Below are 72,089 nucleotides of genomic sequence, written 5' to 3' on the forward strand. Positions count from 1 at the left end.
AGAACGCAGAAACATCAGATGGTCGGAGTACTCCGACACCAAATGATCTAGTCTTGAGATTGGAACAAAAAATATTGGAACTACAGGGAGAACTTGAGCATGTCCGCAACTTGGCAAACTTGTCGCTCACCCTGAATGTCCCCGATATCAACCAAAAAACAAAAAGAACCCAACACCTCCCCAAAACACACCAAACCAACATCCACAAAACCCTCATACACCGCATCAATACGCAACCCCACCCCAAAATCTCAATCCCCTACCAATACCAACTCCGCCACAACACCACCATCAACAAATTCAGTACCTACCAACTGTCACTTATCACACTCCTCAGAATACACCACAACCCATTCCTGACCCTCAATACTCTACCAATGACCACTACTACACCCATGCAACGGGTACTCACCAAAACAATCCCATATACGTGGAAACCGTGTCTCACTCTATCCAACCAATCTCCTACAACCTAGAATCCTATAAGAAGGACCTTCTCATTAAAAACATGGCTGAAGAACTCAAGAAGTTGATGAGTCGAGTTCAGGGTGTCGAAGGCAGCAAAGGAATAGAAGGTTTGAACTATGAAGACCAATGCATACAACCAGATATAGAACTACCAGAGGGATACAAACCTCCCAAGTTTGAGATATTTGACGGTACAGGTGATACCAGGGTTCATCTGAGGACCTATTGTGACAAGCTTGTCGGGGTCGGGAAAGACGAAAAGATCCGGATGAAACTCTTTATGAGAAGTTTTACTGGAGATGCTTTGTCCTAGTACATCAGCGAAGATCCCAAGAAATGGTCCAATTGGTGAGTATGGCGTCGGATTTCATGGACCGGTTCAGGTTCAATACAGAGAATGCACTAGATGTTTTCTACATCAAGAATCTTAAGAAAAAACCCACCGAAACCTTCCACGAGTATGCTACTCGTTGGAGGCCGAAAGCGGCCAAGGGCAGGCCATCTTTGGACGAGGAATAGATGAACAAGTTCTTCGTCAGAGAACAGGATCTGTAGTATTATGAAAGATTGATGGTTATTGAAAACCATAAGTTCTCTGATATCATCAAGCTTGGGGAAAGAATTGAGGAAGGTATCAAAAGCGGGATGGTAATGAATTTTGAGGCATTACAGGCCAAAAATAAAGCATTGCAATCAGGAGGCATATCAAAGAAAAGAGACGTTGGGGCAGTGATGGTAGCTCGAGGCCCAAATCTCCACTTACATATCAAACACCTCCACCCACATATCAAACACCTCCACCCACATACCAAGAACCACCACCCATATATCAACCCTCATAATCCCAGATATTCCCTACCAGCCACTACCTATCATACTTATAATTCCCAACCATCCCATTTCCATTCACCTCCAACTTGCCAAAATTATCCAACACCACGACCAAACTTTGACCGTAAGCCACCCAGACAGTACACTGCTATTGCTGAACGCATCGACCAGCTGTATGAAAGGTTGAAAGCCACTGGTTATGTCACCCCCATTCCTGCTGTGGCATTAGAGAATCCGTCTCAATGGGTCAACCCAAACAAAACCTGTGCATGCCATTCTGGTATGAAACGCCACACCATTGATGAGTGTTGAATGTTGAAAGATAAGATCCAGATGCTGATTGACAACAAGGTCATACAGGTGAAGGAATCCACGCCCAATGTCCGTAACAACCCTCTCCCTGATCATAGAGGTAGTGGGGTACATGTGATAGAGACGAACAAAGAGTGGGATCCTAAGGGGTCATTCGAGCTTATTCGAGAGGGATATGACTTTAAACTTGCAATCACACTCACTCCCATTGTAGTACAGACTTAGTCACCAATCGAAGTTGAGATAACTGTATCAGTGCTATTTGAAGTAGAGGTAGCTTCGCCTGCGGCCACCCCTGTTCCTTTTGAAGTGGAAGTGGCCACACCTTTCACGGTGATAGTATCAACCACACCTCTTTTTTACTCAAAAGAAATACCCTAGGATTATGTTGCCGAGGCTAGGTGAAAAGGGAAGGCAGAGATGTAAGAATCCGATGCTGCAAAAGGAATGACCAGGACCGGGAGAATCTATACACCTGAACACTTGGGAGGACCAAGTAAGGATGCTACCGCCAAGCAGCCTGTCACTAAAACAGGACCAGATGACCTTTGGAGGAAAGTGAAAGCAAGGGAATATTCCATCATTGATCATTTGAACGAAACCCCAGCTTAGATATCCATACTGTCATTGTTGCAAAATTCAGAGGCACATAAGAATGATTTGATGAAGGTGTTGAGTGAAGCCTACATGCCCAACAATATCACCTGTGGAGAGATGGACAATATGGTAGGGCAGGTGCTGGAAAGTCAGAAGATAATCTTCCACAAGACAACAGGGCATTTCATATCACAGTGCAATTTAAAGACAAGTTCATTGCTAGGGTCTTGGTTGATGGAGGTTCAAGCCTTAATATTTATCCGTTGGATACTCTGAAAAGACTAGGCAAAGGTTTCCATGATATAAGGGTAGGGAGCATGAATGTGAAAGCTTTCGATGGGTCACAAAGGGCTACGACTGGGGAAATTAATCGTTGTCTACAAATGGGGCCAACTTGGTTTGACGTTGAATTTCAGGTGCTTGACATATCAGTCTTATACAATCTTCTGTTGGGCCGACCATGGATACATGCCGCCGGGGCTATGGTTTCCATACTACATCAAGACGTGAAATTCAAATGGAACCATCAGGAGGTGATCATTCACGGAGATATGAGTAACCCTATTTACACCAGTCAAACCATCCCGGTTATTAGAAACAGGAGAAGGTTAGGAGGGGAAACCTATCATCACATCGAGCATGTCAATGCCATTGATAAAGACAAATGGTGGAGTATCAAAATAGAAAGCATACTGGCATGGTCTGGGTATGAACCCGGTAAAGGGCTTGGGAAGAATCTCCAGGGTATTACTAAGCCGATACAGTTGAAGCATCACGGTAATACCTTCGGGCTCGGATATCAGTATACATGGTAGGAGTATGATGATTGGTTGCCTCTATGGTACAGACCTTATTACCCTCTCAAGCAACCAGTGCCGCATCTGGATCAGACTTTTCACCAAGCTGACACAATATGGGGAACTACAGAAGAAGAAATATTAGCGAGGCTGAGCAATCTATTCTTGGAGGATGAAGACATAGACTGGAGTGAAATAATTGGGGAGGAGGAGGAAGAAGGTCTCACTATTCAGACCGTGGAGACGGGAGTTATTCTCAGGAATTGGACCGCCATACCATCCCGGGCCCGCTGAGTCCCTGTTTAGCTTGGCAGATTTTATTCCTATAGCCATTCTAGGCATTTAAGATTTTTAGTAATTCGTTTTTAAGATTCACTTGTTTCAAAATAAATGCTCGATTCATCGAGCCGTACTCGTTTGGATGTTTTATGTATTAATCAAATGCATTGCTCTTTATTGTTTATTATTATCTTTCATATTTTTCTTTCTATAACGTTATTGTTCCTTTTCCTGATGAACCGGTGACTGTGACATGTAATGAGGCAATGCAACATGAGGTTAGTGATTCGGATGAAGAAGATGAGATACCTGAGGAAGTTGTCAGGGAGGTTGAAAACTTTGAGAATAAGCCTATGTCCAACCTGGAAGAAACCGAAACAGTAAATTTGGGGGACGCCGAGACCGTCAAGGAGACTCGCATCAGCATTCACTTATCACCAACAAAGAAGAAAGAGTACATCCGTTTCTTAAAGGGGTTTGAGGACATTTTCGCATGGTCATATGATGACATGACCGGTCTAAGCACATCCATAGTGGCTCACAAGTTGCTTACTAATCCCATGTGTCCACCAGTGAAGCAGAAACTCAGAAAGTTCAAACCAGATATGAGCTTGAAAATCAAGGTGGAAGTTACCAAGAAGATCAAAGCCAAAGTTCTCAGGGTTGTTGAGTACCCAACCTGGTTAGCTAACATTGTGCCAGTACCGAAGAAAGATGGGAAAGTCAGGGTATGTGTTGACTATCGGGATTTAAACAGAGCAAGTCCCAAAGATGACTTTCCACTGCCAAATTTACATAACCTAATCGACAACTACACCAAGCATAAACTCTAATCTTTTATAGATTGCTTCATGGGTTATCACCAGATCTGGATGGATGAAGAAGACGTAGAGAAAACAGCCATAATTACACTATGGAAGGTATACTGCTATAAGATTATGCCATTTGGTCTAAAGAACGCTGGGGATACTTACATGAGAGACATAACAACTATCTTCCATGATATGATACACAAGGAAATTGAGGTGTATGTGGACGACATCATTATCAAGTCCAAGAGGGTCGTGGATTACATAGCAGACTTGAGAAAATTCTTTGACAGGTTAAGGAGGTATAATTTGAAGTTGAACCCTGCAAAGTGTGCATTCGGGGTTCCCGCAGGAAAGTTACTGGGATTAATCGTCAGTCGTCGAGGGATCGAGCTAGATCCGTCTAAAGTCAAGGATATTTAGGAATTACCGCCTCCTAGGAGCAAAAGGGACGTGATGAGCTTCCTAGGACGTCTCAACTATATCAGTCGCTTCATAGCATAGTCCACAGCCATATGTGAACCCATCTTCAAGATGCTGAGGAAAGACGCCGAAACAAGCTGGACTGAGGATTGTCAGAAAGCTTTCGACAAAATCAAGGAGTACCTGTCCACACCACCAGTTTTGGTCCCGCCAGAACCGGGATGGCCTTTGCTACTCTATCTATTTGTATTATATGGAGCCTTCGGATGCATTCTGGGACAACATGACGAGACAGGGAGAAAAGAGCAAGCCATATACTACCTAAGTAAGAAATTCACACCTTACGAAGCACGATACTCTCTGCTAGAGTGCACTTACTATGCTTTGACCTGGACGGCCCAGAAGTTGAGGCATTACTTCTGTGCCTATACTATATACCTCATATCCAGTATGGACCCTTTGAAGTATATATTTCAGAAACTCATGCCGACTGGAAAGTTAGCCAAATGGCAGATAATGTTGAGTGAGTTTGATATCGTCTACGTAACTCAAAAGGTGGTCAAAGGACAAACATTGGTAGATTATCTTGCTGAAAACCCGGTGGGAGGAGAATACGAACCCTTGAAAATGTATTTTCCTGATGAAGAGGTGTCATTCATAGGAGAGGACATTACCGAAGCATACGACGGTTGGAGGATGTTCTTTGACGGAGCTGCAAATTTCAAAGGAGTAGGCATTAGAGTAGTTTTGGTATCAGAAATAGGTCAACATTATTTGGTATCTGCTAAACTCAAATTTCCCTGCTCCAACAACATGACGGAATATGAAGCCTACATACTAGGACTCAACATGGCAATCGACATGAATGTTTAAGAGCTGCTGGTAATCGGTGATTCAGATTTGCTCGTGCACCAGGTACAAAGAGAATGGGCCACCAAAAATTCCAAGATATTGCCATATCTACACCATGTGCAGGAATTAAGAAAGAGGTTCACGAAGATAGAGCTTTGACATATGCCCAGAATTCAGAATGAGTTCGCCGATACGTTGGCTACTTTATCATCCATGATACAGCATCTAGATAAGACTTATATTGTTCCTATTCCGGTGAAAATTCATAATCAGCCAGCATATTGTGCCCATGTTGAAGAAGAAACAAATGAAAAACCTTGGTTTCATGACATCAAGAAGTATTTGGCGAAAGGAGAATATCCGGAACATGCAAACCACACTCAGAAACGTACACTCCAGATATTATCCAATCACTTCTTCCATAGCGGAGGAAATTTGTACAGGAGAACTCCTGATTTGGGACTGCTAAGATGTGTCAACACAAAAGAGGCTTCTAAACTACTTGAGGATATACATGCTGGGACCTGCGGCCCGCACATGAATGGTTTTGTCTTGGCCAAAAAGATACTTAGGGCCAGTTACTTTTGGATGACCATGGAGATAGATTGCGCCCAGTATGTCCGCAAATGCTATCAGTGTCAAGTGTATGCCGACATGATAAAAGTACCGCCAAATGAGATCAATGCAACAAGCTCGCCTTGACCGTTCGCCGCCTGGGGAATGGATGTCATCGGTCCGATTGAGCCTACTGCTTCAAACAGACATAGGTTTATTCTAGTAGCCATTGATTACTTCACAAAATAGGTAGAGGCTGCATCTTAAAAAGATGTAACCAAGAAGTTCATCGCAGACTTTGTCAAAGATTGTATCGTTTGCTGATTCAGAGTTCCCGAGTCCATTGTTACTGATAACGCTGCCAATCTCAATAGTGATCTGATGAAAGCCATGTGTGAAACTTTCAAAATCAAACACAAGAATTCCACAGCCTATAGACCTCAGATGAATGGAGCCATAGAAGCTGCCAACAAAAACATCAAGAAAATACGAAGGAAGATGGTAGAAAACCACAAATAATGGCACGAGAAGCTACCTTTTGCTCTGTTGGGATACCTCACTACAGTTCGCACATCAACCGGGGCAACTCCCTATATGCTGGTTTACGGTACCGAGACTGTCATCCCAGCTGAGGTAGAAATTCCTTCTTTAAGAATCATGCAGGAAGCTGAAATCAGCGATGCAGGATGGATAAAGAGTCGCTATTAACAATTGGCCCTCATAGATGGAAAAAGGATGAACGCGGTATGTCACGGTCAGCTTTACCAGAACAAGATGTCTAGAGCTTTCAACAAAAGGGTCAAACCAAGGCAATTTGCACCAGGATAGTTAGTACTGAAGAAGATCTTCCCACATCAAGATAAAGCCAAAGGGAAATTCTCTCCCAACTGGCAAGGTCCATACATGGTTCACAGGGTGCTGACAGGAGGAGCACTCATACTTGAAAAAATGGACGGAGAAATTTGGCCAAAACCAATCAATTGAGATGCAATCAAGAGATACTATGCTTAGACTATTTACATTTCCTCATATGATGTAATTGAACTACAGTTGACCTGATTCCCGTTTAAGAGGGGATACGTAGGCATCCTTATGGGTTTGGTCATATCATAATAAAATTTCCATTTCTCCCAGAATCAGAAACTAGGGCAGAATTTTGAGGAGGACCCTCAAAATTTTGGAGCAAGTCCAACCAATGCCAACATATGTCAGACGGTCAGAAATCGATTAAGAAACTAGGGCCAAATTTTGAGAAGGATTCTCAAAATTCCGAAGAAGGTTCAACACGGCTCATTACCCGCAAACAGTCGAAATATCATCTACCAAACTAGGGTAGAATTTTGAACTGGACCCTCAAAATTCTAACACGAGAAAGCTGCAATGTATCTGAAATGTGTTACACTCACTAGTTCATCTAAAAATCACTTAATATATCAATATGTTTCTAAAATGACTCTATATCAATAATTGCATATTTTTGAAAACTCTATTTCCATAATAGTCAAGCGTTACCCAGGGAAACTCAAAGAGGCCTCCAGAACGGAGCAAAGTAAGGCCAGCGGACAGAAGAACCAACCAACCTCCCCTCACAAAACTTACAATTTTTCTTTGAACGTAGGCACATTTGACGTAGCGATAACATTCACAAACATGTATACACAAAGAAAATTCACTATCAATCCAGCCCTCAGACACTGAATATATCTCTAGCTAAGAAATATACTACTCTTATTTGCTGCTCGCTCTTCGCATGGGACTAAGCCTTGTCCCGCATATTTGCATGAGGCTAATCCATGCCTTCATATTTGCATGAGGCTAATCCCTGCCTCCATATTTGCATGAGGCTAATCCTTGCCTCCATATTTGCATGAGGCTAATCCTTGTCTCCATACCTACATGAGGCTAATCCCTTCCTCCATATCTACATGAGGCTAATCCTTGCCTCCATATTTGCATGAGGTTAATCCTTGCATCCTTATTTGCATGAGGCTAATCCTTGACTCCATACTTGCATGAGGCTAATCCCTGCCTCCATATCTGCATGAGGCTAATCCTTGCCTCTATATTTGCATAAGGCTAATCCCTACCTTCTTATTTGCATGAGGCTAATCCTTGCCTCCATATTTGCATGAGGCTAATCCTTGCATCCATACTTGCATGAGGCTAATCCTTACCTCCATACTTATATGAGGCTAATCCCTACCTCCATATCTGCATGAGCTAATCCTTGGCTCCCTGTTGGCATAAGCCTAATCCTTTCCTCCATACCTGTATAAGATTAATTCCTGCCTCCTTATTTGCATGAGGCTAATCCATGCCTCCATATTTGCATGAGGCTAATCCTTGCCTCCATACCTGCATGAGTCTAATCCCTGCCTACATACCTACATAAGGCTAATCCCTGCCTCCATACCTGCATAAGGTTAATCCATACCTCCATATCTGCATGAGGATAATCACTGCCTCCATATCTGCATGAGGCTAATCATTGCTTCCCTATTTGCATAAGGCTAATCCTTGCCTCCATATTTGCATGAGGCTAATCCTTGCTTCCATATTTGCATGAGGCTAGTCCCTGCCTCCATACCTGTATGAGGCTAATCCGTGCCTCCACACTTGCACAGTGCTAATCCCTGCCTCCACATTTGCATGAGGCTAATCCTTGTCTCCACATTTGTACGGGACTAAGCACTGTCCCTCCTTACATAAATATTGCTCTATTCTGGTACTATCTGTTTGTTTTTCGATCGGGCTAAGCCCTGCCCTGCATTTCACAAGACTAAGCCTTGTCTTGGTAGCATCATATTATTGCATCTCATGGGCTGAAATATCGCCAATCTATCCAAAGGCGTCATAGTCTAAAGGAAATCATCCTCATAGCCGGAAGACACCATGCCATGGCCTGAGGATCCCTCAAATTTGCATATTATTATTCAAAGGCGTCATGATTCAGAGGCACTATCTTCAAGGCCCGAGAACATCATTTTATGGCCTGCGAATCCCTCACTAAATAATTCATGGCCCAGGACATCATGGTCTGAGGACGTCATCCTTAACCGTCCGAAGGCAACCTTCATGGTCCAAGGGGAATCTTCATCATGTTTAAAATTTTGCACAAATATGTGTCCGTAACATCTCTTTATCTACAAGTAACCAGCAAGCAACCACTATCCTAGCAGGAGCGACCTCACTCCAATTCCTTCAAACTATCTCAAACTTAACCGTTCACCATAACCACTCTTGCATCCATTCCAAAATCTCGTGTCCGTTCTTGTAATGACTTCATCGGTATATTCTACCAATGAATCCAAAACTACACGTGGCCAGATTCCTGTAAAACCAAGGATATGTAGGTAACTCAAAGACCAAAGTCCGGCCTCTGTCTTTCAAAACATTCCATTCGGTCAAAATTAGCCATCATTTCTTTACCCGAAAACTCTTTCATCCTTCCCGGGTAAAGAGGGGCAGCTGTTGATACCCAATTATTCCCTTACATATTTTTTAATATGTATATATACTTTCAAAATAGTACATATGCAGTTATAAGCATGCATAAACATTGTTTTATAATTTTTCTATGATTTTAAAGGCTATAAATCAATTTATTTCTCCTTTTTTATTATATAAATATCCAATAATTATCCTTCATACTAATTTTGTGATGATTTAGTCACCTAAATTTATTATTTATGCCAGCAAGTGTTTAAATATTTTTAGTACATTTTTTATAATTATATTTACATTTTTAAGCTAAATTGCACATTTTTGCAAAAATAGCCCGTACTAATGTATAATTACATTATTTATGCATAAAATGATCATTTATATTTTTAAAATGTTAAAGAACTATTTTAAATCATTTTAGTGTACAAAGACATTTTGGTACTCATTTATTATTCATTATATAAATTATTTAGTTGTTAAAGTTGGCTATTTAAAATCTGGCCCCTTTTCTATTCAATTCTAATTCTAAATTGGACCCAATACTCAGCCCAATTTTAACCCAAAACATACCCAGCCCAACCTAATACTCGATCTGGCCCCAAACCCTTTTAATCTCGGCCGTTGATCATAGAGATCAATGACCACAATTAACCACTTCCCTTTTTAGCCCCAAACGACCCCAAAACCTAGCCATTTTCTCACCAACAGCCGCCTTTGGATCCCCTTCTCTCTAGTTCTCTCTGAAATCAACCCCTAACTCTAATCGTCGTCACCCATAATTGGCCTTAATCCTTTGAATCCCTGTCCGATCTATGGCATCCTATGGTTGTACGAAGCCTCTACTTGTCTCATATCCCCTTGGTTGTTCAATTATGTGATCTTTGTGGAAGAACTTTGAAGAGATCTAGTCCAGATCTCGTTCAAAGCTCTTCAAGGGTTTGTCCATGGTTTGCGAGCAATTTCTATTGAAGTTCCATAGTTCAAATCTCTGGTCCAAAACCAGGTTCTCTTTACCCCTCCCCTTTCTCTTCAAAACCCTAATCTTTGGACATAAATTCGTCCCGATCTTCGTAGATCTGGAAGGATTCTGAGTTTGTCAATGAATTTCCTTTAAAGACCTTTTGTTTCTTTACTGTCAGCCGATTTTAGCACTATATTTGGGTTCTTTGTTATCTATCATTTGGATCTCTACATATTTAAAGTGTTTTCAAAGTTTCTGTGATTTTTCTTTAAGTTTCTCTTAATACTCTACTATTGACCGATTTTAAACACTATAATACTTCAAGTTCTTGACTTCTACGACTAGGGTTTCTCGAAATTTTCTTTCCCCAAAATGTTAATTTTGAGTGTTTAATCTTCTGTTTCTTATGTGTTCTAACCAATTTTATGAGGTTTGCTTTAACCCTAACTCGTTTATGCTAAAATCCCTAATTTTTCGACATTATTGTTTGGATTCTGAGTTTCTCTAGGTTACTTGTGTACTGACTTTGACCTATGCTTTGGTTTTTGCGATTCTTCCTCCTAATGTGCCTCTATTGATGTTCTTGGTTCGACTTTTCTACTGATTCTATATGTCTATGTTCATTTTTTGCCTATTCATGGTAAACCTATACTTTTCTCCTTAAATCAGTGATTGATTTGGATTCTTGATTTATCAGTTTATTTTGTTAAGACCTTTGTCCTAATTCCTGACTATTCCCTTTTTTAATAATCTTGATTAGCTTTCTTACCTTATTCAATTAACCGTGATATTCACTGATTCTTTACTGATCATTTCCTTAATTAAACTTCTGTTTATTTACCCCTAATTGCTCGTTTGATTTTCTTTCCTTAAGTATGTTCTGCCTTTACCGTTGGTTAATTTCCCTTAATTAAGGGAAAATTATACTAATTAGTGTATAATTTATTCTATGGCTTCCTTAATTGTAGAAGGGTTGATCCCTTTACCTTATTTTCCTTTCTCTTAACTGCTATATATACTCTCATTTACTCCTCACTTTTGAACACGAACATTAGTTCATCTACACTCTCACACTCTCAAAAGCTCTCTATTCCCATTTGTTACATGTAATTCTCACTAATCCAGCCGGTTGTAAGCCAAAGCTGGCTACTTGCACCATCCTTACTCTATACTCTGTATTCTCTCCTTAACTGGTATGTCCTGATTCAATTCCCATTCAAAAACTATGTGTTTTCTTTGTTGCTGCAGTTCATTAGTTGTAATTTCCAGTTCTATTTGCTATTCTATTCAATGAGCAATCAACATGCCTAGATTATTGTGTCACTCAGCATATTTAAGTTTATTCTGTTAAAATCTATAGCTAGTATATTGTTTAGCATGCCAATCCTGCTTTAGATAATTTGTCCACTAGTATGTCCAAGCTAAATTGTGTGTTTACTGTCTCACCCAGCATGTCTAAATTCTGCTTGTTTTGTATATGATTAGTATTTCTAAAACCTTGAATGCTTCATGAAGTGTTTGTCTAGTTTGTTCATCTAAGTCTAACTTGCTCTACTTCACTAATGAGATCCTATTTGTGCCTAAGACCTGTGTGTTCTCAACATATCTTTGTAACTAACTTGTCAATTCCATAACTTCTTGAGGAATCTGTGTATTTGTTTGGCCATCACTAATGTGAATTCTAGGTGTCCCCCATCCCTTTATCCTTGTGTGAAGTCTGCTATGAAACTGTGTGTTCTGTGACTTGCTCTCTGATCCCAAAAAACAAATGTTCCTCATGTTTTCTCAAACTGATTTCCACCCTAGCTATGTGTTGGTTTCAAAAAATCCTTTTCACTCCTAAGGCCCTCTTGCTACTGCTTACCAAACTCTTTCAAATCATTATACATTACTCTTAGATTACTAAGTCATGCCCCTCTTATATGTGTACTGCTTTGAGACCCTTGAGATCTCTCTGAACTCTGGCATATCAGGGCTGGCACTTCCACACTGCACATAATCAGTCTTTGTTTGAGGAAAGTCTGGGTGTGAGCACTGCCCATGATCCTTGAGGTCCTTAGGGAACTCTGACACACCTAGACATGAATTGGGCTATGGAACTTTGGGCATTTTAGACCAGTAAGGGCTTGGTACACCATGACTATTTTGGGCCTGCATCAGGCTCACTATAGCTTAGATTCTAGTTTATTTATGTAATTTATATTTAGTTCTTGGTCTGTAATAATTATTGTAAACAAACATTAGGGTGATTAGTGAAAAAGGGTGGGTAGCTGCATATTGTGGGTAAAATCGGGTAGATAACATGCCTATAGGGTCTATTTCAATTCAAATGTGTTTGTTAGATAATATGCCTATAGGATCTGCTTTGGTTTAAATAAATTCTGCATGCTTTACTTTCACATAATTAGAAGCCATGCATATAGGATCTAAATCAGATTTATAATTAGATATCATGCCTGTAGGATGTAAAGTAATTGAAGTTTAGTTTCCATTACAACATATATTCAAATTTGTCTCCTTAGAAATCATGCCTATAGGATTAAAATCAGTTTTAATAGAAATCATGCCTATAGGATTAAAATCAGTTTTTATAGAAATCATGCCTATAGGGATTTCTCTTTGATCAATAAATCCTGCTTGCTTCACCTTATGTTCAAATAGAAATCATGCCTATTGGATCTAAAACCAGTTTAGTTAGACCTAAAATCAGTTTAACTCTAAGTTTATACTGGTAAGTTCTGAATCAGTTTAGCTAAATAACCTACTATTTTCATGTTAATCAATATCACTAGAAAGCATGCCTATAGGATCCAAATTACCCGTTTAAAATTGTTTACTGATTTACTGCCTTCCTAATTAATAATAGATACCATGCTCATAGGACATCACTATTATATGTCTAGGCAAGCCTATAGAGCGCTTAAGAATTCTGCAACTGTAAAACTATGTTCTGTTATCTGTGACTGCTCATATTCAAACAGGTCTAAAATCAGTAGGCAAGCTGAATAGGTCTTTGACACTTTGGTCCTAATTCAATACTATATAATCTCTACTCACCTAGGTATCATGTTCTAAGTTTTTCTCTTAAATACTTGAAACTGTTGTTTGAGACGTGCACTTACTTGTTATATTTGTGGAGGTAAATGTGAGCCTTTAATTGTTCTCTTTAATGCAGTTCTAACTGTTTTGATTGACGCCTAGATTTTTCTCCTTTAAGTACTTTAGGATGGTCTAGAACTACCTAAATTAGAGGTCCTAAGTACCTCCAGGGCCACAAGAAAGGGACGAGTAGTGCACGCATATGACATTTTTCAAGGTTGATAGAACGCTTTGGGCTATGACCAAGGGGGAGAGAATTGGGTAGTAAGGATATGATGACTACACGCTAATATCATGTGTAGCCCCTCATTGAGGAGTGATTACCTGGCATTGTGTGGATATGATCCTATAGGCTAACCAACCTAGGACCCCTCTTCCCAACTCCCGGTTGTTTAAACGAATTTACTTTTCATTACATATGTGCAAATTGTTCAAACCTCTTCCCTTGCTTTCATTACTTAAATCATACATGTACGTAAAGTGTCGAAACATGTCTTTATTTGTAAGTATGTGTTAAAATTGTTTATTTGTAAAAGGACTAATTCACATAGTTTAAGTTCGATCGAGACCCACCGTGACCGCGAGGGGTGTCTAACACCTTCCCCTCAAGGTTATTTCGAGCCCTTACCCTAATCTCTGGTAATGCAAACTAGTTACATGAGTTAATTACTCTAGGTGCCATAACGCACCATAATCCATTAGGTGGCGACTCTTGAAATACCCAATTCCCAAAAGGAAACGAGTTATTTTCCCCATGAATGTCGAAACCCGGACTTCCCCGTCAAAAAGGGAAAAAAGGGGGCGCGGCAATAATCATCTATTGAGAGAAGTATTTTTCCTTTTCGATATCTTATGCCTTTAGAAAAATTCCCTATTTTATATGCTTGATATATTGTGTAAATAGGCTTAAGGGCCGACCATGATGGAAGTTTGAACAACTAACCCTACACTTGAGGAATGCCGTCCAAAAACAAACAAAATCGAACTACTAAATTTCGAGACCATAAGACCTTAAAGACAACCCTCGATTTTACAGGCCATGGATCTCGAAGTGAAATGGAAAATAAGCCCAAAGGGTACGTTTCGAACTAAAGAGGCTACGGCCAAATTAACGCAGATCGGAGAAGTCCGAAATCCATAACAAATACAAAAGCCCAAGGACTATCTTAACCTGAGTTCGAGCAAACTCTTAATGGACTATCTATAAAGCCTAAGGGCTACCTTTAGTTCGAGTTTGAGCAAATCCTCACTCGACTATAAAGCCTAAGGGCTAACTTCACTTTTCGAGCAAGTCCTCACTCGATCATAAAAGACCAAGGGCTATCTTAACCCAAGTTCGAGCAAACTCTCACTTGGGGACTATCTTAACTCGAGTTCGAGCAAATACTCACGCGACTATAAAGCCTAAGGGCTAACTTCACTTCAAGTTCGATCAAGTTCTCACTCGATCATAAAAGACCAAGTGCTATCTTAACCCGAGTTCGAGGAAACTCTTACTCGGGGACTATCTATACAGCCTAAGGGCTAACTTTACTTCTAGTTCGAGCAAATCCTGACTCGACTATAAAGCCTAAGGGCTAACTTCACTTCGAGTTCGAGCAAGTCCTCACTCGATCATAAAAACCCAAGGGCTATCTTAACCCGAGTTCGGGCAAACTCTCACTTGGGGACTATCTTAACTCGAGTTTGAGCAAATCCTCACTCAACTATAAAGCCTAAGGGCTAACTTCACTTCAGGTTCGAGCAAGTCCTCACTCGATCATAAAAGCCCAAGGGCTATTTTAACCTGAGTTCAAGCAAACTCTCATTTGGTGACTATCTTAACTCGAATTCGAGCAAATCCTCACCAAACTATAAAACCTAAGGGCTAACTTTACTTCGAGTTCGAGCAAATACTCACTCGATTATTAAGACTAAGAGCTACTCAAACTCTAGTTCAAATTGTCATTCGGGGTCCATCGATCTTGGTCAAAAGAACAAAGTCCTGAGCATGGATTTCTTTAAAGGTCTCCATCCGAGACCGACACTTGGTGCGCTCCTTAGCCCGAACCTGAGCGGTTTCCTTTTGCGGAACAATTTTATATGTTTTGGCCATTTTGTTTTCATAAGCAAGGAAGAATAGAGATTGGAATATTTGGTATTTCGGGAAGAACAAGTGAAAAAACTCAAATATTCAATTCATTTCTTGTCATTACACTCCAAAAACCGAGGGGACTATCTATATATGGTCAAAATCGGACTTTCCTAATTTTGTATGACTGACCAAAATTGGGGTGGTAGATCAAGGTCGGCCTCGGTTATATCGGACCATGGTACAGATATGGATTGGTAATCTCGTGGATCAATGGCCGATCAAGATCGAGACTGAAATAGGAAAGAGATCGAACGAGATTGAAGGAAGCATGCTATGTCGAATAATAGAAAGCTAAGATATCCGCGATCGGGAAAGGATCATGATGGAAATTTTGGCACGTATCAAGTCAGGACTAGTTATTTAGCCCATCAGGGGATTTACTTTCGTAATTAGAATTATATCATAAATAGGATTCCTATAATATATAAAGAGGGCCCTAATCACCTTGTAAGCACCTCACGTTCATGCATATCAAAGCAATACAATAATTTCTCTTTAGCTTATATTCTTGTTCATCAGTTAGTTTGTTTCTTAACTATTTTGGGCACCGATCAATTCGAGGGCACTCAAGCTCGAGGGTTGAATCACATTTCAAGACTGGTTTGCTTCATCTCATTGTTAATCTATACTATTAAGCTTTACGTTTATCAATTATTATTAGGTAAAATTACATATCCTTAAAACCACATTATAAGTTTAATTGTTATCCGATTTTTAGGGTACACAAAAATCAAGGAGAACCTTGGAAATAGGGAGGAACGGACCTTCACTTGGATCTGGAAATTAAAAGCTCCTAACAATGTAAAAAACTTTATCTGGCTTCTTGCCCAAAATAGGTTACCTATATGAGCCTACCCACACAAAATTGGGGTTAACTGTAACCCACAATGCTGCTTCTGCCAAAGCAACCAAGAAACAACTGACCACATTTTCTTTGAATGCATAAATGCAGCTCAATTCTGGCAAGAGTTTCTATCCAAGGCTTCGAATGAAAGTAGGTAGCTGAATCCCATTTTCTCAGCCCAACCATGGCCATAAACATAGAGTAAATATAGGAACACACTCTGTAATGAAAATATTCCTTGGGAGAACAACATTCCCTTATGTTTCCGGCACATTTGTCTAACTAGGAATCACAACCTCTTCAACAACAAAAACGATAGCATCAACACCACCGACACCATCTCTAAAGCAACTGAATACTTTATGTAGATGAAAAATGACACCATCAAGAAGTCTTTCCAAACTAATGTAAAATGGGAGCCTCCCTCCCCCCGGAGAGGGTACTGTAAACTGAATACAGATGGTGTCGCTAAGGGTATTCCAGGTATAAGAGGAATAGGTGGAGTATTCAGGAACCATAACAGGGATTGGATTATGGGGTATATGGAGAATATATCACATACCACCAATACTATGGCCGAGGTGAAAACTCTCTTGAAAGGTCTGCAACTAGCGGAGCAAAATGGATGGATCCCTTTGGACATCAATACAGATTTGGCAGAACTAATCCAAATGCTTCTAACAGGTAACTTAACACATGATCCCATGATTTTTTAATGCAGGTTGTTAATGCAAAGGATGGACAAGGTCACGGTGAGACACACGTACAGGGAGCAGAATAGGGTGGCAGATGCACTGGCAAAAGAGGCAGCAAAACCAAGTTTTTTGGGAAGAACCAGCTTACTAGTAGTTCCTCCGATGTTTGCAAATGATGTATTTGGTCAAATATCCTAGGAACTGAAGTTGTAAGAAATATTTTGGCATGTAATATTGATATAGTAAAACAAAATATCGCAGTATTGGGTGGATTACACTACCCCGGCACTGACAGTACTATGCACTGTATTTCCTAGTTTTTCTTATAATTTATATAAATATCCCCTGTTAACCAAAAAAAGAAAAAGACCTAAAGCGAGGGCGCTAGAGATGGTATTACTCAACTGTCAAATCGATGTGAAATTTTATTTTGAGTGAGACTCAACCAACAAAACTTGTATAAGGCATCTTTAATTATTAGATAAATGGAAAAGTAGGTCCCACATGGCAGTCTCCCTCATTTATCTTTCTTATACTGCCATTTCACTATTTTGTTCTCATCTTTTTACCCAATTTTACCGTAAAGTGGATTCTAGATTACCTACATATGCTCCTCGTTCTCTCAGTATCGTCCTGGTATCTGGTCCTCCTCCTATTTCGTCTTTCTCCTTTCAATGAAATGCATCATCTCTTTAATTTGTTGGCAGAATAGCCTGACAGACATTTGTACTTGTTTGTGTTTGTCATCCCAGACCTTATGCTCAATGTAGTTTTATCCAGACACCCGAACTCAGTCAAAGCATGTGCCTTAAACCCCTCTAACCATTGCCTGAGCTTATGTGTCATTTATTTTGCTGAGTCAGAAAAATGAGTAGTTACACACTCTAAAAAGGAGAGTGGATGTATTAATTTTGATTTAAAAATATTAAATATCATTAAAAAATAATCATAAAAAGAAAAAGAGCAAAATAATAATATAAGAAAAGTAAAATAATTTCCAAACCCAAGCGGATCCCAATCCTCCTTTCCTTGTCCCCCGTTTTCCCATCTTCTTCCCCCGTTCTTCCTAATGTAAACTCCCCTTACCCTCTTTTCCCTTCTGCCCTTTGTAAATAATCAAGAGCAAAACTGAAAGTATAGTATAAGATGGAGAAGAATTTTCTTTTAGGGCAGCTAATAAACAGATCTATTAATGAGTTTATATTTTCTAAAGATCAAGAAGCCATGAAAATGTGAAGTAATTTTTCTGGTGATTTTTTCTACTAACTGTGACCATCAGTCCGTGGTAGTCATGGGGTTTCCAAAGGAGTTTGCTCATTAGTTATTGCTATTTTTTGTGTCTTTGTACTTGAGAGTTACTTTGTTGAAGCCTGTAAACTTAATATTACTGTGGTGATATTAATTTTACCTGAAATAGTGAGAGTAAGGAGATGAAGCGAGATAGAATTTTTTTAAGATTGTGCTTAGGAAGAAGGAAAGAGATCCAAAATATGGAGGCGACCTTGCGATTTTTCGGTTGTTTCTGGTGATAAGGGTCGTCGACAACATAGGAAGATGGGGATGGATTTGGCATATTTTTTAAAAAAATATTATAATTAAATAAATATAGATATGGCATAAATTTAACTGATGTGGGCATGAAATGTTTTCCACGTCAGGTGAGTGAGCAACGCGTGCCGGAGGGGTTTAAAATACATGTTTTGACTAAGTTCAAGTATCTGAATGAAATTTCGTTGAATACAGGGACCGAGATGACAAACACGAACAAGTACAGATGTCTATCCGGCTATTCTGCCTAATTTGTTTAATTCAAATATGACTATTAATGGGGGAAAATGCATCATATCTCCTCTTTCATTCCTCTCCTTCTCCGGTGCCTTCAATACAAACAATAAATTACTATAATTCAAAGTTAGCATGAATTCACTAAGACAATATACTACAATTTTCAGCCATCGAAAAAGGTGAAGTACACATAAAATTCAAACCTAGAATCTCATATCATCACAAAAGAAAAGGTTAAGATATTCAAAGTTGTACCCAAGCAGCAATACCAAAATAAAAAGATAAATGTATGAAGTTGAGTTTTATCACTGCACATAAGTGAGATGCCGGGTTTAATACACTTCAACCAAATTGTTGATCATATTATTATAGAGAAACTAGAAAGCATAGATATCTCAAAAATTAATAGTTCTCCCACCAAAATATTAAACCCATTAGTTTTTCTCTTCAAAAAGAAAAGAAATTTTTAGTCATTTTTCGTTTTGAACTCTAGAATTTACACAAGCATACACGAAAAACAACCCTAAAAATCCAACTGTTTAGTTCCTTTTTGAAAATATTTTAGAAGATAGAGGAGAAGAAACTCAGAAGTGAGGAAGAGAGATTTAAAGTTGACTAGTTTTTTTATTTTCCATTCAGTAAGATGACTAGTTCTTTTCATGTCGTTGCAACGGCTAGGCATCACCAGTGGTAGCGGTGATAGCCCCTATTTGTTTGGCTCCGTGGTATTCTGTGTGTATTTTAGGTTAGGACCGGCGACTTTGGGCAGTGAGCGAGACGGGCACGTGCAAATAGTAAAGAACTACCCGAGTGTCTGCAAGGAACGACATGAGTTGGACGTGAATGAGCTAGGTGGCCGCAACACCGTCGGGTATACCAAGAAAATTCCCAGGTTCTACTCACGGGATTTGGTACCTCCCGTTTTCGTGTTTCGCTCTATTGTGTTGGTTAAATTGTTGTCGTCTTAGTTCTTATTAGTTTATTCACCGTATTAGTATGCCTGTAATGGCATTTTGTCTTCTTCTAGTTTGGTCTATCGTGTGTGTTAGTGATTCCCCTTAGTCCGCCTGAGGTATAGTGGCTTTGGTCTGGGATGGTCGAGTGAGTTCATGTCCTCGGGGGGAGCGAACGGTGGGTCGGGAGGTAGGGCAAGGGCTTAGGGGGTGGGTTGGGAGGTAAGGGAGGTAAAGGAAACAAGGGTGTTTATCGGTTGAGAATTGGGTCATGGAACGTAGATACATTGACAGGTAAGTCTATAGAGTTGGCGAAGATCCTCCAGAAGAGGAGGGTCAATATAGTGTGTATACAAGAGACAAGGTAGGTAGGGTCGAGTGCGAGAGACGCGGACGGGTATAAACTTTGGAACTCAGAAACCCAAAAGGGTGAGAATGGAGTGGGTATTTTTGTGGATACGGAACTTAGAGAGTCTGTGGTTGAGGGTAGACGAGTGAATGATAGATTGATGATTGTTAAGCTGGTGGTTGGACAGTGCACCCTAAATGTTGTTAGCACCTATGCACCTTATGCAAGCCTAGATAAGGAGGTTAAATGAAGCTTTTGGGAAGGGTTAGATGAGATTATGCATCAGGTACCACCTACTGAGAAGTTATTCATAAGAGGGGATTTCAATGGTCATATTGGGTCGACCACATGTGGGTATGATGAAGTGCATGGAGGCTTCAGTTTTGGGGAGAGGAACGGAGGAGGAACCTTGTTATTGGACTTCGCTAAGGCATTTGGGTTGGTGATTGCAAACTCTAGCTTTCTGAAAAGGGAGGACCATTTGGTTACTTTTCAAAATGCGGTGGCGAAGACTCAGATTGATTATCTCCTACTCAAGAGGAGTGACAGGGGGTTTTGCAAGGATTGCAAGGTAATTCCAGGTGAGATACTCGTGACGCGACATAGGCTCTTGGTGATGGACGTTGGTATTATGGTGAAGAGGAGGAAAATGTCTGCTCGAAGAAGACCGAGAGTCAGGTGGGGAGCCTTAACTAAGGATAAAGCCCAAGAGTTAGAGGGGCGGTTGTCAGCTATGGTAGCTTGGAGGAGCAGTGGTGATGCGAGTGCTATGTGGTCAACGACAACAGACTCTAGAAGGGAGGCTGCGAGAGAGGTGTTAGGGGTCTTGACGGGCATCTCAAGCAAGCACAAAGGAGACTGGTGGTAGAATGAAGTGGTACAAGGTAAAGTGGAAGCGAAGAAGGAGGAGTACCAGATGTTAGTGGGGAGCATAGGTGAGGAAGAGAGGCAAGAGTGCATGGAGAGGTATAAGGTAGCTAGGAAGGAAGTGAAGCTGGCGGTCACGGAGGCTAACACTGCGGCTTATGGTCGTATGTACGAGGAACTATGGGAAAAAGGCGGGGAGAAGAAGTTATTTAGGCTGGCCAAACTGAGAGAGAGGAAAGCTCGAGATTTAGACCAAGTGAGATGCATCAAGGATGACGATGGTAGAGTATTGATGAAAGATTCCTAGATTAAGAGAAGATGACAAACTTACTTTTAAAAACTTCTTAATGAAGTAGGGGATCGAGATATTGTGCTAGGTGAATTGGAGCATTTCGATAGTTACAGTGACTCTGGGTACTGCAAGCGCGTCAAGGTTGAGGAGGTCATGAGAGCTATGAGTAAGATGAGTAGGGGTAGAGCGACCGGGCCTGACGAGATTCTGGTAGAATTTTGGAAGTGCGTGGGGAAAACAGGTTTGGAGTGGTTGACAAGGTTGTTGAATGTTATATTTAAGGCGAAAAGGATTCCAGAGTAGTGGAGGTGGAGTACAATGGTCCCATTGTATAAGAACAAGGGTGATATCCAGAGTTGTAACAATTACAGGGGTATCAAATTACTGAGTCATACTATGAAAGTGTATGAGAGGGTGGTTGAAGCGAGGTTGAGGATGACAGTGTCCGTTTTCGACAACCAGTTTGGGTTCATGCCCGGTTGTTCCTCTACAGAAGCTATACACCTTGTTAGAAGGTTGGTTGAACGGTACAGAGATAGGAAGAAAGACCTGCACATGGTGTTTATTGACCTAGAGAAAGCGTATGACAAGGTTCCTAGAGAAGTTCTCTGGAGAAGCTTGGAGGTAAAAGGCTTGCCGGTTCCCTACATTATGGCGATTAAGGACATGTATGATGGGGCAAAGACTCGGGTTAGGACAGTAGGAGGCGACTCTGAGGTTTTTTCGGTTATTATGGGGTTACACCAAGGTTCTACGCTCAGCCATTCTTATTTTCCCTGGTGATGGACGCGTTAACACACCACATTCAAGGGGATGTGTCATGGTGCATACTATTCGCCGATGACATAGTTCTGATTGATGAGTCGCGAGCGGTGTTAACGAGAGGCTGGAGGTTTAGAGACATGCTCTTTGAATCTAAGGGTTTCAAGCTTAGCAGGACGAAGATGGAATACCTGGAGTGTAAGTTCAGCACTGAGTAGGGGGAAGTGGGTGTGGATGTGAGGCTTGAATCACAGGTCATCCCGAGTAAAGACAGCTTCAAATACCTTAGGTCAGTTATCCAGGGGGAGGGAGATCAATGAGGATGTCACACACCATATTGGGGTAGGATGGATGAAGTGAAGGTTAGCATCTGGAGTATTATATGACAAGACATTGCCACTAATACTCAAAGGTAAGTTCTGTAAAGCGGTGGTTAGACCGACCATGATGTATGAGGCTAGTGTTGGCCGGTTAAGAACTCACATATCCAGAAGATGAAGGTAGTAGAAATGAGGATGTTGAGGTGGATGTGCGGACATACTAGGATGGATAAGATTAGGAATGATGATATTCGGGAGAAGGTGTGTATGGCTCCTATTGATGATAAGATGCGGGAAACGAGGCTCAGATGGTTCGGGCATGTTCCGAGGAAAAGTCCAGATGCTCCGGTAAGGAGGTGCGAATGGCTGGTTATGGAGGGAACAAGAAGAGGTAGAGGGCGACCTAAGAAGTATTGATGGGAGGTGATTAGGTGGGATATGGTGAGGCTTCAGATTTCCGAGGGCCTGGCACTTGATAGGAACATATGGAGGTCGAGTATTAGGGTTGTAGGTTAGGAGGTAGTTGAGTCTTGCCTTATATCATAACTTTGTGAGACTAGTTTGGTAGGGATACTATTTCACTTTTGCTTTGTATCTTTCTTCTTGATTTCATGTTGTTCATATTTTTCATATTATTTCTGTGGTGTTATTGAAATTGTCTCCTTTTGTCTTTTTGTCTTCTTGAGCTGAGGGTCTTTCAGAAACAGCCTCTCTACTCCTTCGGGATAGGGGTAAGGTCTGTGTACACACTACCCTTCCCAAACCCCACTAGTGAGATTTTGCTGGGTTGTTGTTGTTATTGTTGTTGTAAGATGGATAAAGATTAGAAAGAGATGGTAAAATGGAAAACACAGTGTGCAAGAGAGATAAAAGAGAGAGCCTACCATGTGGGGCCATTTTTCCACTTGTCTAATAACTAGAGGTGCCTCATATAAGTTTTGTGGGTTAAGTCTCACTCAGAATAAAATGTAAAAATAGCACGGGCTAGCCAGTTTTCGGATTGGTCATTCAAAAATAGCCAGCATTTACCAAGTCATTGAGAAATAACTACTATTTTGCTGCAATAGAGACTAGTCCAGCATAATATAGTGGAGTTCAGTGTACCTATGTATGAACTTCTAGCATATTATGCTGGACCGGTATACTTTGCTGGCTCCAGTATAATATACTGGAGTTCCAAAGGTAAGTATCTTATCTAGGCTTGGCTGAGGGGATCTACTTTAAGAAATTGTCCTTATTTGATTATTTGCTATATTTTGAGGGAGTTGTATATGCGTGGCGAGCATAAATGTGAGTGTCATTGGGATATTCGTGATCAAGTAGATTTCTAGGTTATTTTGTGCCTTGATTTTATGCTATTTATAACTTGTTATCTCTCTTATATGACTACGTGAGCTCTCTTTGTCATGCTAGAAATCCTATTTAGGCCACTATTACCTTGTTGATCGGAAATGGCTATTCTTGGCATCTTGTTCTACTTGATTTACCCGTAGTCATATTATTCACTTGCCTACATTATTTATATTTCTCATGTCCATACATCACCTTTATATTATTTATGGCACATATGTATATATTTTGTATATGGAAACTCTTATATGGACTGAGGCACGTGAGTTGTTTATGCAATTAGTATGGTTGAGGCACCTGAGATGTCTATGCGATTAGTATGATTAAGGCATGTGAGTTGTCCGTGCAGCGTATTGATTTCAATCCGTCCCTTCGAATTCAGGTGATCACCTATTGTACCTTGGGCCTTGCATGCGCATATTTATAGGACATTTGGAGAGTGTCGGTTGTTGGAGCGAGTCTTATTCATTCATGGTCATTATAAACTCTTATACTCCGCATTTATAATAATGATCTGTGATGCATATCATCTTTTTATGTTGATTCGATGAACTAATGTAAGTTTTGATCATCTCTTATATGAAAGCATGTTATTGTCTCTGTTAGTTGTAACATATCATCTTATACACTATTTCTGCTAGATTTTTATGTTGTATTTATTTATGGAATATTCAGGTTATGATAGTAAGTATTAGTTGACTAATATCAATTAACCAATCTCGCCAGTACTTTGCCGAGGTTAGTTTTGATACTTAAAGAGTATATTCAGTCGGTTGTACTTATACTGTACTTCTGCATATTTTTGTGCAGATTCAGGTATTGGCATGAGCAGAGTTGAGGGATAGATCATTGCAGTGCTAGGAGACTCGAGGTAGTGCAGCCTGCTCATCAGCAGACCTCGGAGTCACCTTCTTTTCCTATTTTGACAATGTTGTTTATTTCAGACAGTGTTGTATTTCTTCTTACTATTGTACTTCGACACTCTTAGAGCTTATGTATTGACACCAGTTTTTGGGAGGATCGTATTACGATTTTCCGCTTGGTGTTGTTCTAGATGTATTTATGCTATAAATCATTGTTAGGCCTGTTATGTTGCTTCATTCTGTAATTTATTCGGTTGTTGAGTGATTGGTTCTCCTAGCCTGCATGTTAGGTATCATCATGACCATAAGGTGGGATTTTAGAGTATGACTAAAAAAGAAAGGGAAGTCTTCAAAGTAATCTGCAGTAATTGACCGGCCTAAAGTCCTCAAAAGGAGTCAACGGGATGATTAAAACTAACAAAAACGGGGTGTGTGTGTGTGGGGGGGGGGGGGGGGACGTGTTTGAAAGGTTTTATATGTGTGAACCAAAACTCTCGGTAGAAATCTTAAGATACAAATGTCACACCCAACACATTTGGACTATATTTGAAGTCATGCTCAGCTCAATTCACTGCTAGAGGAACGAATTTTTTAATAATATTGAACTAATGAGCTCAACTGAAGTGACATGAACAATAAGAATTAACATAATCGATTCTAACTTGTCTGAGATTGTAGTATTAGTGTTGTCGTCGTTGTTCTGGTATTTATGTACTTAGCTCAAGTCAATTACTTTTCTCAAGTACAAAAGAGCATTATGATAGGTACTAGGAATTAAGTTTCTATTCCCCAATTGGCTATGTTTATTATACTTCAATGCGACAATGTTCTTATGATGGAGGTGGTAAGGAGTTAATACTTTTCGGTAGATTTAATATTAATGCTCAATTTCAGGTCTATAGAGAAGCAAAATGCCCTTGAGCTGTGGGAAAAGATTGAATAAAAATGAATATTCTTCTAGCTTTATGAATTTCATACATGCCATTGAGGGGTTTGTCCCCATTGTTGACTTCTTTAACTTTCAGAAGAAGCAAGAATTTCCTATTCGGTCTATTTTTGAGAAAACAATAAATAAAACTAAAGAAAAATCTGGTCCTATAACTCTACTTCATTTTCCTCCGTCGGAACAAAAACGAAAGGCATTTTCTGGTCCCCTGAGCTGAGGGTGCAGGGAGATGTACCCCGACAAAATAAAAGAATGAAAGGCCGCTTTGCGTTGGATGCTCTTTAACCATGATGCCTCTGTTGTTGTCTGGGAGAGCGTCGAAGCTTGCTTCTTCTCCAGAGCATTAATTGATCTCTCATAATTCTTCTAAATTAACGCCTATGATCTTTTCTATCTATGCAATACAATGAAGTAAAATCAATTATTATTTACATGGCTGAAATAGAATTTGAGCCTGTGTTGGCTTCTTTTGCTGTGCCTAATTCCAGCATATCTGCTGTTGCAGAATGAGGCTTGACAGAAGTATCTAAGTTGTGATGATTCCCTTCATGTCGTGCTTCGAAAGACCACACGAGGACTAATGCTACCATTACAACTGAGAGGAAAACAAGTCCTCCCCATACCAAATGTGCGCTTTTCTTTAATGGTTTGCAATGTTTGTCAATGATATCGTCAAATGCATTAAATACTGTGTCACACTGAGTTAGGTTCTCCATTCCAGGGTACACGTCGAGGATTTTCTGGAGAGCAATTGTGTATGCCTCCACATTGTTGAAATCTCTAGGGGAGACCATCACTCCTCCCTTGCAGTTTGGATCAGTGCATGTCAACATCCTTAAGAACTTCATCAAAGAAAACAAGGGTTCAGATCAAAGGTAACGGAGAACTAACTCATGATGCTGATTATGGGGCCAATTTCATTTATAATCACTCAACTCTATTCGTAGAGTCACAGAACTATAGTAGGTAAAGTTCAACTACTTTAGTGTGACGAGAAAAAATTGTGATTTTAGTGTTATAATAGTGGATAAAGTTCAGTAATTACAATTCGTGATCATGTGAAAGCTTATAGAATTTTGTACTTACCCCAGGGAGATCCCCTATTCGAATTGTAGTAGATGAACAGTTTCTTGGCTGGTAGTTGTATTCTGGTGGACCGGAGAAAGGATTGCAGATTTGTGCAACATTTCCATAATCTGTAGATAACCTTTGGTTCACCTGCAGTTATCCAACATTGATAAATACGATGGAATCTTTATTGACAATGGAAAAATTTATATATGTGTGTGCGCGCATGGCTTGATCTATTATATGGTAAGAAATAATATGAATTTTCAAGTTTACCTCGTTAACTATTCGATGTACCCCTTCACTGACATCATAAAGGACTGATTCAGCTGAAACCAATTCATCACAGGGAAGAATTGAGCTCAAACTGCTGTTGTAGGGATCTGTCTGGAAATTTTCTAGTGCAGTGCATGTATCTCCAGCAAAGCTGCAAAAATCATTTTCTATAATTAATTAGAATCCAAATTAAATACAGTTTGGTAATGAAATAAATATATATCAGCAAAGAATTGGTTGAGAATAATTTTCATACTTGTCTAAGAAGTAATAAATGCCAAAAAGAAACCAACACAGAGTTGTAAAGATCCAACACAATGTAATGAGCCTGCATTCAATCACAAGAATGTATCAGAATTTTGTACAGTACAGTATTTTTGTCTTTTATTTGATTTTGACATAATATACTTACAATTTAAGGGTTCTTCTAAATTTCAGAATCCCAAATACTGCAATTAAAAAACTCACACCGTTAGTCAGTGTACTTAACCAATGCAAAAATATAAAAAGATCAAACTAGATAGAGTTTACCTGATAGGGAAATTACAGCAACCAAGTTTAGAGAAATAACCACTGTAGTCACTATGTACCTGTATGCGCGGATCTGGATTATTTGAGCAGTAAATTCCGAATACTGAATGATTAAACAAATTAAGGAGAGAGACTTACACTATCTTGAGAAGTTTCTCAATTAATCGTCTATTTTTTCTGGCTTCTCTATGTATATCATCAGCCTGTCTGTCAAGACTTTGAGATGTAGGAATCAAGAAGTCAGCAGCTTCTTTGCCTAAATCAGTTCCTTCTAAGCCATTATTCATTTCTTTCATGGCTTCAGTTGTAGTGTAAATGGTCTCTGATGCCCCATCTGCTGTATCTATTATAATGTCCACTACTGTATCAGTTCTTGAATGAAACTTTTCGTTCCCTCCTAGAACAAGGCCTGTTGCTGTTCTGTGAAAATTGTAAAAGGTGTTTCAGTTACTTGAATCTTGCATAGTAGTATAAATGTGAACCTATTTCCTTTTTATTTAGTGTCAAAAAGAATGAAACAATTTATCTTTATTCAATAATTTATAGCCACTCAAAATATATGTGCCTCATTTTACTCCACAAGTTCAAAAGTCTTCATTTTTTTCATTAAATTCGTGCCCAGTCAAATAGATTTACATAAATTGAAACGGAAGGAGTAGTATTCAAGAAATAATCCATTTGTAGTATGACTTTTTCTTATCACTCTCTCCGTCTGGTAGCATTCGAATGTCAAGAGTTAAACGAGTTTTTTCTTTGACCATAGTTTTTTATATTCCTTTTTTAAATATTTTAAATTGTTAATTATTGTGACTTGTAGTAATATTTATTTAGTTTTCAAATATATGAATTTTCAAAAACCTTAAAGATTCTAATATGAATTTACAGTTAAAATTAAAAAAAATTAACTCCCAAAATCTGAACTGTCTCACATAAATTGAGATGGAGGAAGTATTAACTCAACTCTATCCATTATAACTGTAAAGTCACTCAATTATTTTTTACCACATTAAAATAACTCTTTAATATAAAAAGTAACGTCAGAAAACTCAAGCCCCTATAACTAACTATAGAGTCGCTTTGATGGATGTTATAGTTGCTAAAATTTAGTAACTTTACTGTTATTATGAGAAAAATTAGTTTGTGACTTAATGTTATAGTAGATAATGTTACCTTTCTATACACACATTTTAAGCCCTTGATGCAAAGAATTGTAAAGTAACTTACATGGCTAAAATTGTCAAGAAAATGGCTGAGAGAATAAGGCAGCGATAGTAGTGTTCACTATGACAAGTTGATCTCTTTTTGAGCTTTCTGTTCTTTCTTTTGCAGCAAAGGATTGAAGCAAGAAGAAATAGTCCATATCCTAAGCCAAACAAGAGCCACACCACAGCAATGGCATAGCCATATATACCTGTAAAGATGGTTGACTGCACCAAATATTAAAATTTAGCTTCTTGAAATAAACTTGTTTCCTACATGACCCAATCTTTCGAAGATCCGTACCTAATATCTTGAAATTTAACAAAGTTATTCACATAAGAATCAAAATTATGTACTAATAATTAATAGTACTACTATAAGTGAAATGACAAAAAGTTTAGAAAATATTTTTCCTATTCGAATTTATCATAGCGATAAATGTAGTTTAACAATGGAATAGCAATTCAAAAATAATTAGTAGGATAATTTATCCTAAATTGCGAAAATATGGTTTTCGTAAAAACGTAAAATAATTAATATAATATTTCAAATGTAAAGAAAAATCAATAGCTAAATTTAGAATGGAAAATAATATTTTAGGTGACATATTAACTACATAGAAGAAAGAGTTTAACTCTTTTTACACTATGTAACTTGTACTTGCTAGCTGCTATAACATGTTAAATCATATTGATAGTGTAAAATTTTGCTAACTTACACTCCAATAATGTTTCTCCGTAATGTCATATCCTCCTCTATATTTCTTGAAATTGTCCAAAGGATCAATCCTCACAGTATCATCTGATTGCTGTATGGATCCTGACTCATTCTCTATTTCAACCAATTTTTTCTCTGCAAAATTAAAAAAAAATCATTTTGCACAAAAAATGAGAAGAAAACAGGAATGATTAATACACTTTCAGCTAGCTGGGACATAAGTTGCAAAAATGAACAGCGTTTAATTGATAATGCAACGTTTGCAATAGCGCCGTTAAATATTTCCAAACTCACGTATTCCTAATTTTGTGATGATAAATGATAATATACCCCAATGGGAAAAGTAGGCTAAGGTTTTGAATAATTATTTACATCTCACTATCGCACGATTAAAATGTTATTGTATGTCTTTGTTTCTCAACCACGTTATTTGTTTCAAATGTCATAAAATATTTAATATTTTAAAAACCACTATCACTGAATTTTATTTATTTTAATAAACTTTAAAAATATTTATATAATTAGATCATTATAAATTAAAGTAATCACAAATGATTTGTATGATAAATTATTAAGTAATTCGAAAAAAAAATAATAACTAATCTGATGTAGTAATGTGTTAAACTACACTGATAGGGTAATAATATACTATTAGTATATATCACCTAGATCCTTTTAAATATATGTCTGTATTGTTGAAAGTTGCAAATTTTATGTATTTTATAAATATTTTTTAATTAAACTCTAATAAACTAAATAATCTCATTGATCATTAATAATAGCAAAGTATCAAATATAGAAAGGAAGGAGCAAGTTCAAAATTGATGAAAACCTAACCTAACTTTCTCTGTTCTTTTCTTTTGTGTAGCAATCAGGGTAGACTAGATTGTAGCCCCAATTTAGTATCATCTTCTTTCTTCCTTTCAATTGACGTGACTAGTTTGATTCGAAATATATATTTTTTTTAAAAAGATTTTTAAAATTTATAGTCTTAAGTGTCTATAAGATATTTAAAACTTATAATCTTAAATATTCTATAGTTAAATGAGTAAAACAAAAGGTTCAAAATTAAATTATTTTTAAATATAAAAATATATGATTCTTTTTAAAAAATAAACAAAGAAGGGATGTTACAAGAAGAAAAACGAGAGAAATTAATGGTTCTCACTTCTCACCTGGTTTAATTATTTGTCCATCAAGACTACTTAAGTTGAAGGAAATGAGGATAACAACCAGTAGCAGGGATAACCCCACTTTCCTCCTTTGCATCCATTCCATCTTCTAACCTCTAACCTGTCAACTGCCAATTAACTATTTATTGCGACAAATACTAATTAATTTGACTTTTACTTCAAGAAACACACGCAGACAAACAAAAAGAGAGAAAAAAAAAGAGATGGAGCACGTCACTTGAGAATTAATTACTAAACTGGGTTTGTAAATATTATTTGAAGTATTTCTTATATATAAGAATAATGATATGATCATTCTTAATACAAATTAAAATATATATTATAATAATTCTCATACTATTGTTAGAATAAGCTACAATTGAAAAACCAAATATTTCCTGAGCCGAGGATTTTTTGGAAACAATATTTCTATCCTCACAAAATAAAGATAAGGTCTGCATAACAGAGTATTTTTTACCTTACAGTATGAGATAATTTTGAATATATATGTTATTGTTGTTGTTGATGGAAAACCAATTATGGATATGTTACAACATATCCGCCGTTCTGAACAATAAAGGCCAGAGAAGAAAAAGAAGAAAGTAAAGAAAGGAAAATGAAATTGTAGCATCATTCATTTCTTCTACTTCCTCCACCTAACTACTAATAGGACCGATACTACTACACTACCCTACCCCCACTGTCCACACAATCCCATCCCACCTCACGCCCAACGCAAAAAGATAACCAAATATTATATCTGTATTAATTTATGTAGCCGAGTCTATACTCGATATCAGTAGCTAATAAAATATGCTATTAAGAATACAGTAAAAAATTAAAAGTTTTCAAATATAAAAACTATTTTTTTAAAACATATATAAAAAATGATAACACATAATATGAAACATCGAAAATATTAGACTCTAAGTACAAATCTCTTTCACGTATGCATACACATTATAATAAAATCTTGAAAGATAGCTAACAAGAGATCATAGGAAGGGAGAGGGGAAAGAGGGAGTTACCAAAAAAACAAAAAGGAATTTAGAATCTAAACTCCTATTCAGGTAAGAAAAAAATATTTTCAGACTTATTCATAAAGGAGAAGGATATCTGGAGTTTTTAGGTCATTTTCTTCACGTACGAGGTATACACGTTAGCCAAAATTTTCAACCATTTTAGAGTAATTTTGATTTCCAACTAATCTTTGAAAGTGCTTAATCAGAATCCTATAATTAAGAAGAGACAACAAAACAAGAAAAAAAAAATATATATATACACACACACAAAATCTAAGAAAGAATTGTCACCTGAGAAGCAAAAACTCTATGTCTGGCTTTCTTCTTCAGCTAGCACTGTATTTTCTTCGAGGCTTTTCGTCTATACACAACTCAAGGAGATAGCCAAGCTTCTTGTTTTTTGAAGGTGAAGATGATATATATATATAAATATATTTAACTTGCAATATTAGAAAATTCTTCATATTGGTCCAAGGATAGAAACTTTTCTAGATAGCTTCTTCTGTAGAGAAAAGGGAAAGTTCAGTTTCACACGAAGAAAACAGATAGTCTTTATTTATTTATTAAATAAACAGCAGCCTCTGTATCTTCAACTCCCTTTTCTCTACTTTGAATAAGAAACATATCGAGAAAGTTTAGAACTTTCAAAGTAATTTCCCCCTTTTGCTGCTCCGAAAACAGCTTTAAAAAAGTTATAATTTTATTTATAATTAAGCAATAATAATAAATAAGTTTTAAAATGAAAAAAAATAAACATGTTGATAAAAGCATCCCTAGTCCGTCTACAAAACATTTTATATGATGCGTATGCAGAAGGGATTTGATTATTTATCAATTACTAGCTAGTTTGACAAAAACCTTCTTAATTAGTTCCTATTCCTAAATTAATTATAATTCCTAGATTTCAATTTATATGATATTTTTTCCTTTTAAACATGTTAAAAAAGAAATGACATGTTTTTATATTGGAAAATTCTTAAATTTTAATATTTTTATATTTTTTCATTAATGGCAATCTCTTAATCATGACATGAAAGGTTTATGACCATAAGATTCTAGGTAAAAATTGCACAGAGCGTCTTATTTGGTCGCTCTCATTTAATCTATACCCATTTTTTTAAAAACTTTTAACTTGTACTCACTTTTTAAATAACTTCAGCCCTCTTTCTCTTTCCACTTCTCCTCCTTTGTTTTCTTCTTCAAGTTACAAAACAAATTGGTATTTATCTCCAGAAGCAACACCGCTTTAGTTATAAGGTCAATTATTTTAATTGAACAGTTCGGCAATTGTACTTCTGCTCCAAATTTACAACAAATTAATCTTAGGAAAAAGTTTAAGTTACCAGTAGGGTTTGTTTTGGATTGCTCACTGTTGGAAAGTGTTTTTGTAAGACCAATTGTTTGTGTGCCCTTTGGAAATATATATATATATTTCTTTGTATGATTTTTGTGCAGTATATATTCATACGCCTCTCTACTTATTTTTGTTTGTTTGGGCACCGTTATTCCTTCTTTTGTCTCAAAGGACATATATCGAGCATCTTGCGGCTTTCTTAAAAACATAACTTGCTCATTCTAGTCCACTTCAGCTAACAACCACTAGCTACAACTAAGGCAAAACAGCAAAAATACAGCTAGAAATTATAATTGACAAATACAACAAATTAACAAAAACTTCAGCTCTAGAGCTGAAGTTTGCCAGTTACAAAGACAAAAACTTCAGCTCTAGAGCTGAAGTTTCCCAGTTACAACACAAGCTCTAGAGCTGGAGTTTCCCGGTTACAACACAAAAACTTCAGCTCTAGAGCTGGAGTTTCCAGTTACAACACAAAAACTTCAGCTCTAGAGCTGAAGTTTCCGGTTAAAACACAAAAACTTCAGCTCTAGAGCTGAAGTTCGCCAGTTACAAAACAAAAACTTCAGCTCTAGAGCTGAACTTCAGGCTCGACTATTAGAATGCTGAAGTTTTGCGTGATTGCCTTTGCTACTTCAGCCCCATGTGCTGAAGTTATGCGAAAAAACGGGTACGCTTGCAATTTTTTTTGCAAAGCGGGCACAAGTTAAAATGTGATACAAAAAGCGGGTATAGATGCAAATGCCCCAGATTCTAATGATATATATATATATATATATATATATATATATATATATATATATATATATATTAATATATATATATATATATATATATATATATTAATAAAAATATTAAATTTTGTGAAATAAAAATAGTAAATTTTGTGCTTAATCAAACATTAACGCATAAAATGAAACAGGTAGAGTAATATTTTCTGAATGACTATTTCTTCATTTAAGAAAATACCAAATTCAATTCTTTCCATTAGCTAGTCAAAAAGAAACAAAGTCATTTCATGGTCAAGGGAATGACCTTTTGGACATGGGCTACGCTCAAAACATTATTGTTCGTTTATCTGTTGGATTTTAAATTATATATATACTGACCGTGTTTAGAATATTTATACTATTGATGTCTTTTAATATGTAGAAGCAGGTTAGATATTATTTTTATTACGTCATATCATAAATTTTATTTATAATTACCTTATAATTAATTTGATTGTGTAAATAACTTTTTCACAATTCGTTCATAATAATTAAACTCTTATTTATTTGGTATGGGAAAATTATTTGGTGTTTTTCTTGGGTAGGAAAACGTGTGTAAGCTGGTATGCAGATGTGTCAAATCTAATTCAGGTATTTCAGCAAGTTTAATAATTTGTTACTAAATTAACCAACTAAGGAGTATCAGTGTCTCGTTAAAAAATGCGTAAGATATGCCTCAGTGCGTAGGTCTAGAGGCACTTTTGCCATGTTTGATGACTATTTTCGTCAAATAAACACGTAGTCAGAGAAATACAACGACCCATTTGTGTGAGCTTCTTTTGGTCCCACATATTTATTAAGGAGGAAAATCATTTATCATTATAAAGATACTTTTTTCTTTCTATACCATATATAAAATCTTATTATCAAAAATATGCATAGTTTTATATTTATCCGTTATGTTTATAGTTTTTTTACAATTATTATATCATTTATTAAATATTAATTATTAGGAGTTGATTCCTTCCTAATCCCTTATCAGTTTTTGCTTTTGACTGGTAAAGATTCCGTGCACCATTGAATTGCCATAGATGCCCTTCAACCCTGTTTTATTTTTTCTTTATTGACTTTATGAAGCTGAACATTAAAGGAAAGGAAAAAATACTGAACAATTACTTTATACTGATTTTATGAAACTGAACATTACAATCAACATCTCAGAACAGTTAACTTTATTTATATCCCCATCATTTGTAAAAGTAATTTAGAAAATCTACGAAATCATTAGTAATTTGCCAGATCATTAATACAGAAAATTATCCAAATATCATATATATATCCGACTTCTCTCTACATCTCTCTCTATTTCTCAATCGCAAATTTCAGTAATACAAAGCAAATAAAAAGAGAGCAGCAATTCCATCATTGACAACCATTAAACTTTGAATTCAAATTTGGGTTTTCAAAAATCATTATTTTTTTTGGATTGGATGTTGTTGAAAATAATCGGGAATATGGTTTGGAGTTTATATCTCAATTTGAGGGGTTTTGGTGAAGATTAGACTTGATTTTGACTGAATTTCAGATCGAAACTCGAAGAAGAAGAAGAAGAAGACATATTGCAGAAATTGCAGATAAATTATAGATTATTTGTATTCTGATTGTAGATGCTTTATTTTCTGTTTTCACAAATAAAAAACGGCTAAAACTTCTATAAATCTTCTGAAAAAACGCAATTATGTCAAAAATCCCAATTATACTACAATTGAATGGGAATTGGGATATAAAAATTCAATGTACTCAATTTGTAGATATTTTGCAGATAAATTGTAGATTACTTGTATTCTAATTGTAGATGCTTTGTTTTCTGTTTTCACAAATCAAAAACGACTAAAACTTCTACAAATCTTCTGCAATAAACGCAATTATGTCGAAAATCCCAATTAAACTACAATCAAATGGGAATTGGGATATTAAAATTCAATATATCCACTTTGTAGATTTTTTGTAGATTATTTGTATTCTGATTGTAGATACATTATTTTCAATTGTAGATGCATTTTTACATTCCTATGCCACATAAGAATTTTTACATTCTTCAATTGTTGTCAAGAAGATGTAGTTGATACACTAGTGTTGTGGTTCTTTTACTTTATGGCTTTGGACTAAAAGATAAACTGATAATTAATAATCCATAGTGGGAATATTAATATGTAATTAAATAAAGAAACAAACAAATATTTATTTATCAAACTTAAGTTCAGATTTTACAAAATTAATACTCTCCCTCGCATGGTTGTACGTAGCCCAATGTTACGACTAGAATATAAAATTGATTGTGATATCTGCTCTTCAATTTTCTACAAAATTTGAATTCTCGATCCATGAAAAGGTGTACGTATTATATTACTCAGCATTCCTTTGTCATTGTCATTTAAAAAAATTTATGAGCTGGACTCAATTAGGTGACATATTTTAATATGTTAACAAAAACTGCTCAAGGTAAGGATGCTAGCTTTTTAGGTTAAAATATACTATGATATAGAATTGGTAATTTGGTATACTAAGTGTAATTAAGTCAAACCTTAAACATTGAGGGTAATAAGGTTTTCTATGTGGCATAGGAATGTAAAAATTCCCATTCTAAATGTGTAAAACAACAACAACAACAACCCAGTATAATTCCACTTAGTGGGGTCTGGGAAGGGTAGTGTGTGCGCAGACCCCTACCCTAGGGTAGAGAGACTGTTTCCAAATAGACCCTTGGCATCCTTCCCTCCAAGAACTTACCACCTTGCTCTTGAGGAGACTCGAACTCACGACCTCTTGGTTGGAAGTCGAGGTTGCTACACATAATAAGAAGAATTTTAAGAAGATTAATCCAAATAGTCGTTCACTTATCCGTTTAAATTTAAAATAATTGATTGATATATAATATGTTCGTAATTTATGTATAATACATGTATAATTATATTTAGTCAGTATATTATTTATGTGTAGCTGCTAAAAAATAAATAGTGAATTTAAACGGTTATTTGTATAAGGATCCCAATTTTTTTTAACATGAGAAATTGAACAGTAATCTTATTTTCTATTTTCGGGTCGCCGTCATTGACGGATGAACTCAAGAGACAACACATGAGTTAACCTTTTAGATTATACATCTGTCATTCTTTTCTTTTCTTTTTTTTTTTTTTTTAAAATCTTCCTTTTCATAAAATTGATTAACTTGACTCACTACTAGAAATTCGGTAATTAGCGACCCAAAAAAGCGACGAACGTTGGTCGGTTTTGGCCAATTACCGACCAAAACTCGTCCAAATAGGCTTGGTCGCTATTTTGATGTTCGTTTTAGTATACCGACCAAGGTTGATCGCTAATTACCGACCAAGGTTGGTCGCAAAAGTAAAAGGACCGGCTGTGCAATTTAAAAAATATACCGACCAACTTTGGTCGGTAACATATTTTAATAATTTAATTTTACCGACCAAAGTTGGTCGGTAAAGTAAAAAATATATTTTTTTTTTAAAATTAAAATTTAACAATACCGACCAAAGTTGGACGGTAAAGTTGAAATCTGGGTAATCCTTGTTCATTAACCGACCAACTTTGGTCGGTAATTTTTAATTTTTTTTAAATTTAGTGACCAACCTTGGTCGCTAATTAGCAGAATTTTTTTTATTAGGAACCGACCAACTTTGGTCGGTTTTCTGGGTTTTAATTTTGGCATAAAATGCCTGTTTTGGAAGCTACACCACCTGCCAGCATAGTAAAATCCCTAAATAACAACAACAACAACAACAACAACAACAACAACAACACAATTCAATAAATACATTAAAACTAACAAATTAAAGTTCAATAGAACTAAAAAAATCCAAAACAAAGTTAAAACTTATTATAACTAGTTCAAAATCGGTTCTATTTGTCTAGCTCAAAGTATATTAAAGTCAAGGAGTATTTTGTACAACATCATCATCACCGTTTGATGAACTTTCATCTAAAATACGGTGTCGAGGAGGGTCTTGTGAAGGACGAGAAGAACGACCACGGGGAGGACGGGAACGATCACGGGGAGGACGGGAGGAACGATCACGGGGAAGACGGAAGGAACGCTCACGTTCAAGTTGAGCCTCTAGCGATGACATACGAGACCGGGGCAACGGAAAAGCTCTAGTAGATAGGAGAGTTCTGATCTGAGCTTGTATGCCAAGGAACTGAGCATCTCTAACCCTTTCTCTTTCCTTGGCCGCTTCTAGCTCGGATGTGAGCTTTGTCACAGTCTCTCGCATAGCGGACTGGCTCTCCCCATCAAGTTGCTTGCCTTGTGAGAAAGTCCCTATTCCTTGCATTCCATACTTATAGCGATGAAATTTCTTAGTAGGAAGCCCGTATACCTTCCCCCATTTTGGACCGCCAGCAGACTCTATCCATATTCTTTCAGCATCCTCGTCCGAAGGTTGGGTTGGCTCACCCGATTCACCAGCTGGCTGAATGCGGATGAATTCCTCCATGTTAATTTGGTAGCGACCCTATACGAAAATTTAAATTGAATTAGTATTTAAAAATTTATGTAAAAGTAAATTAAAATACTTAAAGAAAAGTGAAAGCTTACATATACAATTGAGGCTCGGTCCTCGACCCACCTTTCTTGATCCGTCTCTTTCTTCTTCTTTACAATATGCGTCTCCTTGAATAGCTCATCATTGTTGATTGGATGCCCCAACTTCTTTTCCTGAAAACAAATTAATGAATTAGTTAATAAACATAATAGATATACTTTGAAAGTTAAAATAATTTAAGCAATTACGTACCAATCTTCTTTTTATTGTCCCTAGGCTGATCGCACCTCTAATGTGCAAGGAGCCTCCCTTCTCAGATGCGCAAGCTTCTTTCCTTTTTCGCTCTTCTCTAAGAACTTTGCAGTAAGCCATTGCCTTTGCAAATCATCCCATAAATTTTGAAGTAACCAGTTAGGCTTCTTGTTCTTCTTTCTAACTTCGGAGAAACTATGCGAGCTTTGTGATTAAAATTTGCAGCCATTTCTGCACTATAGTGGTGTTCCCATACACACTTGCTCTGTATTTGAAAAGTTAAATATTATATGGAAATATCATAAATATAAATTATTAAACTGCTTAAAAAAACATTTACACTTTAAGTTGATTGAAAATTTGCTCCTTCATCGAGAATGGGAAATCACTCCAAGTCGTATAAGGGCCATCATAAAGCTTTCTGATAGCTTTGGTGATTATCCTCATAGTCTTATTACTCGGGATGAACCTGCAATTTAACAATAAAAACACATTAATATCTTAGTAAAAACTTTATAAAACAATAAATGCAAAAATAACAAATAACTCTTACCCATCACCCTCAAGGACTAGATCATAATGCACCTCCTCGTCATCATCAGCCTCATCGTCCAAAGCATGTATATAATAGGCATGTGTGGATGGTGTAGGGGGTTAGAGCTACTACCTCACAGGCGAAGGCCTGAAATAGATGGAGTCGATGATGAAGACTGCGATCCCTGTGACTGCGACATAGTTGGATGGACCCTAACTGGCTATGATACTGATGGATCTGACCCGAGTGACTGTGATCCATGTAGTTGTGACATGGATGGATGCGATCCATGTGATGTAGATGGCTGTGATCTATGTGGTTGTGAGGTAGCTGGACTGTATGTCGAACGTATAGTCCTATGGCCCTGTGATAAAAAACTCGGTGTCTACACGAAGGTGTAGGGCTCGTGATGCTGTGGTAGCTCCGTATAGCCTTCGGGTGGAGGATAAGACATAGGCATAGGCATAGGCATCTCTGAAGAGGGTAGAGCAGATGGAGTATTATTTTCTACCCTCCTCTTTCCCTTCCTAGCCTTTTCTCGACCCCGAGAACCAGTAGGGTCATTGTTACCTTGACCCTTGCCTGCCATCTGCATAATATAATACATATTTAGATTAAAACATATAAGAAACTAGCTATAAAACGAGAGTTATTTAAAAAACCAACTTTTTAAAGCTCATTGACGTATTGTTCCTCGTCTGAGAATTCTACGTCCTCACTTGTTTGAGCTTCATCAGTTGATTCTTCGTCCTCATTTTCTATAATTCTTACTTCATTTATATCAACTACTTCCAATATATGTTCAGAATGTTCCAAATCATTTTCTAGTTGATCGTCCACTATTTGGTGAACACTGGAGATATCGTTTTGATATGCAACATCTAACACATTCTCGACTTCCACCCTACATACAGGCTTAGTTTTTACTACAACCCACCAATCAGACTTATTCCGCCGCAATTGATAAGGAGCATAATACACTTACCTAACATTATGTGCAATTATGAAAGGATCATAGCGATTATACTCCCTCGTATGATTAACCTCAATTATGTTGTATTGGTTGTGTACTCTTGTACCTCTTGTTGGATTTGGGTCACACCACTTGCATCTAAAGAGTATCAATTTCTTATATGGCCAACCTGTATATTATAGTTCTATTATTTCTTTGAGCACACCATAATAATCAATATCTCCAACTTGGTTGCCATCACCACCTTGAACCCACACCCCGCTGTTGTTGCTATTTTTATTTTTAGAGCAGTCCTCTGCATGGAACTTATAACCATTCACTACGTACTTAGACATTGTTGTGACCTAAAGCCTAGGTCCCCAAGATATATCTATCAAAAATTGATATTATTTGGATCATTTACCTATATAATGTTAAAAATATTCATAAGTTAGCATAACTTACAAACATTATTTACCTACATAGTGTTAGAACATTATCAGGATAAACTTATAAATTGTTTGAAACATGTATCAAATCTCGTATATACAGCATCATGGTCAAATTGACCCACGAAGTGACTGTGACACATCAAATATTTTAGTAGTTTTTTTAAATAGTATTATTTCCCTAGCCTCAAATGAAGCACCACCAAAACCACTTGAATCACGGGTCCTTTTGGCATCCCACTCATATCTCTCTTGCCTGCGAGTATGCTCCAAGCGCCGGACAATCTCCACAACTTGATGAAAAATAGTATCAGACTCGGCCTCTTGGGCCATTCCATAGCGGATACCAAAATTAAGGCCCTCAATGAACCTCCTAACCTTCTCCCTAGCATGACGTTCCAGTTCTATGAACCTCATCTCATACTGAGTCACAGTCATACCCTCCTGGTGTAGGTACTTAAAACTGGCATAATCTCGGGCTAGACTGCAACGATTGGCATAATCTCGGGCTAGACTACAATGATTTATTGCAGTGGCAGAACCCTCTGTGTCTGATGACCGCAAACCAACTGCTGGTGTACGTGCGGCAGGAGTTTGGGCTCCTCCCCCGATCTTTGAGGTAGTTGGTGCAATTGGAATCATACTCGCCTGAGCCAAAATCGTGTACATACTCAAAATATGAGCCAAAGTCTCCTGAAACCCAGGGGTAGCAATAGGTCCCTTAGGTGCCTAAGCTGGTCCCATCGGCTTAACATAATCTGAAACCTACTCCTCAATGGGTGCTACAAGTGGCGCCATAGTGGCTGCTCTAGCAGGGCCTCTAATTGTGGCATGTGCTCCACCCCTATCTCTGTCGCGACCTTGTCCTCTTGCGGCTCTGGTCTAGGGTACTGGCCCCCACTCAGCTGTACCAGAAGAACGTGTCCTCACCATCTATAAAAGAATAGAATAGCAAATATTAAAACTTCAGAATAAACAAATCCGCACGATAATAAAAGAAGAGATATTTTTCCTAACAACCCTGTAGTCTCTTGAAGATAATTGTAGGCTTTTCCGTACTAACAAGACTATACTAGACTTGCTCATAACTCGTGAGACCTAAATAACCTAGTGCTCTGGTACCAACTTTTCACGATCTAAAACCATCACCGGTCATGATGCCTCTTAACCCCACTTGCTAAGCAAGCTAATAAATAATCATTTACGAAAAATAATAACATAGACAAACTAAAGGAGTTCAAAAGCCGAATAAGCATAAATATACCAAAATGTTACAACACTGAGTCATGAGCTCTAATATGAGAATAATTTTTTGAAATACAATACATTGTCTAAAATAACAATAGTAATGAAAATAGAAGGAGATGCCAGGGACTATAATCGGGAAGCAACTCTACCTTAGTCTCAACAGCTCAACAATTGTTCAATACTCAACGCTCAGATGATCAGACTCTTAGATCTGCACAATTAAGTGTAGATTATAGTATGAGTATAACAGACCCCATGTACTCAGTAAGTATCATGACTAACCTCGGCAAGACAGTGGCGAGAATCACCAATGATACTCACATGTCGAATTTGTATAACTCATGAACACACACACACATGTGTATATATATATATATATACACACACACTCAACAACAACAACGATACGAGAATCTACACATTAAATACAAATAAGAGCAACATCGCAATGGAGAAGATATGCACTAACATCAAAACAGGCTAACAATTCAACATATAGAGAAGGTATGCAAAAATAAATAAGTCAAGTTACACTCTATATGTACTGTGTATCATTTCGTTAACTAAAACAGCATATAGAGAAGACATGCGTAAAAAGGTAAGTATACATTTTCGGAGCTAACATATAGAGGAGATATGCAGTAAAAATTATGTATGCATCTAAGGAATTTGCAAATATAGAAGAAACACAAAATTCAACACTGATTAATTTTCCATAACCACTTTATGTCATCAAGGAAAAACTGAGCGTGACCCTAGGTGGATGTATCCTTATCCATATCTGCACGGATAACTTACATGCCATAACCGCACGTAGTCGTACAATCATATAAAGCATGATAGAAAGACCCACACATATATATTCAATACGAGACATAATATAGCCTAAAGACTACCCCAAACATGGATAAACCTGGTGTACTCACGTATGCTCAACCCCTAACATTTATGCCAATCCAGTATGTAGCCAACATCAACAATTCAAGCAACTAGTCCCCCAAGCCAAAGCTAGGCAAGGTACTTACCTTGAACAAGCAAAATTAATACTCCAAAAATGCCTTCCCTTACAAATTGACCTCCGAATGGATCTAAATTTAGCAAAACATAACTCAATAAAGTCAAATAAAACTATATGAATTAATTTCAAACAATAAAGCTTCAATCTTTATTTAATTCTCAAAACGTTAACAAAAGTCAACTCGGGCCCATACAATCAAAACTTGAGTTAAGGGGTAGATCCCGACTATCCATAGCCGTGCGAGTCCAAATATGCGATTAGATTCCAAAACCAAGTCCAAACCGACCCTCAAATCAGCAAAATTCATTCTCTTAAGAGTTAGGCTAAAACCCCAATTTTCCCTCCAAAATTGTTAAGGTGCATGAATCCATGGGATTTCAAGATAAATAGTTAAGTCTAAGTGAAAATTACTTATCCACAAAGTTTTAATGAAAATCTCCCCATAAATCTCCTTTAGCCGAGCTCCAAATTCCAAATAATGAGAAATGAGTTAAAACCCTCAAAATATAAATCTAGCGATTTCGCATTTGCCGACCACTTAGTCGCTTCTGCGAGAACCAATTAGCTAGCCGACCATCCACTTTTGCAACACCTTTCTGCATTTGCGGATGCATTTATGTGCAAATCCTTCGCATCTACGACCACTGACCACCAAATCCATCCTCGCAGGCGTGTATCCACTCTCTACAGGTGTGCCTTCGCACCTGCAACCCTTCTCCGCAGAAGCGACAATACCCAAAGACTACCAACTTCGCAAAAGCGAGTAGGAACTTGCACCTGCGCCCTTTGCATCTACGACCTAATCCACACATGTGCGATGCACACAAGATCAAAAAAATCTTAGCAACACAAACATGGTCCAAAACCACTCCGAAATTTACTCGAGACCCCCAGGCCACATCCAACCTTATCAATAAATCTGAATACCTATTACAAAGTAATCCAAATACCCAAAACACCACGAATAATATCAAAAACTATGAATCGAAGATTAAAATCCAACTCTTAGCTTCCAAACATTCCAACTTCGCCGAACACGTCCGAATCATGCCAAACATTTCGGATCCCAACCAAACATCGCACAAATATTTCTAACCACTAAGTGAACCTATTCAAAGTCTCAAAACAATAATCTAAATCCAATGTCCTTAAAGTCAACTCCTGATCAAACTTGTAAACTCTTCAAACCTTTAAATTGCCAACTTTCGACAAATAAAGCCAAAATATCTTAGGAACCTCCAAATCCATATTCGATTATACGACTATGGCCAAAATCAACATACGAACCTACTGAAACCATCAAATCACTACTCCATGATCATCTGCTCAAAAGTAAAATCTTTATCAATTCTTATACCTTAAGCTTCCAAAAATAAACTAAGTATTCCAATCATTCTCAAACCTTCTTGTAACCAACCCAAACACTTCCAAGTTGTCAAACAACAAACATATATATGTTAGGCATCATATAGGGGAAACATGGCTCAAATATCAAAACGACCGGCCGAGTCGTCACATTAACTTGTTGACTTCTAGGTGTCCACTTTCACGCACCACATGGGTTTTTTCTTTCCTAACCCGTTTGCCTTCTTCTCCCTATATGTAAATGCAGTTTTACATCTTTATTTACTTCGGCTTCAGTTCACTGTCTCTCTCTTCCCATTGAGTAAATCTTCTTCTTCCTCGTGTGGAATTTCTTGCTCAGTTTTAGGCCTTATTTATCTGGTTTCTCTTATTTTTATGTTTTACCTTTTGGGTCTCCTAAGGATGAACATTCTTTCTAATTTATTAATGTAACAAGGATTGGTATGTCTCATGTACTATCTCATGTATTCTTCAACTTATTATTCAATAGAGTCTATTTTGGTTTTCAAAGTATAAAAACTGAAATATTCTAAGAATAAAAAATCGTGGGTTTATTTAGTGACTTTTTAGTTGTTTTTGCACTTTCCTCTGTTTTAGCAATATACGTGTTTTGATACTGTTTTAGAAATAAAAATTTGCACATCTTGAACTTTTGGGTAGTTTTTTGTTGGATGTCAACATGCATGTCCGTAATTTTTGCTGATTTGTTCATGCATATATTTTTTCTTACAATCAATCATTTTTGCTTTCATCACCACAGTAGTATTTAACTACTTTGCTCAGGCCCAGGTTGGTCCACCTATGAGTGACGAGGAGCAGAAGAGACTAGAGCAGTTTGGGAGGCTCAGGCCTCCAGAGTTAAGTGCGGCTGAATCAGAGGATGCTAAGGATTTCTTAGATAGGTGCCTGTAGATCCTTCGCACGATGGGTATTATGAAGTCTAATAAAGTCACTTTTACTAATTTTCAATTGTCGGGGTAGCCTTTAGACGGTAGGAGGCCTATGAGTTTGGCAGGCTAGCCGGCGCTGCACAACGTATGTGGCATAAGTTCTCAGTTCTCTTTTTAGAGAAGTTTTTTCTACAAACCCAATAGGAAGAGTTGCACATGCAGTTTGAGCAGCTATGCCAGGAGGGTATGTCAGCGACCCAATATGAGATGAGATTTTTAAAATTGGCGCGTCACATGATATGGTTGGTTTCCACAAAGAGGGAGAGGATTAGGAGATTCATTGATGGCCTCAACTATGGACTACACTTCGTTAAGACTCAGGAGATTGCGTCAAGTGCTAGGTTCGACGAGGTGGACGATATCGCCAGACGCCTAGAGCATGTTCACAGCCAGTAGCTTGAGGAGAAGGAGGCCAAGAGGCCTCGTGATTCAAGTGTTTTCAGTAGTGCCTCATCGGGAGGACAATCCCACCACAACAGGGGTCATCCTTATAGGCTTGCTCAGACGGCTCATCCGGTTTATCATTGTTCATCAAATAGCCATAGTTCACATAGTACTCGTCCGGGTCAGTAATATTTTATTGCCCTCCTAGCTCAGAGTTCATCCCATGCTCCATCAGTTTATGGTTCATTTGTACCAGGTCTTTCTAGTAGTTATTCTATATTTGGGATCCAATTTAGTACCCGCCATCATTGACGGATCAAAGTTGCTTTAAGTGTGGAGAGTTTGGGTATATGAAGAGGCATTGTCCCCATCTTTTGGAAGGTCCAGTTCAGTAAAGGGGTCAAGCTATGACTTTCGCACTAGTTAATTCATCACCCACTCAGCCAGTTCAAGGTGGGGCTCAGGCAGCTAAAGGCCGTTGTAGAAGGGGAGGCTGATCAAGTGGCGGTTAAGCTCGATCCTATGATTTTCCCTCCAGGCCAGAGGTCATTGCTTTAGTGATCACAGGTATTGTTTTAGTATGCCACATGGATAATTCTATATTATTTGGCCATGATTCCACTTATTCATATGTATCATCATATTTTGCTCGTTATTTGGATATGCCCCATGATTCTTTATTACACATCTTCAAGTGTCTACGCCCGTGGCTGATTCTATTATTGTGAACCATGTATATCAGTCATGTGTGGTGACTATTGGGGGATTGGAGATGAGAGTTTATCTCTTGTTGCCTAGTATGGTTGATTTTTACATGATTATAGGCATGGATTAGTTGTCCCCATGTCATGCTATTCTGGATTGTCACGCTATGACTGTTACGTTGGCGATGCCGAGATTGCCTTAGATTAAGTGAAGAGGTTTCCTAAACTATGTTCCCAGTAGGGTGATTTCATTTCTAAAGGCCTAACAAATGGTTGGGAAGGGGTGTTTGACATATTTGGCTTTTGTGAGGGATGTTGGTGCTGATCCTCCTACCTTTGATGTTGTTTTGGTAGTGTGAGACTTTCCGAATGTGTTTCCTACAGACCTACAAGGCATGCCGCCCGATAGGGACATTGATTGTGGTATTGACTTGTGTTGGGTACTCATCCCATTTCTATTCTTTCGTACCGTATGGCACCATTAGAGTTGAAGGAATTGAAGGAGCAGCTTCAGGAGCTTCTTAATAAGGGGTTCATTAGGCCTAGTGTGTCACCTTAGGGTGCACTGGTTGTGCTTGTGAAGAAGAAAGATCATTTTCCACTCATTGATGACTTATTTGACTAACTTCAAAGAGCTAGAGTGTTCTCTAAGATTGATTTGAGGTCTATGTATCACTAGTTGATGATTCGAGACTCTTGTATTTTGAAGACGACATTCAGGACCCGCTACAGTCATTACGAGTTTCTTGTGATGTCTTTTGGGCTGACCAATGCCCCAACATCATTCATGCATCTAATGAACAGTGTATTCCAGCCATATGTTGATTCGTCTTTTCATAGTATTTATTGATGATATCCTGGAGAACTCATATAGCTAGGGGGATCATGCATAGCATCTGGCGATTGTACTACAGATTTTTAGGGAGGAGAAGCTTTATGCTAAATTCTCCAAGTGTGAGTTCTGTCTTAACATTGTGGTATTATTGGGGCATGTGGTGTCCAGTGAGGGTATCAAAGTAGATCCAAACAAGATTGAGGCAGTTTAAAGTTGGCCTAGACCGTCTTTATCTACCGAGATTCGAAGTTTTCTTAGCTTGGCCTAATATTATTGCCACTTTGTGGAGGGTTTATCGGCCACTACTGCACCTTTGACTAGGTTGACATAGAAGGGTGCCCCATCAAGGTGGTTTGATGAGTGTGAGGAGAGCTTTCGGAAGCTGAAAAATGCCTTGACCAAAGCTCCAGTTCTAGTTTTGCCTTTAACATCATGTTCATATACTGTGTATTATGATTCATCTTGGATTGGTATTGGGTGTGTCTTGATGAAGGAGGGTAGATTTATTGCTTATGCTTCACGCGATTTGAAGCCCCAGGAGAAGAACTATCCGGTTCATTATTTAGATTTGGCAGCCATTGTCCATGCATTGAAGATTTGAGGCATTATTTCTACGGAGTGTCTTGTGAGGTATTTATATATCATGAGAGTCTACAACACTTGTTCAAGCAAAAAGATCTCAATTTGAGATAACAGAGATGGTCGACGTTGTTAAAAAACTATGATATTAGAATTTTGTATCATCTCGGGAAGGCCAATATGGTGGCCGATGCTTTGAGTAGAAAGACGATGAGTATGGGTAACCTTGCATATATTCCTGTTGGTGAGAGAGCTATTCTTTCAGGTGTTCAGGCCATGGCCAATCATTTTATGAGGTTAGATGTTTCAGAGCCTTGTTAGGTTCTAGATTGCGTGGTTTCTTGATTTCTTTATATGATGCATCATAGAGCATTAGCATGACAACTGTCCTTAAGGACACAGTTCAGCATGGTGATGCCAAAGAGGTTTCTATTGGGGAGGATAAGGTGTTGCGGATTCAACGGTGGATTTGTGTGCCCAATGTGGATGGGTTACATGAGTTGGTTCTTGCGGAGGCCTACAGTTTACGGTATTACATTCATCTGGGTGCCACGAGGATGTATCGGGACTTGAGACAACACTATGGGTAGAGAAAAATATGAAAGATATAGTGGAGTTTGTAGCTCGGTATTTAGACTGTCAGCAGGTGAAGTACGAGTATTAGAGGCCGAGCGGTTTGCTTTAGAGGATGGAGATTCCTAAGTGGAAATGGGAGCGTATTACCATGGTCTTCGTTGTTAGGCTCCCACGGACTTTGAAGAAATTTGATGCTATGTGGGTGATTATGGACCGGTTGACTAATTCCATGCATTTCATTCCGTTGGTGAGTACTATTATTCGGAGCAATTGACTGAGATCTATATCGGTGAGATTATTCGTCATCACGGTGTACCAATGTCCATTATTTCTGATTAGGGAACGCAGTTCACATCACAGTTTTAGAGAGCAGTGCATCGAGAGTTAGGCAACAGGTTGAGTTGAGTACAACATTCCACCCTTAGATGGACGAACAGTCCTATAGCACCATTCTGATATTGGAGGATGTACTACGTGCTTGTGTTATGAATTTTGGGGCTTCTTGGGATTAGTTTTTACCACTTGTAGAGTTTGCCTAGAACAACAATTACCAATCGAGTATTTAGATGTCTCCGTATGAGGCCTTATATGGGAGGCGGTGTTGGTCTTTAGTTGGTTGGTTTGAACCGGGTGAGGCTAGGCTATTGGGTACTCATTTCGTTTAGGATGCTTTGGACAAGGTCAAGTTGATTCAGGATCGGCTTAGCACGACATAGTCTAGACAAAAGAGTTACACCGATCGAAAAATTCATGATTTTTATTATATGTTGGGAGAGAATATATTACTCAGAGTTTCACCAATGAAGGGTGTTATGAGATTCGGGAAGAAAGGCAAGTTGAGCCCTCGCTATATTGGCCCTTTTGAGGTGCTTGAGAGGATTGGAGATGTCGCTTACAATCTTGCATTGCCACCTAGTCTATCGAGTGTTCACCTAGAGTTTCATTTTTCCATGCTTCGAAAGTACTACAGTGATCCGTTTGATGTATTGGACTTCAACATGATTTAGTTAGATGGAGATTTGACTTATGATGTGGACCCATTTACTATTTTGGATCGGTAGGTTCAGAAGTTGAGACCAAAGAATATAGCTTCAGTTAAAGTACAATGGAGAAATCAATCAGTCAATGAGGCTACTTGGGAGACCAAGTGGGAGATGCAGAGTAGTTATCCACACCTATTTGAGACTCCAAGTATGATTTTAGACCCGTTCGAGTACGAACGTTTGTTTACGAGGGGGAGAATGTAATGACCCGATCGGTTATTTTGAGTATTGTAGCCCCATTCCCATATTTATTGATTATTTTATGTTCATTTATGGTTATCTAACTTTCCAGGGTGGTTGGTTTGGTTTCAAAGATGTTTCGGAATGAATTGGGACACTTAGTCCCAAGGTTGGAAGCGTAAGTTGTAAGAGTTGACTGAGTATAGACTTATGTGCAAATAACTCCAGAATGGAGTTTTGATGGTTCCCATAGCTCCGTATGGTGATTTTGGACTTAGGAGTGTGTCCGAATATTGATTTGAAAGTACGTAGGTTAATTTGGCTAGAATTGGTGAAAGTTAGAAAGTTGAAGCTTTGAAAAGTATAGAAGTTTGGCCAAGAGTTCATTTTGTTGATATCGGGATTTGATAGGTCCGCTGTGTCATTTATGACTTGTGTGCAAAATTTGAGGTCAATCAGAATTGGTTTGATTGGTTTCGACATCGATTGTAGAAGTTAGAAATCCATTAGTTTCAATAGATTTGAAAAGGGGTGCGATTCGTGTTTTTGCTATTGTTTGATGTGATTTAAGGCCTCGACTAAGTTCGTATGATTTTTTAGGATGTGATGGTATGTTTGGATGGGGTTTCGGGAGCCTCGGAAGTGATTCAGATTGAAATCGGATTGATGTTTGGACTTGAGGAAATGTCGAAGATTTGCAAATCTGGTGCAATCTAACCTATGAGGAATTGGCCGCAGGTGCGAGACCGTAGAAGTAGTCAAGTTTTTGCAGGTGAAAAAATACTAGGGGCTGGGGGATGCGCAGGTGCGAAGGCTGGTCCGCATCTGTGATCTTGCAGGTGCGGTAAGTGGAGCATAGAAGCGGATTTCAGTTTGGTCTGGGTTTCCATAGAAGCAAACATTTTGTTGTAGGTGCGCTTGCACAGAAGTGCATATTTGACCGCAGAAGTGAAGGTGGACTAAAAGGTATGCGGCCACCTTTCCTGGGGGTCTCGGGAGTAATTCAGATTGAAATTGGATTGATGTTTGGACTTGAGGAAATTCTAAACAATAACAATTGCAAGTCTGGTGCAATCGCACCTGCGAGGAATTGGTTGCAGGTGCGAGACTACAAAAGTGGCTAGTCTATTGCAGGTGTGAAAATACTGGGGATTGGGGGATGCGTAGGTGCGAAGGTTGGTCCGCATCTGCAAGCTGGAAGATGCGGGAAGTGGAGTGCAAAAGCGGATTTCAATTTGGTCTTGGGTTTCCACAGAAGCGGACATTTAAGCGCAAGTGCGCTTGTGCAGACGCGCATGTTTGACAACATAAGTGAAGGTGGAGTAAAAGGAATGGGGTCGCAGAAGCAGGACCGCAGATGCGGTCAAGTGATCGCAGGTGCGGAATCACTGGCAGAAGAATAAAATAGAAAGCTTCGTTATTTCTCTCATTTTTGACTTTGCAAGCTTGGCTAGTGGCGAATTTTGAGAGGATTTTCACTAGATTTAATAGGTAAGCAACTTTTGACCATTTTTATTCATTAATATTTAATACCGGTGAAATTTGGAGGATTTTGGACTAGGAATTGGAGAGTAAGATTAGGGGATTTTAGGGTTGATTTATTGTCAAAATTGGATGATTTTGGTATGGTTGGACTCAATTGAATAATTGTTTGAATTTTGTGTATTTTGTCGGGTTCCAAGGTGTGGGACCGGGGTTGACTTTTTGGGTTGACCTTTTTGAATTTGGTTAAAGAACTTAGCTTTATCATATGAGATTGATTCCTATAGCTTGTATTAATTATATTAAGCTGTTTATGACTAGATTTGAGTCGTTCGGAGGCCGATTAGCGAGGCAAGGGTTTGTTAGAGCCTTGAGTTGCGCATTTTGTGGTAAGTAACACTTCTAAACTTGGTATGGAGGGTATGAATCCCTGAAATACGTGTTATGTGGTTGGTGTTGAGGTGTTTCACATGCTAGGCGATGGGTGCGGGGGCGAGCACCATGATAACTATGACTCGGTTGATTCTGTGGTTCTGTGTAGTTATCTAGTCTTGTTTGTATCCATGTAATTCCTACGTGTTAGAGTAATTGAGCTGTGATCCATGTTAGAAATTATATTTAGACTATATGCTTAACCTTTTGGGACCCACTGAGGTCATTTATGATATTGAGTTATCTGCTTAAATTGCAATTATGTACTCAATTATATTCATTCATTTGCATATTATATTTTAGTCTCTGTCATCATTTACTGTCATATCATGTTATCATTTTTTTCTAGTTGAGTGGAATGAGAAGTGTGAGTCCGTGAGACTGGAGAGATTGATGACTGAGTTGGGGCCTCAGAGCTAGATTGTGAGTGACATTTGTAGAATTACATTACACGGCGCAACATGCCTTATCGATCATTTATGGGATCGGTTTGCACGCACAATAGGCTTTATTAACTAATTATGGGATCAGACTGCACGCCGCAGCAGGCCATGTTGGCTTATATTAGCGCTCGGATAGGATCCTCCCCTCTAGAGTCTGACATAGCAGCAGTGAGCCCAGGTACCATACAATGCTAAGTGATAATGTGTGATGAGTAGGAGTTGAGGCAGACGTATTGAGTACTCTGAGAGCGTAAGTACCTAGGAGTATCACTATGATGCATTACATTTTGACATGCATATTTGACATGTAGTCATAGAGATGTAACCTCCCTCATGCTAGCTGTACTTAGCATTTTTATCAAATTGAGCTTAAATTGTTGAAATTAAAAGCATGTCTAAATTTTCGTACTGTGTACGAACTGGTTATGGAAGTTCTCTGAGTTATTACTGTCATTTCCCTGTTATATCTACTGTCATTATCTGGATCCAGACTATATCTTTCTGAGCTTGTCACTTCTTTCAGTTCAAGGTTAAGCCTATTACTTATTGAGTACATTAGGTTGGTTGTACTCATACTACACTCTGCACTTCGTGTGCAGTTCCAGGTACATCCGGACATGGTGGTTCCTAGATTAGTGATAGTACCTGTTCGGAGATTTCGAGGTAGCTTCTATGATGCCCCCAGAACTTCACTCTCTTTCCTTTTATTTTATTCTAGTATTGTTCTATTTTCTTAGTCAGTTGTATTAGAGGTTTAGATTATGTAGACATTAGTAGCTTTTGTACTCAGTGACACCTGAATGTTGGGATTTGTTGTTATTGAGTTTCAGTTGTTTCATTAGTTATCTACGAGATTTTCCACCGTTGAGCATGTTAAATCATATGTTAAATTCAAATGCTTAGTAGTCATATAATTGTCTGCTTGCTTAGTAATGTGATAGGCACCATCACGATAGGTTGGATTTTGGTCGTGACAGTTTGCTCGGGCAAGTGCGGCATCAGGTGCCAACCATTCCTTAAAGAGGTTGGGGTGTGACAAATTGATATTAGAGCAGGTCTATCCTAGGGATTCTATAAATCCATGTCTAATAGAATCTTTTTTATGGATGTATTGTGCACCACATTATGTAAAAGGAAGATACAAGACATAGAGTCTTGTTACCCGTCTTTCAAATCCAAATCTTGTTGTAGAGCTAAGTCATAATAGTTGAGTCAGGACTAACATTTGTTATTGACACAATGATGATTGCATTGAGAAAGACTACAATTATCTAGAGGGCTAATGAAATAGGTAAGAGCATGATATGGTTGGTTTCCACAAAAAAGGAGAGGATTAGGAGATTCATTGATGACCTCAACTATGGACTACACTTCGTCAAGACTCAGGAGATTGCGTCAGGTGCTAGGTTCGACGAGGTGGACGATATTGCCAGACGCCTAGAGCATGTTCACAGCCAGGAGCTTGAGGAGAAGGAGGCCAAGAGGCCTCGTGGTTCAGGTATTTTCAGTAGTGCCTCATCGGGAGGACAATCCCACCACAACAGGGGTCATCCTTATAGGCTTGCTCAGACGGCTCATCCGGTTCATCATTGTTCATCAGATAGCCATAGTTCACATAGTGCTCGTCCGGGTCAGTAATATATTATTGCCCTCCTAGCTCAGAGTTCATCCCATGCTCCATTAGTTTATGGTTCATCTGTACCAGGTCTTTCTAGTAGTTATTCTATTTTTGGGATCCAATGTAGTACCCGCCGTCATTGACGGATCAAAGTTGCTTTAAGTGTGGAGAGTTTGGGTATATAAAGAGGCATTGTCCCTATCTTTTGGAAGGTCCAGTTCAGTAAAGGGGTCAAGCTATGACTTTCGCACTAGTTAATTCATCACCCACTCAGCCAGTTCAAGGTGGGGCTCAGGCAGCTAAAGGTCGTTGTAGAGGGGGAGGCTGATCAAGTGGCGGTTAAGCTCGATCCTATGATTTTCCCTCCAGGCCAGAGGTCATTGCTTTAGACGTAGTGATCACAGGTATTGTTTTAGTATGCCACATGGATAATTCCATATTATTTGGCCATGATTCCACTTATTCATATGTATCATCATATTTTGCTCGTTATTTGGATATGCCCCATGATTCTTTATTACACATGTTCAAGTGTCTACTCCCGTGGCTGATTCTATTATTGTGAACCATGTATATCAGTCATGTGTGGTGACTATTGGGGGATTGGAGATGAGTGTTTATCTCTTGTTGCTTAGTATGGTTGATTTTGACATGATTATAGGCATGGATTAGTTGTACCCATGTCATGTTATTCTGTATTGTCACGCTATGACCGCTACGTTGGCGATGCCGAGATTGCCTTAGATTGAGTGAAGAGGTTTCCTAAACTATGTTCCCAGTAGGGTGATTTCATTGCTAAAGGCCCAACAAATGGTTGGGAAGGGGTGTTTGGCATATTTGGCTTTTGTGAGGGATGTTGGTGCTGATCCTCCTACCTTTGATGTTGTTTTGGTAGTGTGAGACTTTCCGAATGTGTTTCCTACAGACCTACAAGGCATGTCTCCCGATAGGGACATTGATTGTGGTATTGACTTGTGTCGGGTACTCATCCAATTTCTATTCCTTCATACCGTATGGCATCAGTAGAGTTGAAGGAATTGAAGGAGCAGCTTCAGGAGCTTCTTAATAAGGGGTTCATTAGGCCTTGTGTGTCACCTTGGGGTGCACTGGTTGTGCTTGTGAAGAAGAAGGATCATTTTCCACTCATTGATGACTTATTTGACCAACTTCAAAGAGCTAGAGTGTTCTCTAAGATTGATTTGAGGTCTATGTATCACTAGTTGATGATTCGAGACTCTTGTATTTTGAAGACGACATTCAGGACCCGCCACAGTCATTACGAGTTTCTTATGATGTCTTTTGGGCTGACCAATGCCCCAACAACATTCATGCATCTAATGAAAAATGTATTCTAGCCATATGTTGATTCGTCTTTTCATAGTATTTATTGATGATATCCTGGTGTACTCATATAGCTTGGGGGATCATGCATAGCATCTGGCGATTGTACTACAGATGTTGAGGGAGGAGAAGCTTTATGCTAAATTCTCCAAGTGTGAGTCCTGTCTTAATATTGTGACATTATTGGGGCATGTGGTGTCCAGTGAGGGTGTCAAAGTAGATCCAAACAAGATTGAGGCAGTTTAGAGTTGGCCCAGACCGTCTTTATCTACCGAGATTCGAAGTTTTCTTGGCTTGGCCTAATATTATTGCCACTTCGTGGAGTGTTTATCGGCCACTGCTGCACCTTTGACTAGGTTGACCTAGAAGGGTGCCCCATCAAGGTGGTTTAATGAGTGTGAGGAGAGCTTTCGGAAGCTGAAAAATGCCTTGACCAAAGCTCCAGTTCTAGTTTTGCCTTTAACATCATGTTTATATACTGTGTATTATGATTCATCTTGGATTGGTATTGGGTGTGTCTTGATGAAAGAGGGTAGAGTTATTGCTTATGCTTTACGCGAGTTGAAGCCCCAGGAGAAGAACTATCCCGTTCATGATTTAGATTTGGCAGCCATTGTCCATGCATGGAAGATTTGGAGGCATTATTTCTACGATGTATCTTGTGAGGTATTTATAGATCATGAAAGTCTACAACACTTGTTCAAGCAAAAAAATCTCAATTTGAGACAACGGAGATGGTCGACGTTGTTAAAAAACTATGATATTATAATTTTGTATCATCTCGGGAAGGCCAATATGGTGGTCGATGCCTTGAGTAGAAAGGCGATGTGTATGGGTAACCTTGCATATATTTCTGTTGGTGAGAGAGCGATTCTTTCAGGTGTTCAGGCTTTGGCCAATTAGTTTATGAGTTAGATGTTTCAGAGCCTTGTCAGGTTCTAGCTTGCGTGGTTTCTTGATTTTCTTTATATGATCGCATCATAGAGCATTAGCATGACGACTGTCCTTAAGGACACGGTTCAACATGGTGATGCCAAAGAGGTTTCTATTGGGGAGGATGAGGTGTTGCGGATTCAACGGTGGATTTGTGTGCCCAATGTGGATGGGTTACATGAGTTGATTCTTGAGGAGGCCTACAGTTTACGATATTCCATTCATCCGGGTGCCGCAAAGATGTATCGGGACTTGAGGCAGCACTATGGGTAGAGAAGAATATGAAAGATATAGTGGAGTTTGTAGCTCGGTATTTAGACTGTCAACAGGTGAAGTACGAGTATCAGAGGTCGAGCGGTTTGCTTTAGAGGATGGAGATTCCTGAGTGGAAATGGGAGCGTATTACCATGGTCTTCGTTGTTAGGCTCCCACGGACTTTGAAAATTTGATGCTATGTGGGTTATTATGGACCAGTTGACTAATTCCATGCATTTCATTCCATTGGTGAGCCCCGATTATTCGGAGCAATTGACTGAGATCTATATCGGTGAGATTATTCGTCATCACGGTGTATCAATGTCCATTATTTCTGATCAGGGCACACAGTTCACATCACAGTTTTGGAGAGCAGTGCAGCAAGAGTTAGGCAACAGGTTGAGTTGAGTACAACATTCCACCCTTAGATGGACGAACAGTCCTAGCGCACCATTCTGATATTAGAAGATATACTACGTGTTTGTGTTATGGATTTTGGCGCTTCTTGGTATTAGTTTTTACCACTTATAGAGTTTGCCTAGAACAACAATTACCAATCGAGTATTTAGATGTCTCCGTATGAGGCCTTATATGGGAGGCGATGTTGGTCTTCAGTTGGCTGGTTTGAACCGGGTGAGGCTAGGCTATTGGGTACTCATTTCGTTCAGGATGCGTTGGACAAGGTCAAGTTGATTCAGGATCGGCTTAGCACGACATAGTCTAGACAGAAGAGTTACATCGATTGAAAAGTTCATGATGTTTATTATATAGTGGGAGAGAATATATTACTCAGAGTTTCACCAATGAAGGGTGTTATGAGATTCGGGAAGAAGGGCAAGTTGAGCCCTCGATATATTGGCCCTTTTGAGGTGCTTGAGAGGATTGGAGATGTCGCTTACAAGCTTGCATTGCTACCTAGTCTATCGAGTGTTCACCTAGAGTTTCATGTTTCCATGCTTCGAAAGTACTACAGTGATCCGTTTGATGTATTGGACTTCAACATGATTTATTTAGATGGAGATTTGACTTATGATGTGGACCCATTTACCATTTTGGATCGGCAGGTTCGGAAGTTGAGATCAAAGAATATAGCTTCAGTTAAAGTACAATGGAGAAATCAATCAGTCAATGAGGCTACTTGGGAAACCAAGTGGGAGATGCAAAATAGTTATCCACACATATTTGAGACTCCAGGTATGATGTTAGACCTGTTCTAGTACGAACGTTTGTTTAAAAGGCAGAGAATGTAATGACCCGACCGGTTATTTTGAGTATTGTATCCCCATTCCCACATTTATTGATTATTTTATGTTCATTTATGGTTATCTAACTTTCCAGGGTGGTTGGTTTGGTTTCAAAGATGTTTCGGAATGAATTGGGACACTTAGTCCCAAGGTTGGAAGCGTAAGTTGTAAGAGTTGACTGAGTATAGACTTATGTGCAAATAACTCCAGAATGGAGTTTTGATGGTTCCGATAGCTCCGTATGGTGATTTTAGACTTAGGAGTGTGTCCGAATATTGATTTGAAGGTGCGTAGGTTGTTTTGGCTAAAATTGGTGAAAGTTAGAAAGTTGAAGCTTTGAAAAGTTTAGAAGTTTGGCCGAGAGTTAATTTTGTTGATATCGGGATTTGATTTTGGTTCTAAAAGTTAGAATAGGTCCGCTGTGTCATTTATGACTTGTGTGCAAAATTTGAGGTCAATCAGAATTGGTTTGATTGGTTTCGACATCGATTGTAGAAGTTAGAAATCCATTAGTTTCAATAGATTTGAAAAGGGGTGCGATTCGTGTTTTTGCTATTGTTTGATGTGATTTAAGGCCTCGACTAAGTTCGTATGATTTTTTAGGATGTGATGGTATTCTTGGATGGGGTTTCGGGAGCCTCGGAAGTGATTCAGATTGAAATCGGATTGATGTTTGAACTTGAGGAAATGTTGAAGATTTGCAAGTCTGGTGCAATCAAACCTATGAGGAATTGGTCGCAGGTGCGAGACCGTAGAAGTAGTCAGGTTTTTGCAGGTGCAAAAATGCTAGGGGCTGGGGGATGGGCAAGTGCGAAGCTTGGTCCGCATCTGCGATCTTGCAGATGCTGTAAGTGGAGCGTAGAAGCGGATTTCAGTTTGGTCTGGGTTTCCATAGAAGCAAACATTTTGTTATAGGTGCGCTTGCATAGAAGTGCATATTTGACCGCAGAAGTGAAGGTGGACTAAAAGGTATGCGGCCACCTTTCCCCAGAAGCGGGACTCCAGATGCGGTTAAGTGTGCGGAATCACTGGAAGAAGGATAGTATTGTAGGGCTTTGTGATTCCTCTCATTTTGGACATTGCAAGCTTGACTAATGGCAATGTTTGAAAGGGATTTTCCTAGATTTCAAGAGGTAAGCAGTTTTTGATTGGGTCCTGGGGGTCTCGGGAGTAATTCAGATTGAAATTGGATTGATGTTTGGACTTGAGGAAATTCTAAACAATAACAATTGCAAGTCTGGTGCAATCGCACCTGCGAGGAGTTGGTTGCAGGTGCGAGACTATAAAAGTGGCCAGGCTATTGCAGGTGTGAAAATACTGGGGATTGGGGGATGCGTAGGTGCGAAGGTTGGTCTGCATCTGCAAGCTGGAAGATGCGGGAAGTGGAGTGCAAAAGCGGATTTCAATTTGGTTTTGGGTTTCCACAAAAGCGGACATTTAAGCGCAAGTGCGCTAGTGCAGACGCGCATGTTTGACAACATAAGTGAAGGTGGAGTAAAAGGAATGGGGTCGCAGAAGCAGGACCGCAGATGCGGTCAAGTGATCGCAGGTGCAGAATCACTGGCAGAAGAATAAAATAGAAGGCTTCGTTATTTCTCTCATTTTTTACTTTGCAAGCTTGGCTAGTGGCAAATTTTGAGAGGGTTTTCACTAAATTTAATAGGTAAGCAACTTTTGACCATTTTTATTCATTAATATTTAATACCGACGAAATTTGGAGGATTTTAGACTAGAAATTGGAGAGTAAGATTAGGGGATTTTAGGGTTGATTTATTGTCGGAATTGGATGATTTTGGTATGGCTGGACTCAATTGAATAATTGTTTGAATTTTTGTGTATTTTGTCGGGTTCCAAGGTGTAGGACCGGGGTTGACTTTTTGGGTTGACCTTTTTGAATTTGGTTAAAGAACTTAGCTTTATCATATGAGATCGATTCCTATAGCTTGTATTAATTATATTAAGCTGTTTGTGACTAGATTTGAGTCGTTCGGAGGTCGATTAGCGAGACAAGGGTTTGTTAGAGCCTTGAGTTGCGCATTTTGAGGTAAGTAACACTTCTAAACTTGGTATGGAGGGTATGAATCCCTGAAATACGTGTTATGTGGTTGGTGTTAAGGTGTTGCACATGCTAGGCGATGGGTGCGGGGGCGAGCACCATGATAACTATGACTCGGTTGATTCTGTGGTTCTGTGTAGTTATCTAGTCTTGTTTCTATCCATGTAATTCCTACGTGTTAGAGTAATTGAGCTGTGATCCATGTTAGAAATTATATTTAGACTATATGCTTAATCTATTGGGACCCACTGAGGTCATTTATGATATTGAGTTATCTGCTTAAATTGCAATTATGTACTCAATTATATTCATTCATTTGTATATTATATTATAGTCTCTGTCATCATTTACTGTCATATCATGTTATCATTTTTTTCTAGTTGAGTGGAATGAGAAGTGTGAGTCCGTGAGACTGGAGAGATTGATGACTGAGTTGGGGCCTCAGAGCTAGATTGTGAGTGACATTTGTAGAATTACATTACACGGCGCAACATGCCTTATCGGTCATTTATGGGATCGGTTTGCACGCACAATAGGCTTTATTAACTCATTATGGGATCAGACTGCACGCCGCAGCAGGCCATGTTGGCTTATATTAGCGCTCGGATAGGATCCTCCCCTCTAGAGTCTGACATAGCAGCAGTGAGCCCAGGTACCATATAATGCTAAGTGATAATGTGTGATGAGTAGGAGTTGAGGCAGACGTATTGAGTACTCTGAGAGCGTAAGTACCTAGGAGTATCACTATGATGCATTACATTTTGACATGCATATTTGACATGTAGTCATAGATATGTAACCTCCCTCATGGTAGCTGTACTTAGCATTTTTATCAGATTGAGCTTAAATTGTTGAACTTAAAAGCATGTCTAAATTTTCGTACTGTGTACGAACTGGTTATGGAAGTTCTCTGAGTTATTACTGTCATTTCCCTGTTATATCTATACTGTCATTATCTGGATCCAGACTATCTCTTTATGAGCTTGTCACTTCTTTCAGTTCAAGGTTAAGCCTATTACTTATTGAGTACATTAGGTTGGTTGTACTCATACTACACTCTGCACTTCGTGTGCAGTTCCAGGTACATCCGGACATGGTGGTTCCTAGATTAGTGATAGTACCTGTTCGGAGATTTCGAGGTAGCTGCTATGATGCCCCCAGAACTTCACTCTCTTTCCTTTTATTTTATTCTAGTATTGTTCTATTTTCTTAGTCAGTTGTATTAGAGGTTTAGATTATGTAGACATTAGTAGCTTTTGTACTCAGTGACACCTGAATGTTGGGATTTGTTGTTATTGAGTTTCAGTTGTTTCATTAGTTATCTACGAGATTTTCCACTGTTGAGCATGTTAAATCATATGTTAAATTCAAATGCTTAGTAGTCATATAATTGTCTGCTTGCTTAGTAATGTGATAGGCATCATCACGATAGGTTGGATTTTGGTCGTGACAGTTTGCTCGGGCAAGTGCGGCATCAGGTGCCAACCATTCCTTAAAGAGGTTGGGGTGTGACAAATTGATATTAGAGCAGGTCTATCCTAGGGATTCTATAAATCCATGTCTAATAGAATCTTTTTTATGGATGTATTGTGCACCACATTATGTAAAAGGAAGATACAAGACATAGAGTCTTGTTACCCGTCTTTCAAATCCAAATCTTGTTGTAGAGCTAAGTCATAATAGTTGAGTCAGGACTAACATTTGTTATTGACACAATGATGATTGCATTGAGAAAGACTACAATTATCTAGAGGGCTAATGAAATAGGTAAGAGCATGATATGGTTGGTTTCCACAAAAAAGGAGAGGATTAGGAGATTCATTGATGACCTCAACTATGGACTACACTTCGTCAGGACTCAGGAGATTGCGTCAGGTGCTAGGTTCGACGAGGTGGACGATATCGCCAGACGCCTAGAGCATGTTCACAGCCAGGAGCTTGAGGAGAAGGAGGCCAAGATGCCTCGTGGTTCAGGTATTTTCAGTAGTGCCTCATCGGGAGGACAATCCCACCACAACAGGGTACTTGGAGTTACGGGGAGATACACCCACCAAAGATCTAGTTTCTAATGCATTGAACCGAGTCACAGTAGAGTGATATTCGCGTTTTTGGTAGACTTCCCAAACAACTCCTTTTGGGTCCCTCTAAGTCGATGGAGGCTTATCTTGTTATACAAAGTGGTGGCCTTTGTATCTAAGTCTGATTTTCGACCAAACCAGACCTCCAAGAACCTCTAAACTCTCTCTAAGAATATCATAAAGGTTCATATAAAAATTCAAGGCCAAACCACCTAAGTTCTTCATTAAAAGTGTTATAGAAGTGGTGGAGATCACTTATATGATATTGTTGATGAGTTGTGAGTTCTTTCAAGTTTAAGGACAATTGTTCATGGAGTTTTAGAAGTGGTGGATATCACCTACATGATTTGGATCATATATAAATGTTGATACTCAATTTTGCCCTCATATTTTTCTAAAGCATTCCATATACTTTCAAATATTATTTTTCATTATTATCCAATTTATAGAAGTCGTACAAGTGATATTTATAATTTTTTAAATTTGATTTCCTGCATTTTTTAACTTATCAAATAATTACTAATTATTCTTTCAAGTTATTTTGAGCTCTTTGAACATCTAAATTAATTATTTGTACCCATATGCATATTCTATAATATTTTACTCTATTTTATAAAATTATATTTGTATTTTTTATTATTATTTATAATACTTGCAACAATAACCTATACTCTACAATTAATTGCATTTTCTATATTATATTTGTCAAAATAGCATTTTTATGTTTTTAAAATCTTTAATTGTTATTTTGAAAATATTAAATTGCATAAATAGTATTTTTATATTTATTTAGTTAGTTTAATAAATTATTTTTTCTTAATTTTATTTGTTTTATATTCCAGCCCAATTTAGTGCCAACTTTTGGACCAAATAGGCCCACAATACTGGTCCAGACATCCCAAACCCTTAGACCAATCTCCCCTAGCCGTAACCAAATGGACCCTTTAATTTTAACCTTATTGATCCCAAATGATCAACGACCCACATCCATTCCCCCACTTTTAATTATTCAACCCCTTAAACCCTAACCCATTTTTACTCAACCAGCTGCTTCTGCATTCTCTCGACCTCCCTCTTTGCTTCATTGAACCCTAGCTTCCTTATCCCTAAAACTTCTCTGAATCCATCCATGCCATGTATTCACTCCATGATTTACTCACCTTATTCGTGATGCTTCGCTATTATATGCGCGCATGTGGTGTTACTTAGTACTTACCCAATTTTGGCAAGGACGCTTCTCTGAATCAAGTGCAATCAACCTCAATCTTCAAGATTCACATGGTAATATGTTTCTATATGCTCACAACAATGTCGTATGGGTCCGATTTACCTAGATCTTTCACTAATTTTTGATTTCCTATCAAATTAGGGCTTGTCCGAATTTTTTACCTATTCCAATTTGGAATGGGTTTTGCTTGTGATTATTTCCTTATTTTGTGTTGTAATTGATTTTTTTTCATGTACAAGACAAATCAAACGCTATATAAACCCCTCTCCCAATTCCCCTAAAACAGTCTTTTTATCACTTGGATTCCCTCAAATTCACTCTATTATTCTGAAACTACTGGTTATTTGCCGGCTGAAAACCAATGCCACCAAAATTTTCTTTATCAACCTTCCTGAGATGACCACTGCTTGTGGCTTGTCTGAAGCTCTTATGAACTTTGATGCACTGCGTTTGGGGTCCTGTTGTTCTCTCTTTGATACTGATAATCAAGTTGTTGCTGGTACTTAGTTGTCTCTTTTATTTGCTTGTTAATTCTACAAACTGGTAAGTACTTAGATTTTCGCAATTCTATTCTCTCTCATCTTGTGTTCATGCTTCTGTATATATGTATTACTTGAACTTTTGTGAAAAAATATGACACCGGGCCTTGAATTTCTTCAGTAACCCTGTATTTTTATCAGAATCTGCATAATTCTATATATGTTCATCTTGTGTATTCAATTTTGAAAACTTCTTACTTTAAGGCTCGATTATACTATCATGTTTATCTATGCCCGAATTCGTATATTAGTTGATTGTTATGACTCTTTTCTCATGCTTAGTTTTGGATACTTGTACTGAAACTCCCAGGGATTTAATGCATGCCCAGAATCTGCTTGAATGCACTTCTTTCCGCTGAATCCGTTATGTGTAATATATTGTTTCCCTAGAAATTGATCCATGACCATGTGAACCCCATGTAACCATACTGTCTTAATGTTTAGCCAAATATGTTTCTCTGCTATCGGTAAACTCTAATGTTTTGCTCCCTAACCTATTTAATCCTGTATTCTTTAGTATTACCTAAGAGTTCTAGAGAAACTTTCAATGTTTATTCTTTTCCTATATGAAATCAACTAGTATTAGTCTTGATGCTTGCCTGTCCTATTTATCTAAAATTGACATGTTTTTGGAATTCTTCTGGTGTTATGATTGGTACTCAGCATGTTAAAGTTCTCCCATGCTCAACTAAGTAATTGTTTTTTTTGACCATGTCTACCAACATGTTTGGTTATGCTACTTTCACTCGGTTTTCATGTTAGACATTTTCATGTGAAGACTGTATTCTATTTGTTCTTGTCTAGGACTCTACTAGATTCCCATGTTTTAAAATCTTATGTATAAAGTTCTTAAGGCTAATTCTGAATCATGCTTTCTTTGAAACACTATTTGGAGTTGTTTTCGAGCTTATGATATTCAATCCCGTTATTGTGAATTTGACATGTGTGCCTTCTAAATTAGTATAATCCTACCATGTGTCTTTGGTTAAAAAATGTTGTTAGTCACAGCCTTAAGAACAAAGAGTATAGGCTTCAAAGGTTGTTTAATTAATTTAGTGTGTAACTGAATACATGTATGGTTAAGTTTAACATCCATTTGGGTAAGTAAGTCGTTCATTGGGTCTAGTTTGGTCCATTTGTGTTGTTGGAGCTGGGCATTGGATTCATGCATACTCTACTGTCCGCGTGATCCTAGGATTTGTGTCTGTTGGTTGTGCGAAGAGTAAGGCTGTTGAAGGTCTGAAAATATCGCTGGGTTATTTTATATTAGGTTTGTAATGTTTTATTGGCCTATATTTGTTTCAGTATGTAATTTTACATATTTGAGTTTATATTCTTTCATTTGGGCCAATAATAACTTGTAATAACAAACAATTTGGGATTAGTAAGAATGAGGGGCTGGGATAGTTTTTTTCTTGCCTGAATGGGTAGAAAAACTTGCCTATAGGATTCTAATTATTTTGTTTGTTTTCCATACCTCACGCTTTAGAAATTATATTTGAAACATATTTAGAAGACATGATTTTGTGATGACCCGACCGACCATCTTAAGAATTAATGCCCCAATCCCCTATTAAATACTTTCCCCGTATTTATTTCTGCTATTTTGATTTACCGGGATGTTCGATTTTGAGTTTTGGAGAGTTTTGGTACACTTAGTCCCTAAATGAGAGCTTAAGTGTTGGAAGTTTGACCATAGTCGGAATAGTGTGAAGACAGCCTCGGAATGGAATTCCGATGGTTCCGTTAGTCTGTTGGGTGATTTCGGGCTTAGGGGTGTGTTCGGATTATGTTTTGGAGGTCCGTAGCTAATTTAGGCTTGAAATGCCGAAAGTTGAATTTTGAAGTTTCCGGATCGATAGTGAGATTTTGATCCGAGGGTCGGAATGGAATTCCGGAAGTTGGAGTATCTCTGTAGTGTTGAATGTGACGTGTGTGCAAAATTTCAGGTCATTCGGACGAGGTTTGATAGACTTTTTGATCGAAAGCGTATTTTTAGAGTTTTGGAGTTCTTAGGCTTGAATCCGCGGTTGATTCGTCGTTTCGATATTGTTTTAGATGTTTTAAGGATCAGTATAAGTTTGGATAGTGGTATTAGACTTGTTGGTACCTTTGGTTGAGGTCCCAGGGGCCTCGGGATGGTTTTGGAAGGTTGTCGGAAGAATTTAGAAATTGTTTGAGCAGCTTCAGCTGCTGGTCTTCTATCATAACAACACCTGCGGTTGGGTCCCGCAGGTGCGTAGCCGTAAAAGTGGCATTTTCTTCACAGAAGCAAAAATGGGAAGGAATAGCAGGAGCCGCAGAAGCAGGCGATTTACCGCAGAAGCGGTACCGCATCTGCATATGGGGAGTCGCAGGTGCGGAAGGCTGAGTTTAAGTGAAATGTCGCAGATGCGACCATGTCCTCGCAGAAGCAGATTAGCTGGGCAGAAATATATAAATTCTTGCCTTCACGAATTTGAGCTATTTTCACCTTTTTTCAAAAGGGAAGAAGCCTTGGGGAGCATTTTCAAGAGTGATTTTCAGAGGAATTCATTGGGGTAAGGTCTTTGGTCCCTAAACTCGTTATTGGGGCGATTTTATTATCATTATAAACATGAAAATTTAAGGAAAATCAATGGTAATTTAGTGGTCAGGGCTTGACTAATTAGAGACCTTTGAGTGATGATTTGAGGGATCAATTGAGGTCGGATTTTGGTACTTTTGGTATGACTGAACTCGTGAGAGTGTGAGAATTCTGGAAATATAAATTTTACCTAATTCCGAGATGTGGGCCGTGGGCCCGAGGGGCATTTTGGTCATTTTACCTAATTTCGCATATTAGCTTAGAATTTCTTTGTAGAATCAGTTACTTGAAGTGTTATTTACATTATGAAATTGAATTGAATATATTTGGGCCATTTGGAGTCGAGTACTCGTGGCAAGAGCGTGGTTTTGGATTGATTTGAGCTGGTTCGAGGTAAGTGGATTGCCTAACCTTGTTTGGGGGACCTTTCCATTAGGATTTGGTATATTTGGTAATGGAAATGCCTTGTACATGAGATGACGAGTGCCTACTTGAGCTAATAGTTGAAAATCTGGTTTTGTTTAAGTAATTTCAATGGTGTTCCTTTTTCCTGTTTTGTACTACTTGCAATTTAAGCCTGTTGTTAGCTTAGAAAAAGCATGTTTAATTGACTTAATTGCTTAGTTGCTTAAACTGTCTTAATTGTATTATGTGAAGCATGTTAGGTTAGAATTTCCTGTTTACTTGGTACGAAATTGAGCTTACTTGAGTATTCTTTGTATTGCTGCTGTGTGTTATCATTTTGGGACTACATGACAGCATCCCGGGAGATCCCCTGCACGTATTTATGATTGAGCTGAGGTGCGGGATACCGATAGATCCTTAGCACGTATATTGAGGGTACCAAGAGATCCTCGGGATGCTGAGAGATCCCTAGCACGTATATTGATGATACCAAGAGATCCTCGGGATACCAAGATATCTCTATCTTATATTGAGGATACCAGGCACCCAGCCTATTTCTATTCCGCCGTATCATATGGCACCAGCAGAGTTGAAAGAATTGAAAGAGCAGCTTCAAGAACTCCTAGATAAGGGGTTCATTCGGCCTAGCGTGTCACCTTGGGGTGCATCAGTTCATTTTGTAAAGAAGAAGGATGGCATAATAAGAATGTGCATCGATTATAGTCAATTGAACAAGGTAACAATAAGAACAAGTATCCCTTTCCTCGCATTGATGATTTATTTGACCAGCTTCAGGGAGCGAGAGTGTTCTCCAAGATTGATCTCTGTTTAGGCTATCACCAGTTAAAGATCAGGGATTCAGATATTCTTAATACTGCTTTCAGGACCAGATATGGTCATTATGAGTTTCTTGTTATGTCTTTCGGGCTGACCAATGCCTCAACAACGTTCATGCATTTGCTGAACAATGTATTTCGGCCTTATCTGGATTCGTTCGTTATAATATTCATTGATGATATTCTGGTGTACTCTCGTAGTCAGGAGGAGCACGTAGAGCATTTGAGGGTTGTATTGCAGAGACTGAGGGAGGAGAAGCTTTATGCAAAGTTCTCCAAGTGTGAATTTTGGCTTAGTTTAGTGGCTTTCTTGGGACACGTGGTGTCCAGTAAGGGTATTCAGGTAGATCCAAAGAAGATAGAGACGGTTCAGAGTTGGCCTAGACCGTCCTCAACCACAGAGATTCGTAGCTTTCTTGGGTTGGCAGGCTATTATCTCCGGTTTGTTCAGGGATTCTCATCTATCACATCGCCCTTGACCAAGTTGACTCAGAAGGGTGCTCCATTTGTATGGTCGGACGAGTGTGAGGAGAGCTTTCAGAAGCTCAAGACAACTTTGACCACAACTCTAGTATTTGTTTTGCCATCAGCTTCAGGTTCATATACCGTATATTGTAATGCCTCGAGAGTTGGGATTGGTTGTGTATTGATGCAGGAGGGTAGAGTTATTGCTTATGCTTCTCGTCAGTTGAAGCCCCATGAGAAGAATTACCTTGTTCATGATTTGGAGTTGGCTATCATAGTTCATGCATTGAAGATTTGGAGACACTACTTGTATGGCGTATCTTGTGAGGTATTCACTAATCATCGCAGTCTTCAACATCTGTTCAAGCAAAAGGATCTTAATTTGAGGCAGCAAAGACGGTTAGAGTTACTTAAGGATTATGATATCACCATATTGTACCATCCGGGAAAGGCCAATGTGGTAGCCGATGCTTTGAGCCGGAAGGCAGTGAGTATGGGGAGTTTGGCATATATTCCAGTTGGGGAGAGACCCCTTGTAGTTGATGTTCAAGGCTTGGCCAATCGGTTTGTGAGATTAGATATTTCGGAGCCCAGTCGGGTGTTGGCTTGTGTGGTTTCTCGGTCTTCCTTATATAATCGCATCAGAGGGCGCCAATATGATGATCCATATTTGCTTGTCCTTAAGGACATAGTTCAGCATGATGATACCAGGGATGTGACCATCGATGATGATAGGGTGTTGAGGATGCAGGGCCGGATTTGCGTGCCCAATATAGATGGGCTTAGAGAGTTGATTCTAGAGGAGGCCCATAGCTCGCGGTATTCTATTCATCCGGGTGCCACAAAGATGTACCAGGATTTGAGGTAGCACTATTGGTGGAGAAGAATGAAGAAAGATATTGTGGGATTTGTAGCTCGGTGTCTCAATTGTCAGCAGGTGAAATATGAGCATCAAAGACCGGGTGGCTTGCTTCAGCAGATGGTTATTCCCGAGTGGAAGTGGGAGGGGATTACTATGGACTTTGTTACTGGAATCCCACAGACTTTGAAGAAGTTTGATACTATTTGGGTGATTGTGGATCGGCTAATCAAGTCCGCACACTTCATTCCGGTGTGTACTACCTATTCTTCAGAGCGGTTGGCAGGGATTTATATTTGGGAGATTGTTCGATTTCATGGTGTTCCGGTTTCCATCATCTCAGATAAAGGTACTCAGTTTACTTTGCAGTTTTGGAGAGCCGTACAGAGAGATTCGGGTACTCATGTGGAGTTGAGCACAACATTTCATCCTTAGACGGACGGGCAGTTCGAGTGTACTATTCAGATATTAGAGGACATGTTGCGTGCTTGTGTTATTGATTTCGGAGGTTCATGGGATGAGTTTCTACCACTTTCAGAGTTTGCCTACAATAACATCTACTAGTCGAGTATTCAGATGGCTCTGTATGAGGCTTTGTATGGGAGGCGGTGTAGATCTTCATTTGGTTGGTTTGAGCCCGGCGAAGCTAGACTATTGGGGACAGATTTGGTTCAGGATGCCTTAGAGAAGGTGAAGGTGATTCAGGAGAGGCTTCGTACAGCGCAATCGCGTCAGAAGAGTTATGCGGACCGGAAGGTTCGAGATGTATCCTACATGGTTGGTGAGAAGGTCTTGCTAAAGGTTTCGCCCATGAAGGGTGTTATGAAATTTGGGAAGAAGGGAAAGCTGAGTCCGCGATTCATTGGGCCTTTTGAGGTGGTTCGGAGGAATGGGGAGGTGGCTTATGAGCTTGCTTTGCCACCCAGCTTGTCTAGCGTGCATCCAGTATTTCATGTTTTTATGCTCCGGAAGTATATTGGAGATCTGTCTCATGTTTTGGACTTCAGCATGGTTCAGTTGGATGATGATTTGACCTATGATGTGGAGCCAATAGCTATTTTGGGTCGTCAGGTTCGGAAGTTGAGGTCAAAGGATATAGCTTCAGTGAAAGTATAGTGGAGAGGTCTCCCCGCGGAGAAGGCTACCTGGGAGACCGAGCAGGAGATGCAGAGCAGATATCCTCACCTATTTGAGGCCTCAGGTATGTTTCTTGACTTGTTCGAGGACGAACGTTTGTTTAAGTTGGGGAGGATGTGATGACCTGGCCAGTCGTCTCATGAGTTACCGTTCCGTTTCCCCCATTTCTACTTTATTATGCTTCGTTATCCGTGTTTTATATGATCGAGTTGAGTAGGTTGCATTTGGAGTGGATTTGGTAAGAAATGAGACACTTAGTCTCTTTTGAGAAGGTTCAAGTTGGAAAATTCAACCGGATATTGAATTGTGTGTTAGAGGGCTCGGATGAGTGTTTTGATGGTTCGGTTAGCTTCGGGAGGTGATTTATGGCTTAGGAGTGTGATCGGGATTGGTTTTGGAGGTCCGGTGTAGAATTAGGCTTGAATTGGCGAAATTAGTATTTTGGCAATTTCCAGTTGTTAGGCGAGATTTTGATATAGAGGTCGGAATGAAATTCCGAGAGTTGTAGTAGCTTTGTGGTGTCATTTGGGATGTGTGTGTAAAATTTCAGGTCATTCAGACGTGGTTTGATTGGGTTTTTGATCGAAAGCGTATTTCAGAAGATTTTAGAAACTTGAGCTTGAATTCGATGTGATTTGGTAGATCTGATGTTGTTTGAGGTGTTTTGATGATTGAAACAAGTTTGAATAAGATATTGGGTCATGTTGGTGCTTTTGGTTGAGGTACCGGGGGCCTCAGGGTAATTTCGGATGGTTAGCGGAAAAATTGGAATTTGTGTTGCCGCTTCATATTTGCTGCTTCTGGTATTTCCGCATCTGCGGTTTGTGGACTGCAGATGCGGCGCCGCAGATTGGGGTGTTTCTTCGCAGAAGCGAAAATGGGTCAGGTGAGCTGGACCACAGAAGCGGCTAAGGGATCACATCTGTGGAAGCGCAGATGCGGAAGAGGTTCGCAGATGCGGCTTAAGCCGGTTTAATGAACTCCACAGACGCGTATGTGTTGACCGCATATGCGGTACCGCAAAAGCAGATTTTGGACCGCAGATGCGGTTATGTCTGGGCAGAATGTATATATTCTTCCTTTGCAATTTTTGAAGGGTTTAACCATTTTTGCACTTGGAATTGGGAGCTTTGGGCGATTTTGAAGAAAGGAATCAAAGAGACTTCGTGGAGATAAGGATTTTGGACTTAAAACACATTCCTATGGTAGAGTTTCATGAATTAAGGCTGTAATTAATGGGCTTGAAGGGCTAAAAATGGAGGATTAGGGCTTGAGTTTAAGAAGTCTTTAATGGAGGATTTTAGGGGTAATTTGAACTCCGATTTTGATGTTGTTGATATGTATGAACTCACGGGGAGACGAGGAATCTAATGACGTAAAAATTTCTGAGTTTCGAGAAGTGGGACCGGGGCTCGGGTTTTGCTAATTTCGGGATTTTTGGTATTTTTCGATTGTTTTTTCTTGGGCTTTGTTCCCTTGGTATATTGTGACGTATTCGTTCTGATTTTGGATAGATTCGACGCGCGTAGAGGTTAATTTAAGGGGCAAAGGCATCGAGAGCTAGAGTATAGCAAGTTCGAGGTGAGTAATGATTGTAAATGATGTCCTGAGGGTTTGAAACCCCGGGTTGCACATCGTAGTGCTATATTGAGGCGAGTCACACGCTGGATGATGAGCGTGGGGTCTTTTACTACTAGGTATTGAGACTTCGTCCTTCCCGACTGATGATTTTATCGCGTATTTGACTGAAACTTATTTGTTATCATTATGGTTTTTACTGTTGTTATCATTAATTCCGCAAATTATGGATATTATATCATGCTTTAGAACTGTTTATGATATTTAACTGTTTAAAAGAGGTGTTCTGTTTTGGTCTGGATGGCCTTGTCTTCACGAGAGGCACCATTACGACCGGGTTCAAAAATTGGGTCGTGACAAGGGCCCTACTGGTTATATACATAAAACAAGGCAAAGCAGTATGATATGTGACATTATAATTAAAGCACTAACATTTAATAGAGAATAAAATCATAGGAAGAATGTAACTCAGTACACAGAGATAGCAACAGGGGATCTCCCAGGATCTCGTCCCGTAGTCCCAAACGTAAAAGTGCAGAGGAACTCCTGGAATAACAATTCGTAGTCCCAAAGTAAATATCTAGTACAGGGGAATCTCCAGGTGTCGTCCCGTAGTCCCAAATATAAACGTGCAGGGGGATCACCCAGAATACTCATCTGTAGTCCCAAAGTAAACATACAGGGGGATCTCCCGAGATATCGCCCCGTAGTCCCAAAGTAAACAAACAACAATATCAAGAAAGAATCTACAGTTCTATTCGTGAATAAAAAGGAATTCTACTCTAAGCATGCTGCACAAAATACAAGTAAGTAGTTAAAGCAGGTAAGACAATTAGAACATATAAGCATGCTTTTCCTAAGTTAAACAAGAGGCTTCAAGTACAAGTATTGTTCAATTACAAGAAAAACACAGATATTTACTTAATAAAAATGGGATTTCTCAACAATTAGCGCGTGTACGCACTCGTCACCTCACGTACATGACAATCATATAACAACACTACCGAAATCCTAAGGGGAGTTCCCCCACACAAGGTTAGGCAAGCCACTTGCCTCGAACCGGCTCAAAATCAATCCAAAATTACGCTCTAGCCATGAGTATGCAACTCCGGGTGGCCCAATTCTAATCAAACTAATATCATAATGTAAATATAACTACAAACAACTAATTTAGCTAATGAAATCGAAGCTAAGGCAAGAAAATAGAAAAATGCCCAAAAATCCTCCCCAGGACCACATCTCGAAATCGGGTAAAAGTTACGGATTATGAACCCCCATTCACTCATGAGTTCACTCATACCAAAATTATCCAGATTCAATGTCAA

At 38.7% G+C, this 72,089-nt stretch overlaps 4 protein-coding genes across 6 annotated transcripts; 3 read left to right on the forward strand and 1 right to left on the reverse strand.

Moving 5' to 3' along the window:
• Nucleotides 1-20,464: 20,464 nt before the first annotated feature.
• On the forward strand, nucleotides 20,465-21,055 carry LOC104246579 (uncharacterized). Its single transcript, XM_009802394.1, has one exon. The coding sequence runs from the start codon at nucleotides 20,465-20,467 to the stop codon at nucleotides 21,053-21,055; it is 591 nt and encodes a 196-aa protein (XP_009800696.1).
• A 48-nt stretch (nucleotides 21,056-21,103) lies between these two features.
• On the forward strand, nucleotides 21,104-21,649 carry LOC138882954 (uncharacterized). The gene is made up of 2 exons (XM_070163603.1): nucleotides 21,104-21,335; nucleotides 21,411-21,649. Exons 1-2 carry the CDS (start codon nucleotides 21,104-21,106, stop codon nucleotides 21,647-21,649), a joined length of 471 nt encoding a protein of 156 aa, XP_070019704.1.
• Nucleotides 21,650-25,576: 3,927 nt separating this feature from the next.
• Nucleotides 25,577-32,070, reverse strand: LOC104246539 (uncharacterized). 3 transcript variants are annotated; one of them, XM_009802359.2, is made up of 11 exons: nucleotides 31,865-32,070; nucleotides 30,555-30,672; nucleotides 29,381-29,514; nucleotides 28,687-28,889; nucleotides 27,601-27,882; nucleotides 27,463-27,521; nucleotides 27,344-27,380; nucleotides 27,188-27,259; nucleotides 26,932-27,082; nucleotides 26,674-26,805; nucleotides 25,577-26,429 (listed from the first exon to the last, which is right to left on the reverse strand). In XM_009802359.2, the coding sequence occupies exons 2-11, from the start codon at nucleotides 30,655-30,657 to the stop codon at nucleotides 26,016-26,018; spliced, it is 1,587 nt and encodes a 528-aa protein (XP_009800661.1). In that variant the 5' UTR covers nucleotides 30,658-30,672; nucleotides 31,865-32,070; the 3' UTR covers nucleotides 25,577-26,015. The 3 variants fall into 3 exon arrangements, with proteins under 3 accessions (XP_009800661.1, XP_009800655.1, XP_009800675.1); XM_009802353.2 differs by having other exon boundaries at nucleotides 30,555-30,679; XM_009802373.2 differs by lacking the exon at nucleotides 31,865-32,070 and adding an exon at nucleotides 31,030-31,142 and having other exon boundaries at nucleotides 30,555-30,679.
• A 20,855-nt stretch (nucleotides 32,071-52,925) lies between these two features.
• Nucleotides 52,926-55,791, forward strand: LOC138882955 (uncharacterized). The gene is made up of 3 exons (XM_070163604.1): nucleotides 52,926-53,124; nucleotides 55,115-55,251; nucleotides 55,570-55,791. Exons 1-3 carry the CDS (start codon nucleotides 52,926-52,928, stop codon nucleotides 55,789-55,791), a joined length of 558 nt encoding a protein of 185 aa, XP_070019705.1.
• The last annotated feature ends 16,298 nt before the right edge of the window (nucleotides 55,792-72,089 follow it).

The sequence above is a fragment of the Nicotiana sylvestris genome, chromosome 12, assembly GCF_000393655.2.
Source record: "Nicotiana sylvestris chromosome 12, ASM39365v2, whole genome shotgun sequence".
NCBI lineage: Eukaryota > Viridiplantae > Streptophyta > Magnoliopsida > Solanales > Solanaceae > Nicotiana > Nicotiana sylvestris.

Coding starts and splice junctions, on each gene's coding strand:
- LOC104246579 (XM_009802394.1), top strand. CDS start 20,465: ATGCATCAGGTACCACCTACTGAGAAGTTATTCATAAGAGGGGATTTC.
- LOC138882954 (XM_070163603.1), top strand. CDS start 21,104: ATGTTAGTGGGGAGCATAGGTGAGGAAGAGAGGCAAGAGTGCATGGAG. Junction 21,336..21,410: donor ATGCATCAAGGATGACGATG/GTAGAGTATTGA, acceptor TTAATGAAGTAG/GGGATCGAGATATTGTGCTA.
- LOC104246539 (XM_009802359.2), bottom strand. CDS start 30,657: ATGGAATGGATGCAAAGGAGGAAAGTGGGGTTATCCCTGCTACTGGTT. Junction 28,890..29,380: donor CGGAGAAACATTATTGGAGT/GTAAGTTAGCAA, acceptor TATTTGGTGCAG/TCAACCATCTTTACAGGTAT. Junction 27,381..27,462: donor TGCTGTAATTTCCCTATCAG/GTAAACTCTATC, acceptor TTTTAATTGCAG/TATTTGGGATTCTGAAATTT.
- LOC138882955 (XM_070163604.1), top strand. CDS start 52,926: ATGATATGGTTGGTTTCCACAAAAAAGGAGAGGATTAGGAGATTCATT. Junction 53,125..55,114: donor CAAGAGGCCTCGTGGTTCAG/GTATTTTCAGTA, acceptor TCTTGATGAAAG/AGGGTAGAGTTATTGCTTAT. Junction 55,252..55,569: donor TCTACGATGTATCTTGTGAG/GTATTTATAGAT, acceptor ATCGCATCATAG/AGCATTAGCATGACGACTGT.